General features: G+C 39.6%; 1 protein-coding gene, 1 non-coding gene and 1 pseudogene across 2 annotated transcripts; all 3 read right to left on the bottom strand.

Moving 5' to 3' along the window:
* Positions 1–2,627: 2,627 nt before the first annotated feature.
* Positions 2,628–3,905, bottom strand: LOC134808579 (coxsackievirus and adenovirus receptor-like; annotated as a pseudogene).
* Positions 3,906–35,461: 31,556 nt separating this feature from the next.
* Positions 35,462–71,613, bottom strand: POTEC (POTE ankyrin domain family member C). Its single transcript, XM_063795490.1, has 12 exons — positions 70,657–71,613; positions 66,165–66,279; positions 65,832–66,005; positions 62,921–63,027; positions 61,456–61,593; positions 58,877–58,947; positions 53,316–53,386; positions 51,863–51,907; positions 50,654–50,820; positions 42,062–42,185; positions 38,496–40,417; positions 35,462–36,869 (listed from the first exon to the last, which is right to left on the bottom strand). Exons 1-11 carry the CDS (start codon positions 71,175–71,177, stop codon positions 40,196–40,198), a joined length of 1,755 nt encoding a protein of 584 aa, XP_063651560.1. The 5' UTR covers positions 71,178–71,613; the 3' UTR covers positions 35,462–36,869; positions 38,496–40,195.
* Positions 60,067–60,173, bottom strand: LOC112206349 (U6 spliceosomal RNA). The gene has a single exon (XR_002940571.1). It is a non-coding gene; the product is annotated as a U6 spliceosomal RNA (small nuclear RNA).
* Positions 71,614–72,089: the final 476 nt, after the last annotated feature.

The raw sequence follows: 72,089 nt of genomic DNA, 5'->3' as shown, positions 1-72,089 counted from the left end.
CCCTCGCATCCTGGACTATGGCATCAGAGGACCCAGCCTCCCTGTGTCATGGACTATGGCACCAGAGGACCCAGCCCCTCGCATCCTGGACTATGGCACCAGAGGACCCAGCCCCTTGCGCCCTGGACTATGGCACCAGAGGACCCAGCCCCCTGGCGTCCTGGACTAAGGCACAGTAGGACCCCGCAGCATCGTGTACTCCTGCACAGGAGGACCCTCGCAGGGCTGTGCCCTGGACTGAGCTACTGAAGGAGCCTCACCCCTGCCTCACCCTGGACTAAGGCACTGGAGAACTCTTGCTCCGCAGAGCCGCGGACTCTTGCAGGAGAGAACCTCAGCCCAGCCGTGCCCTGGACTGTGGCACAGTAGGGCCCACACCGCGCCATGGACTCCTGTACTGGAGGAAGAGTAGTAATAAATGTCCAGGTTTACAAGTTGAAAAGTAGCAATCAATGTGTTATAATGGATGGATTTGATGTAAAATTACAAATGCTGAAAACATTATGTGTAATTGCCTAGCCAGATCAATTACACAAGACAGAGAAATAAAATAAATCCATATAGGGAAGGAAGAGGTAAGATTGTTTCTGTTTTCTGAAAATATAATCTTAAGATACAGAAAATCTTTTTTTATTATTAATGTTCTGTTTACTTATTTTTATAATATTTTATAAATAAACTTTATTCGTATAAAACAGGCCAAACATCTGACATTCAAAAATGGCTACTGTTATAAAATCAGAAACATAGTCAGAGTGTTGGGAATATTGAAATTTCTAAATCTTTATGAATAACACAATCACTTACGTTATATCCACAAAGAACAGAAAAGAGGCAAGCTTGAAAATATGAGGATAGAAAGATGTCACAGTGATGTGTTTTTAGAAACAGTACCTTCACCTCTAAGCAACTTTCAGGTAGGTGATAGCTAGCTCATAGGCACCAGAAATTCATAACGGAAATTAAATTACCCAAAAGGTACAGAAGAAAATGTTAACACAAGTATAAAAGTAATTTTATGTAAGATTAAAACCTATTTTAAAATGCTTCCAAATATGTAAAACTATAGACAAATCCATTACACATTCAGCTTAAGTTTACCATTAAAAAGTGCACACATGATACTCTAACTGTAAATACATGCCACCGTTTATAATGTAGCATTTACCACCACAGCACCCAAAGATATTAACAGAAACCAACTCCCTACTAAAATCTAGGGAAAGGTTTTACAGCTAGTGAAATAATTTATTGCAGACCGTATTTATTATAAAGAAACTGTTGTCTCATTCTACTGTATCTACACTCCCTCACAATCTTAAGGGAAATACAATAAATCCACTTTCTTCTCCTAAAATGATATTTAGCACATTTGGCAAGGAGTAGTCCCTTTACTCCTCCTTCTTATCTTTTTTTCTTTTTCTTTCTTTTTTTTTTTTTTTTGAGAATAAACCACTTTCACAAAACTAAGACTCAAACTTTTTCAAAGCTCAGCTTGATTTGCTGGAACTACACAGAGACATGCTTGATCACACAACAGCAACTGTACATCCTCCCACGTCTGGAATACAGAATTTATGGAGGACACTTACTTGCTTAAAATATATTTGATTATTCTGCATTTATGATAAAAATATCATCCAGGGATCATATTCAAGAGGGTAAATTTAGGATTACATGTTTCTAGAACATATAATACGTAATGCCATGCCAAACCAACAACAAACAACATAAAGCACTGAAACCGAAGAGCCACTTAAAATTTAGAATTAGGAAATTTCAATCTATAATTGTCAAACAATAAATGAGTTATAATATTTTTCTAATAAGAAAAATATCACCTAAAGTGGAAAGCCAGTATTTAGTCCGGAACTATGAGATACTACATTCTTGGTCTGGCTGGCCACCATTTTAAAGACCACCACAGATCTCAAAGCATGAGACCACTCACCAACAAAATCTATCCCTGCTATTGCACCTAGTGTCATCTCAATATGTGGCTGACAGCAAATGTTCTAACTTAATCTGATAGATGCTCCTTTAGCATATAAAAGAGCTTGCTAAGTCCCTATTACCTGTAGCAGTCTATCAACTAAATATTTAAGAAATCATTTCATAGACAAGGTTTATGAATGACTTAGAAGTAAAATTAGTAATTTCTAAACCACTGTAGTGTTTTCTATGTTTTTAGAGATATTCCTAACACAGAGTTTTCCAAGGAGCTGTGAAAACAAGTACAAACACACATGTGTAATTTTGTCATGGATGTTTCTGTACTAATTTGGGGGAGACTGGTGGGCCATAAATAAATGAGATACACATCCTAAAAATAATGGTAAAAATTATCAAGTACCACTTTCAGATGGTTACTCAAGTATCAACTTGGTATTCAAGTAAGTTCACCAATGTCTTCACTTATGATTTCATATTCAAAGTGCTACATCTTACTTAGGTACTGATAAATTTAGAAACCTTTATAATCAACCTCTTAAAGAAAATCCAGCTTTTTCAGATGGTAAACTTGTCTTTACTAACTTTAATGCCTGTAACTATTTCGATATAACCAAAGAAAAATTTTAAAAAATATATTCCTTACAGCTCCTGATTAACTTATTTTTGGATACATTTTGAGGCTAGTAACAAAATTTAGACCAGAATAGGTTTTCATATATCAAAAAAGGAAAGGAACACGGAGAGCACAGATGAGACGTATGGAGGCTCTATACTATAGACCCATCCTTGCTCTGTGCGGGAATCATCACAAGAATCGCGCCCATTCGACTTAGATTAGGGGCAGCTACCTTAGCAGGTGGGAGAGTCGGACTCTGAGGAGTGCGTTCAAAGTCTTCACTCGGTACTTGTTTATACTGAGTCTTGGAATATCCCTCCATGTTGGAAGGAGACATGGATCCCAGGGATGAATGATTACTGCCTATGCAGCTTCTGGCAGCGGACGTACGGCTCTTTGGAGGCGGCACATCTTCCCTGATATCGTGATGAACTTACTTTTCGTATTTTTCTTCTCTGCGCTTTTTACGACAGCAAAAGATGATAAGACCAATGAGCACTAGAGCAAGCAAAGCTCCTATAATGGCTCCTGCAATTAGTCCAGCTTTATTTGAAGGAGGGACAACGTTTACACGCAACAGGCACTGATCAGAGCCCACTCTGTTTCTGATGTACAGCTGTATGTCCCAGAGTACTCAGAAGAAGCATTTTTTTTACAGATATAACAGATGAAGTCATTTCTGCTAACCATGAAGTGGGCATTTTCTGTGAGTCAGACAATTTTTGCCACTCATACTGTAATGGAAGTGAACCTTCTTTTGGTTCACATTTTAGTTTAAAGTCACTTCCAATTTCTTCTGATCCATCAACATAACATCTTGTACCTGAAGGCTTAACAAGAACTACCAGCTGAATCTTCTTATTTGCAATACCAGGAGCTTTTTTCACTTTGCACTGATCTGTGCCAATATCTGACAGCTGTAAATTCGTTACATTTATTGATGCATCACCAGATTTGAGATCATTACTCTTAAAATGTACTCGGCCTTTCAGTTCTGGATAGTAATCATCATAAATTTTGTTTCCAGAATATAAAATCATCACTTGATCCACCTTCTGATTATCAGCTGGTGATATCAGCCACTCGATGTCCAGTGGTCCCTGGTCTTCAGGACTAAGCGTAAATTTCCATGGCAGATAGGTAGTTTCCCCTTTGGCTTTTTCGATCATCTGCTCAGGAGTAGTGATACTCAAACTTCTGGTGAAATCCGCGACTCCGCACAGGAGCACGAAGCGCAGCAGGAGCGCCATGGTGGCTGCAGTGCCGTGGGCGGCGGCTGAGGTAGGCGGCTCTCACTCCAGGTCCTAGGCTCCCCGTGCCTCGCGCGCTCAAGATAGAGAAAATCTTAAAGACTCCACCAAAATAAATGGTTAAAGCTGATAAAGAAATTCAGTAAAGTTAATAGTTACAAAATCAACATACAGCTAGCATTATTGTTTCTATACACTAATGACAAACTATTACCTGAAAAATAAAAGTAATAAGGCAATTCAATTTATAATAGAATCAAAACATATAAAAATATATAAAAGACTTAGGAGTAAATTTAATCAAGAATGTGAAAGATTTGCACACTGAAAACTATAGCACATTGATGAAAAAAATTAAAATGGCATAAATAAATGGAGAAACATCCTTTATTGATGGATTCAAAAATTAGTATTGTAAAAGTGTCAATGCTACCCAAAGCAATCTACAGATTAAATGCAACCACTATCAAATTCCCCGAAATAGAAAAATTACTGCTAAAATTTGTATGGAACCACAAAAGACCCCGACTAACCAAAGCAATCTTGAACAAAAAGAACAAAGCTGGAGGTATCAGACTACCCAATTCCAAACTATATTACAAAGCCATAGTAATTAAAACAACATAGCAGTGGCATAAAAACAGACAGGTAGAACAGTGCAAAGGGATATAGAACCCGTAAATAAATCCGTGTGTCTGTGGTCAATTGATTTTTTGATAAAATGACTAAAAATACACAATGAAGAAAGAAAATTATTTTCAATAAATGGTGTAGAAAAAACTGAATATCCACATACAGAAGAATAAAATTTGACTTTCCTTTTGCTCTTTATACAAGTATCAAATCAAAATTAAAGACTTAAATGTAAAACTACTACAAGGAAATAAAGAAGAAGACTGTATGACATTGGCCTGAGGTATGATTTTCTGTAGATTATTCCAAAAGCACAGGCAACAAAAGCAAAAACACACGAATGAGATTGCATAAAACTAAAAAGCTTTTCCACAGGAAAAGAAGCGATAATAGAATGAAGAGAACCCACAAATGGGATAACATTTTTAAACCATACATCAGATAAAGGGCTCATATAATAATATATAAGTAACTCAACCTACTCAAAAATAAGAATAAAACTATGCTTATTAAAAAAAATAAGCAAAAAACCAGAATAGACATTTCCTAAGGCATACAAAAGGCCAACAGGTACATGAAAAAATCAAAAACATTTCTAATTATCAGAGAAATGCAAATCAAAGCCACAATGAGATATCACCCCACACATTTTACTAGGGCTATTATAAAAAAAGATGGAAGATAAGTGTTGATGAGGATGTGGAGAAAAAGAAACCCTGTGCACTGTTGGTAAGAATGGAAATTAGTACAGCCATCTTGGAAAACAGTATGAAGTTTCCTCAAGAAATTATAAGTATATTTACCCTATGATCCATCAATCCCACTTCTGGATATATGTCCAAAGGAATTTCAATCAGTATGTCAAAAAGAGACATCTGCAATTTGATGTTCGTTGCAGCATTATTCATAATACCCATGAATTAGAAACAACCTAAGTGCTTATCAACTGAAGAATGGATAAAAATATGTGGAAAAATTGGAACCCTTCTACACCACTGGTGAGACTTTAAAATGTAAAACAGTCTGGCAGTTCTTCAAATGGTTAAACATAGAGTTATCACGTGACCCAGCAATTCCACTTCTGTGTGTTTACCAAAAAGAAAATAAAACAAATGCTACATAAACAGTAGTACACAAATGTTTATAGCAACACAAAGTAGAAAACAACAGAAATGTTCATCAGCTGAGGAGTGGATAAATAAAATGTGGTGTGTCCATAAAACAGAATCTTATTTAGCAAGAAAAGGTAAAAAACTGTTAATGCATGCTCCAAAACGGATGAACATTAAAAATACGTTAAGTGAAAGATGTGAGTAAAAAGTGACTATGTGTTATTATGATTCCATTTATGTGAAATGTCCAGAATAGGCAAATTCATAGTCAGAAAGTAGACGAGTGGTTGCCTAGACTAGGAGGGGTTTTAAAAAGGCTGGAGAAAATGGGGAAAGATTGCTAATGGGTGCAAGTCTCTTTTAAGGAAAATTAAAATGTTCTAAAATTATATTATGATGATTATTTGTCCATCCAGTTAATATACTAAAAGAATTTGAAGTTTGTACTTTAAATGAGTGAATTACACAATGTATAAATTATATCTCAATAAAGCTGTGGAAAGTTAAAAGTATATGTAGGATGCATACAAAAATACTGCTTATCTTTATAAATGAATGAAATTCTGTCATTTGCAAAAACATGGATGGATTTAGAGGACATTATGCTAAGTAAAATAAGCCAGACACAGAAAGACAAATATCTCTTAATATCACTTATATGTGAAATCCAAAACTGTGCACTCATAGAAGTTAAGAGTAGAATGGTGGTTTATCAGAGGCTGAGCAGGGTGGGGGGCAGGGGTGGAAAAAGGGGAAATATTCAATGGGATAATGCTTCAGTTAGGAGAAAGACATTCTGGTGATATGGTGCACAGCAAAGTGACTGCAGTTACTTATAATGTAGTGCATATCTTAAAAGTGCTAAAATAGTACATTTTAAATGTTTCACCATAATGCAATAAATATCTGAGGTGAAGGATATGTTATTTAGCCTAATTAGTCCATTTCACAATATCTACATGTATCGTATCACATTGTACCCTATATATATTTATTTATCAATAAAATCAACATTTTAAAAAGTGAGGAACACAGATGTGCTAGATCTTCATCTAAAGACATTTCTGAGAAAAATGTATCTGTTTTCTTTCAAAAGAAATTTACACTTAATAGATATTATGGTAACTAAAGTAAGGCAGATAATTTTGGCCATCAGCTTATATTATGGGATAATCTCTTTTTGCTGACCTTGTAAAAGCTGTGGCATATTAACAAGTAGGAACATTTTTTTATCACGATCAGGTAAAGGTTCTGCATGTTTCTATTTTGAATAATATTTTCCCCAGGAATCACAAAGTGTGAATGCCTTTTATTTCAGAGGTCTAGCCCTAAATGGTTTAGTCAATTACATCATGCATTCTGAAATAAGTACTGGTGCATTTGGGAAGGTACTATATACAATTGTGTTTTAAATTTAACTATCATATAAGTCTACTTTTCTAGTTAAGAGTCTATATTTTATAGAGGCTCTCCATATATATAAGAGATTTTCTGGTAGTATATCCATTAGATTTCAAAGATAAGTAAAGGAACAATTTTGCTTTTATTTATTATTATTATTATTATTTTTTAAGGCTAGTCAAGTGAAGCAGTGGGAGTGGAGAAGGAACTGCTTTAATTTTTATATGTTGGTGTTACAGGCTATATGTGACAGGCTATATATTTTTCTGCTGAATTTTAGAAACAAAATTAAATATTTATTTCGTATTTCATTAGATTTAGGGATGATTACATTGAGGGGTTGGGACTAGACTGAAGGCACCACATCATCAATCACTTGGAAACAATATTTTGCCTATGTGTTATGTTATATTGACAAAAACTTTTATTGTTGCAGGCAATATAGCTCCCTATTGAAATATGTGAAAAATGTAGAGAAAAAAAGACAATATTTGTTATCAAGGGATATTTAGACCTGAGATGCATGATGCTAATATTCAAAACATACACTTTTTAAAAATTAGATTTAAAATGTAAATTGAAGCAGGACATTTAGAAAAAGACATAATATCTACTATAAAAGTCCTCGGTTAGAAAAGTTAAAATGCTAAATGAAAAAATAATGCTTCTTGGGTGGCTTAAAATCAAATATGAGACAAAAGATTACTCAGAAATTTTTCTAAGATTAAAAACATGTGTACAGTTTCTTTGATATAAAATGAAATAAATGTCTGGATATAACTTTAACAGAATAGAATAGGGAGACAAGGGCAAAGAGCAGGTGTATGAAGAATAAAGTGAACATATTATTGTAATAATGAGAGGGACAGAGTTGAATGATTGCTCTTGGAGACAAGGGATTTTGATGTCTAAGTTAATGACAAATCTTTTGTTTGCAAGTTAAAAAATGTAACTTAAACCTGGTGAAGGAATAAAGGGTGGTTGGGGGGATGATTCTTTGTACACTAAACTTATTTTAATGACTAATGAATTAATCATAAGTTCAAATGATTTTATGGAGGCCCTTTCTTTATTCGATATTTCTGGACTCCTTTTTTCTTTGTATGTGCTCCATTTTTACCTACTTCAACAATTTTTACCCTCAAAGTTTAGGAAACACTGTAACCAAATGTTCCAACATGATGTAATCCCTGAAAGCATTTGCAGCTGGGGGAGTAGGGTAAAAGGGGTTTCTCTTTCAACAAATGCATGTTAATCTCAGTGAAAACTCAGAAGTTTAAACATGGTCCCCCTTGGGTCATGTGGCTACCCCAGGACCAATCATTGCACCAGACATAGGAGATAATCTCAAAAGCCAGGTTGGAGTCAAGGTTCTTCAGTGGAATTTCCACTTTAGAAATCAGTTTTGTCAGGCTTTGTGTTTGCATATTACAGACATGATAGCCATATAGCTATCTATTCCACTTCCGGTAGAGATGAAAAACTAAGAGCATATGCCCATTCAAAGGATTTTACATGAATCTTCATAGCAGCTATACTTGCAACAGCCAAAACCTGAAAACAGTCCAAATATCCATGGACAGGTGAATTTGTGACTTATAAACTTACTATGGTATCTGTATATAATGAAATAATACTCCCTAGTAAGAACAGAACAATTGATAGATGTAGCAACATGAATAAATCTCAAAAATAGTGATGCTGAGTGATCAGAAAGTATACATACCCTATGATTTTATGTATTTGGAAATAAAAACTCATGGATAGTGACTGGAAGTGGATCAGTGGTTGCCTGTGGATGGAATGGGGATAGGCAGGAAAAAGTGAGTAGAAAAAGCACAAGGAAACTTTGGTGGTAAAGGTAATGGATATGTTTGCTATTTTAATATGTTGTTGGTTTTGTAGAGCTACAAATGCCAAGAATTATCAAAATGTACAATTGAAGTATGTGCAGTTTATTGCATGTAAATAAACCTTTTAAAAATTAACCGATACAAATTGACTTACATGACCAGAAAGGTCTTGAAAAACTCTCCTGTTTTCTCCCCTATTTTTATTCTTGCATGCCCTTATAGCCTGTGTTAACACATTTCTCATCTTACCATTCTTTAGTGTCTACATTTCTCCAGGTCAATATAACTACCACCATAATTTCTTGGTTTCTCTTTAGTTCATTAGTAATTATGAGTAATGTATTGAAATGTTAAAGATATGTTCATGCATTCAGAATCCTCTGCTTTCTGATCCACAATAATTACACAGTATAGTGCTTTTTTTCTTTTTTGAGACAGAGTCACACTTGGTTACCCAGGCTGGAGTGCAATGGTGCATTCTGGGTTCACTGCAACCTCCACCTCACGGGTTCAAGTGATTTTCCTGCCTCAGCCTCCTGAGTAGCTGGGATTACAGGCATCTGCCATCATCCCCGGCTAATTTTTGTATTTTTATTGGAGACAGGGTTTCACCATATTGGCCAGGCTGGTCTTGAACCTCTGACCTCAGGTGACCTGCCTGTCTTGGCCTCCCAAAGTGCTGGGATTATAGGCATGAGCCACCACACCCGGCCAGAATATTGCTACTTTTGCAAATAGCTACAATTGACCCTGATCTGGACTTTGAGTTGATCACAGCTTTGTAAAAGAGGATAGCATTGTAAAACTACAAAATTAGCCTAATAATAAATAACATAGAATGCTTTCAGTATAAGAAATAATACTATCCTAAGCAAAAATAAATAAATAAATAAAAGTGGAGGAATTATATTATCTGACTTCATATTATACTACAGAATTATAGTAACCAAAAGAGTAGGGTACTGGCATAAAAAGAGACCCATAGATCAATGGAACACAATAGAGAACCCAGTAACAAATCTACATACCTACAGTGAACTCATTTTTGACAAAGGTGCCAAGAACATACACTGGTGGGAAATGGTGTTGAAAAAACTGGATATCCATATGCAGAAGAATGAAAACAGACTAGTATCTATCACCGAATACAAAAGTAAAATCAAAGTTGATTAAAGATGTAAAGCTAAGACCTCAAACTATAAAACTAGTACAAAAAAACTTTGGGGCAAATCTCCAGGACATTGGTCTGGGCAAAAATATCTTGAGCAATACCCGACAAGCACAGGCAACCAAAGCAAAAATGGACAAATGGATCACATTAAGTTAAAACGCTTCTGCACAGAAAATGATACAATCAATAAAGTTAAGAGACAATCCACAGAATGGGAGAAAATATTTGCAAACTACTCATCCAACAAAGGATTAATAATCAGAATATATAAAAAGCTCAAACAACTCTTTAAGAAACAATCTAATAACCTGGTTAAAAAAAGGGGGCAAAAGATTTGAATAGATATTTCTCAAAAGAAGACCTACAAATGGCAAACAGGTATAAGAAAAGGTGCTCAATATCACCAATCATCAGAGAAATGCAAATCAAAACTACAATGAGATATCATCTCACCACAGTTTATATGACTTATATGCAAAAGACAGGCAGTAACAAATGCTAGCAGGGATGCAGAGAAAAGGGAACACTTGTACACTGCTCCTGGGAATGTAAATTAATAAAACCACCAAGGTGAACAGTTTGGATGTTTCTCAATAAACTAAAAGTTGAGCTACCATATGATCTAGCAATCCTACTGCTGGGTCTATACCAAAAATAAAGGAAATCAGTATGTCAAATACATATCTGCACTCCCATATTTGTTGCAGCACTGTTTACAAAACTAAGATTTGGAAGAAACCTTAGTGTCCATCAACAGATGAATGGATAAAGAAAATGTGGTACATATACACAATGGAGGACTATTCAGCTGTAACAAAGAACAAGATCCAGTCGTTGTCAGTAACACTGATGGAACATTATGGATCATTATATTAAGTGAAATAAGCCAGGCGCAGAAAGACAAATGCTACATGTTCTTACTTATTTGTGGAATCTAAAATCAAAACAAACTCATGGACATAGAGAGTATAAGGATGGTTATCAGAGGCTGGGAAAGGTAGTGGGGGGGGGAGGTTTGTGGGAAGGTGGGGATGGTTAATGGGTATAAAAATAGAGAGTTAATAAGACCTACTATTTTATAGCACAATAGGGTGACTATATCCAATAATAATTTAATTGTACATTTTGAAATAACTAAGACTGTAATTGAATTTTTTATAACTTGAAGGATAAATGCTTGAGGGGAGGGATACCCCATTCCCCTAGATGTTCTTATTTCACATTGCATGCCTGTATCAAAACATCTCAGGGATCCCACAGATACATACACATACTATGTACCCACAACATTTTTAAACAATCTAATACAATTTTTTAAATAGCACTTATTTTTTGTTACCTTCAACTATTGTAAAATATATTCTATTATTTATGTTTAGACTTGTTTGAAAACAAATTTTAAAAACACTATTTAAGACCAGATAAATGGATTAGGAGTAACTTGCATAAAAATGACAGAAATTGCTGCTACTTCTTCTAATTATTGAGATGGTATTTCTATATTTGTGAAATTATCTGTGATAGAAAATTGAATTGTTTCTAACATTATTATTTTTCATAATTCAACATGTTATATTGCTACTTCTTTAAAAGTAGCCTTTAAAATATTACCAATCTATTTTAAAGTCTACTTGCCAAAACATTAAACTATTCTTTAAAAGTAATTTATTTAATTACCTAACATCCTCAAGCAATGTCCTAATTTTCTCAAGCAATTATCTGATTTTCTCAAGCAATTGATATTAGCAAGTTGTGCTAGCTAACTGCTGAGAATCATTGTCTACATATGAGACAAATCATCTGTCAATCCCTTAAAGAAGACTTTATGAGCCATAGAGATTGTAGTCCAATCTGTATCACTGACTTTAAACATTGGATAATTGACACTCCGTGTTGTCTGTAAGCCTATTTCACAGCAGCTGAGTGATGTTAATAGGTACTTCTTGGAGTGCCATTTTCCTTATAACCCTTAGATTAATTCAGATTGACTGAGTTCTGTGTCAGTGGAAATTGCCAGAATTATATCATTGTGCTTTGCATCTAGTTTCACTTTTCCAAAAGCCTATACAGATTTCAGATGTTTAGAAAATAGCTCTTGTTTTCCTTCTGGGTAATCTTTTTCATGTCACCACTCTTGTCAGCATCTGCATTGGGCAAATTTCCTAGGACCTCCCTTCTGCGTCTTTTAAAAAATGAAAACAAAATCAATGTAGCGCAGCAAGCCAGGGAGTCTGCTTTGATTGACTTATGGCCATAGTCACCCAGCAGTTCCTTCAGATGTGGCTTCCCAGGTCAGCCACTGAGCCCACCGCTGTCCTCCTGCCTGCAGAAGTGGCTCTGTGAGCCATTTAAGAAGAAAATGGGGGACTTTGGGCTTCAGCCCGAGGAGAACAGGGTGGAGATGGAGGAGCCCCTGGGCGTCCACAGGTTAACTGAAAACATGAGAAAACACAAGCACAGGACCAAGTCTGTCACTAACCTGTAAAGAACTCTCACCAAGCCGACTGGGCACTTTGTCTGAGCGCCTGCCTTTGCCACCACTGTGTGCGGGAATGCCTGGGGCACGACTGGGCCATCCCAGTGTTCTTATGTCTATACATTCCGAGGTTACCCTTCAGCAAAACGCCAGAGGCTGGCAGACACAGCGGAGCATCCTGCAGTAGGGATCCGAAGCCGTGGAATCTCCAAAGGACCACTTGACCGCGTCCCAGAATCTCCAGCTCAGGCCGGACATTGCCCAGAAAGCCCACATCATCTTTGGCAAGACCTCCCGGATTGTGGTTTTGATTTGCATTACTCTGATGGCCAGTGATGATGAACATTTTTTCATGTGTCTGTTGGCTGCACAAATGTCTTCTTCTGAGAAGTGTCTGTTCATATCCTTCCCCCACTTTTTGATGGGATTGTTTGATTTTTTCTTGTATATTTGTTTAAGTTCTTTGTAGATTCTGGATATTAGCCCTTTGTCAGATGGGTAGATTGCAAAATTTTTCTCCCATTCTGTAAGTTGCCTGTTCACTCTGATGGTAGTTTCTTTTGCTGTGCAGAAGCTCTTTAGTTTAATTAGATCCCATTTGTCAATTTTGGCTTTTGTTGCCATTGCTTTTGGTGTTTTAGACATGAAGTCCTTGCCCATGCCTATGTCCTGAATGGTATTGCCTAGGTTTTCTTCTAGGGTTTTTATGGTTTTAGGTCTAACATTTAAGTCTTTAATCCATCTTGAAAAGTTAATAATAATAAAGATAATAATATGGAAGAAATTAAAAAAAAACCTCCCGGAGACCAGGAACTTGGTTGGGGCGCGCGGCCTGAGATCACCCCAAGCTCTGGGTGCCTTCCTATCCTTCTGCTTCTTCCTTGGCCGCTTTAGGGGGCGCGCCTCGCCGTGGGTCTCCCTGCGGGTGGTGCAGTGGTGCTCCTGGATGTCACCTCCAGGCGCTTTTGAGACTGCGGCAGGCACCGGGCGGCAGGCACCGGGCACCAGGCACCTGCGGATTGGCCTCCCCAGACCGGGCTCAGGGACCTCCAGCGCTCCGCGGTGCGGGCTGCAGGCGACCTCAAAGTGGAGCTGCTGCCAGCGCCACAGGCCCCAGGGGAGGCCCAGGATGCTGCTTCCCCGCCCCAAGAAGGGCAGTTTGGAGGAAAGTCTATGGCCTGATGGAAGGCGGCGCCCATCGGGGGCGGGGCTGAGAACTAGGCTGGCGCCGCTGCCTGGTAAGCGGGGACCAAGAGGCCCACGGCCTCCATCAGGAACCAGGTGCTTCTCCAAATCCCGGATTTCCAGGAGGAACAACGGCGTCAAGCTGGCTGACACCAGGAACACCCAGAAGTCCCCGCTCCTGTCTGTCCTTCCACACTCAGGAGCGGGGATGGCCACAGGGACACCATCTGCCCACAAACCGCTGGCGTTTGCTGCCATGGTGCGCGGAGATGCGGTCCCCTAGGAGGCCACTTTCGGCCAGGACGCCGGGATCGTATCAGCGGCAGCATCCCGCGCTGACACTCAGTATTGACTTTCCCCGGACATTGCTAGATTTTTTCCTTTTTAAAACAATTTTGCAGTGGGAGAACAAAAAAGGGCATCCTCAGAGCGTTTACAAAATTCTCCTGGACCTGTGGTTCTGTGGTGTTCACCTCTGCGTTTTACGGACCACTAATTGGCCAGAGCTCCTAAGGCCTATAAGGGCCCCACCCAGCGCTTTAGACACCCCTGAGGGACATTCGCGGCTCAGGAGGATAAAGGTCCTCAGGGGCCTGCCGCGAGGAGGACATGCAGCCCCTCGGCCACCACAACTTCCTCCATTCCAGCCTGGAAAGAGAGACCTTGACCTCCACCTTACAGGCCTTCATGACCTTGGGACCCACTCTAGAGGCCACGCGCATTTCCACTGCCAAAGCAATGACACAGGAGATGGAAAGAAATTCTTGGCCAGGCGCGGTGGCTCACGCCTGTAGTCCCAGCACTTTGGGAGGCCAAGGCGGGCAGATCACGAGGTCAGGAGATCGAGACCATCCTGGCTAGCAAGGTGAAACCCCGTCTGTATTAAAAACACCCAAAAGGTGGCCGGGCTTGGTGGCAGGCTCCTGTAGTCCCAGCTACTCGGGAGGCTGAGGCGGGAGAGTGGCGTGAACCCGGGAGGCGGAGCTTACAGTGAGCCGAGATTGCACCACTGCAGTCCAGCCTGGGGGACAGAGCGAGACTACGCCTCAGGAAAAAAAAAATTATTTTGCCTTCACTATATGCCTAAGTAATTTCTCTATTAGAGCCCAGAGTCGTGGGGCCCACACTGCCAACTGACACATGAAAGTGTGGCAACGATGTGGTGGTGTCTCTGTGTGGCAGCATGGTGGTGTGTCTGTGTGGTGGTGTGTCCGCATTTCTGTGTGGTGGTGTGTCCGTGTGGCAGAGTGTCTGTGTGGTGCTATGTCCATGTGGTGGTGTGTTCATGTATCTGCATGGTGATGTCTCCGTGTGACAGTGTGTTTGTGTATCCGTGTGACAGTGTCTGTGTGTCCTTGTTTCCACATGGCAGTGTCTGTGTGGTGGTGTCTGACAGTGTGGAGGTGTGTCCATGTGACAGTGTGGCGGTGTGTCTGTGTGTGGCAGTGTCCATGTGGCAGTGTGTTTTTGTGTTCGTGTGAGTGTGATGGTGTGTCCATGTGACAGTGTAGTGATGTCTCTTGTGTGTATGTCCCTGTGATAGTGTGGTGGTGTGTCCATGTGATGTCTCCGTGTGTCTGTGTGTCCCTGTGATAGTGTGGTGGTGTGTCCGTGTGGTGATTTCTCCGTATGTCTGTGTGTCCGTCCATGTGAATGTGCCAGTGTGTCCGTGTGACCGTGTGACGGTGTGTCCGTGTGGTAATGTCTCCGTGTGTCTGTACATGTGACAGTGTGGTGGTGTGTCCGTGTAACAATGTGGCGGTGTTCCCTTCCCGGCTTGCGGAGCTGGCGTCTTTCCCTCTCAGCCCAGGACGCCCCAGGAGACCCCCAGCTTGGAGGGCAGGAGGTGGCTTCTGTGGAGGGAGGCGCAGGGAGCCCCAACAGCCGAGTTTTGGGGTCCCCTGCATTGGATGGGAGTGAGGAGAAAGGCGCCGGGGCAGCCAGGACAAGCCTGGGCCTGCCCTAAGGAGGTGACCCACTCCGGGCCTGCATTTTGGGGCGAGCACTCCAGCTCGGTCATCTTGTCCTAAGTCCTTTGTGTGCCATGGAGATTGCTGAGTTTTGAAGAAGGGAAGATCATCTTTGTCGCGGAAAGCCTGATGTGTTTCTCTATTGCTGTCACTTTTCAGCCTCATGGCTGGCGAAACATCAAACATTGGGCACCTTCTGCCAAGAAAACTCCCGGAAGAAAATGTGGGGACTGGCAGTATCCAACCAGAGGAGTCACACACATATTTCTGTTTGGTTGGAGATCGGCCGTTTTTCCCTGTGGGTGGGGGAAGCGCAGCAGCTCTGCAGCGGGAAGGAAGGGGGGTTCTGTGTGGCCAGGAAGGTCCTGGCCCGGGGCGGAGGGGCCAGAGGTGATGTGTGGCGAAAGGCTGTGCAGGGCAGCGGGCCGTGTGCATCGCCCCTACTGCCGGGCGCCCAGGAGGAGGACAGGTCCCGGCCTGGCAGGAGCAGAGGCGACGGGGCTGGAGTCCCCGCACCAGGCTTGAGGGCCGGCAGAGCCGCAGGCTGTGGCGGAGGGGGACTCCCGGGCACCTGGTGGGTGTCCCCATGACCAGGATGCACACCGGGCTCCGGAGGCCAGGCGGACCAAGCTAGGGGTGCCAGGGGAGGCTCGAGGTTCCCGCGGTGGGAGGTGGGTCCCTGGACCCTGGTCTCCTGCTGCTGTCCCGCACATGGGCCGCCTTCGCTCAGGGGCGCCCCACCAGGGTCGCCTATCTGGGACCTCAGCGCAGCTCCTAGCGGGCGGGAGGCTGAGGCAGAGGCCTCGGGGCCCAGCTGGGTCTGCAGTTTCCACCACTCGTGATGCAGGGCGAGCTCAAGCTGTGCCACCCAGGCAGGAAACCCTCCGACCTTGCCAGCTTTGGCGCCAGCCTTGGTGACTCTCTCCAGCTCAGCTTCAACACCTTTCAACAGTTCTGTGTTCTCTATTATCACAAGAATTCTTTCTGTATTTCCTATGCTTTATCAAATAGGAATTTAAATATGCATATGGAGTGATTATCACAGTTGAAACATTAAACAATATACAATTTCATGTGTCTTTTTTTGTTTAATGTATAATTTTCTAAGAAGTAAAATTATGACTCTACTGCAAATATAAGATAAACACATATCAACAATGTTTTTCAACTCAATAAGCGATGAGGGTTCCAGTAACAGGTTCAAATCATTGCAAGGAACATTAAAGGAGCTTTACAGCCAATGTTAATGTCAGATCGCTGGGTACTTACAGTACTGGTTAGTATCCAACATAGCCAGAAGCTGTCATCTTTGTGAGTTCTCTCTTCCATGGCACAGAAATGATGTGTTTTTCTACTGTACAAAATATTTATCTTTTCTACTACTTCTGCACAGAAAAATATTGCTAGTCAGAAAAGACCAGAATTGCACTGAAAGAAAATCTCAGTAATATCTCTCACCTGTATTCTTACTTTTTCTTCCTTTATGAAATATCTTTCAACTGCATTTTCTATCTGAAGGTTTATAGAGAGAGAGATGAAAATGAATAAAAGCATAGTAAGTGAATATTTTGATAACATTTTGCAGCTTTATTCATGTCTAACGAACATAAAACACACTTCCAATATTTAAAGTGTAAATGAGATGAATGTGATATGTACATGTGCCCATTAATCACCATGAAGGGGACAATGAGCATATCCAATACTCTCAAAGCTTCCCAGTTCTCTTTTGTAATGCACACTCATACCTCTCAGGTGTGAAGTATTGAGCTTCACACACACACACACACACACAAATATACACTGGGATATCTAATTGTTTCAGAAGCATTTGTTGAAAATGTTATGTCCATGAATGGTCTAAGAACTTTATCAAAAATTAGCTGATAGCTGATATACATGTGTATATCTATATTTGTACTACATTGTCTTAAGTATTACTGTAATGTTATAAGTCTTGAATCCAGGTGCTGTTGATTCTCCAGCAGCACCTGGTTTCAAAGTAACTGTTTCCTTTCAAAGTAATTTGCCATTATAGGTCCTCTACCCATCGATGTACATTTCAGAATTTTAGTTTCTCAATTTCTAAAATAAGAAATCCGGCTGTGATTTGATTGGAATTGTTATAGATCAATGTGGGAAGAGTAGACATCTTAACAATATTGAGATTTATGACTCATAAATTCCATTTATTTAGGTCTCATTTATTTTAGCAATATTTTGTAGTTTTGTAGTTTTCAAATGTTTCTCTTTTTTGCTGGTTTATCTCTAAGTACTACATATTTTGATATTTACAATAATATCAAAATTATGGTAATATTAATGCAAATGTTGTTTTATTTTTTCCTCTATTAATTGTCAGGTAGTTTTAAATCATAATTTAATTGTATGATAAAACTGAATTTTGCGAGAAATGTATACATATTGTATATATACTTTTTTTCAGTTTGGCAGATTGACTGCATTATCATATCATAATTTAAAATTGCACTAATTACCACTCAGCCTCCTCTCAAGGACAACATATCAAAATATATAGCATGTTTCAGTTTACTTAGCATCATGAAACTCTCATATTGCACTTACTTTTGGAAACCTGGAATAATAAAATAATGTAAATGTCAGTTCACAGGCGACATATGAGTACATGCGACAATTTTCTAAATATCGACCTATCGCTCTTTAATTCTATGTTAATATTGTCAATTTTTCCTCCTCTTGCAACTCTCTTATGCAGCTTATTGACTTCTGGTTCAATTCCTTCCCTGTTTTTCCCCCAATCTACTTTCTAATATTTTACTGATGTTGTGCTCCTTTTTATTTGGACACTTTTAAAAAGCTGTGTAATTTCTCCTTTGTATTAAAATGCAAATCCATATCCAAAATAAAAGAGCGGAGGGACCAAACAGATGTTTGTGCAGCATGTCCATTAGCAATATTATTCACAATAATCAAAGGGAGGGAGCAGCCCATGTGAATATTGATGGATGAGTGGTTAAACAAAATGTGGTATATACGGCAACATAATAATATTCAGCCTTAAAATAAATTCTCACACATGCTGCGAAATAGATGAAACTTGAAGACATGCTAAGTGAAATAAGCCAGTCAGAAAAATTCAAACATTCTATCATGCCACTTCTATGAGTTACTAAGTGAAATTTGTAGAGACAGAAAGTAGAATGGTGATTGCTAGGGGGAAGGAGAGGGAGAGGAATGGGAAGTTGGTGTTCAATGAGTAAAGCATTTTAGTTGGAGAAGAAGACAAGTTTTGGAGGTCTATGGTGGTGACTGTTGCACAATAGTGCAAATATACTTAATGCCACAAAACTGTGCACTTAAAGTGATTAAAAAGGTAAATTTTATGTTGTGTATATCTTTCCAGAATTATAAACCTGCCATCACAGTATAGAAATAGAATATATTATATAGCGTTAGGTGATGATATTTTACACATTTGCACATAATTAGAATTTCAAAGCCTTAATTTCAGATACGGTAGTCTAAGACATAACAATATTGATGTAAGAAAGCCGTAAGAAATGTTTATTTTCAATCAGATTTACTAAAAAAATTTATTGAACTCGTCAATTTTCTTTGCCAATATTATTGTATTCTTATTTCTAGTAATAGAGGTGTGAGAAAGCATCAAGGAAACTAAAATTGCATTCTCATACTGACTGCATACAATACTTCTGAAAACAGCAGAAGTTATGTATATCCCCCATAAGTAAAACATGAGTAACACAACAGAACAAAAATTAATAGGAGACAATTCAAATAATGGTGACCTGTTATTCTTATCTAGTTAAGTACTATTCTTTTCTAACAGGAATTTGCTATTTCAAATATATTATCTGAGATGTCTATATTTATATTTTGAGATGCCATACAAACTTGAGTCAATGACATAGAATTTTACAAATCAAGAAGCTTATTCTGGGGTCATTTCTTTTGACATTTTCTCTAAACTACTAAAGAGGCATTAATGATCCATAAATTATATTATCTACATTTACAGCATTTAAAATGTGTTCAGCATGAAATATTAGTTACAGGGTAAGTGAAATAAATTAAACATGGAATAAAGATTTATCCTTAAATATAAATTACAAGAAGACTTGGTATTAGTTTTTCACAAGTGAAGCATTCTTATAAAATGTCATAACCTTTTTGGGGAAACTCTGGGAAAAATGGAGAAACTCTGAAGGGTTTTAAGTATCTTTCCTGAAGCTACAGACTCCATAACCTCTCTTTACAGGGAGCTCCTGCAGCTCCAACAGAAATGAGTGGCTGAGATTCCTGGTTGCAGAGCAGAGCTTCTCATCCAAACCCTTTCCCTTTTTAGTGTCTGTGTATCAGTATAAAAGTTCTATAAACTGTAGTTACTTATTTTAATCCCAAAGCACAGTAACAATATATTTCATCCAAGGGTTGGCAGTTTCTGTGAGTGTTTTGTCTAATTCTCCAAAACTCTATCTACAGGATTCCAAACAGCCTAAAAAGTAAAATATTTTAAAAAGGGGAAAGGGAGAAAGGGAAAGAAAATAAAATTAATAGCCCATTCTGTCACTGTTATTAAACACCAGAATACCTTTCTGTTAATCTAATTAAAATTAGTGACATCATTTAACATTTATGTCTTCAACAAAAGTTTGGAATCCTGAAAAAGACATTTAATTTCCTAATAAATATATTTGAATTGAATTGAAATCCTTACATATTACTTTAAATAAAGAACACAAGATGATTTATGATGTAGAAAATTCTATCCCTCATTGTCCAAAATCTAATAGTTAAATTGAACTTGTTAAATAATATTTTTGGCCAGGCATGTGGCTTACACCTGGAATCCCAATACTTTGGGAGGCAAAGGCAGGTGGATTGCTTGAGCTGAGTAGTTGCAGACCAGGCTCAGCAACATGGTGAAACCCAATCTATACAAAAAAAAAAAAAAAAAAATTTTAGCCAGGCGTAGTGGCTTGCCTGCCTGTAGTCCCAGCTACTCAGGAGGATGAGGTGGGAGGATCACCGGAGCCTGGGGAAGCTGGGGCTGCAGTGAGCCATGATTGTGCCACTGCACTCCAGCTTGGGCAACAGACTGAGACCCTGTCTCAAAGAAAGACAGAAAGAAAGACAAGAAAGACAAGAAAGAAAAGAAAGAAAAGAAAGAAAGAAAAGAAAGAAAGAAAGAAAGAAAGAAAGATAAAGAGAGAAAGGAAGGAAGGAAAATTAATAGTTTTGGTGGCAATAATCTTTATGGAATTTTGCTTTAATGAAATAAATCTAAGTAGTGACATGATCTGCTTAAGTGTATTGACCCTAGCAATCAGAGGCCTCCGTATCCCCACAATGACTTAACAGTTACATTTGACAAGCCTTGATTCTCCTATCCTACGCACAGCATAGTCAGAATTTCAGAATTCCAACTTTCCCCATGCTATTTGGGCACGTTGCTTAACATCTCTAAGACTCGATATTTATACTCTTAAGATACTACTAATAATAGTACCTAGTTTTTATGATATAATGTGCATCAAAAGCATTATACTTTCAGGCAGATGGCAATTTCTCAATAAATATTTGCTAATGTTTTAGTACAAACAGGAAAATTGGATTATGATATTTATGACACTGTTGATTCTCCTTCTAGAAACATTTGTTTCTAAAACTTGTTTTCAAATTAGAGCACTATTTTGTATTCAGATTGAAAATACTATATGTTCAGATTTTTAAAAAAACAGTATTGCATGAATGTTTTAATTAAAATATTCCTAAATGAGCTTGAGCAAGGAGGACGGGGAGATAAGTAAAATAAGGCTTTGTGGCATAGGAGACATTTGGTGGAAATCTTTCAGCTCAACTAAGATTTGAAAAAAAAAAGAGAATTTTTATAAAAAATGTAAAGGCAGGATTTACACTGATGAGCTTGTGGAGAAAATACAGAGTCTAACATAATTCAAAAGAGACTAATCAGTCAAAGTGGTTTTGAAGGAATATCTTGAAGAGAGAGAACATAAAATGAAGATCAGGTATGTAGTTAGTTTACTAATCTATCCATGAGATAAAAAGCATTGGGTTTTATTTGTCAAAATGGGACAATAGTTCTAAGAACCATTCTTTGCTCAGCCTAAAGAGGTTTTTACATTTTGAACCAGCGACATATTGTGCTAAGTAGGGTAATATCCAAATTTGTGTCTATATTAATAATTTTGTTCTCAATTAAAAACACTTTATTCACACAACTGATGATTATCTGCATTTGATTTAGTGCTGAACTGTCAAAGGGGGACTAACAAAAACAAAATATTAGAGTTGCAAGCAGTGTAAGTGGAAAATAATGATCATATTGAACTCATCATTACTGAAATAAGAAAACAAAGCAAAAAATAAATAAGAAAAAAATTGACTACGTGAACATTTGCTTCTCTCCTAAGAATCAAAACCCTTAATTTGCTGTGGCAAAAAAGCATCTGGGTCCATGAACCCATGCAAAAGTCTACTGTTTCTGGGAGATAAGAAGAAGCAAAACACATCAGCTTTCAGAGAAGGTTAAGAAACCTCTCATACCCTACCCTACCCCACCTGACACCAGGCAAAGGATCACTGCATCTGGGAGAGGGATGCAAGAAAAATACTCCTCCATCAGGAGAGGAACAAGGATTGTTTTGGAGCCCAGGATTTTGCACTAATGCAGAGTCGTGCTACTGTGGTAAAGGTTTGGAAAGTCTCCATCCAGTGACCACAGACAAAGGTACATTGTTCCTATGGAAGGAGAAATAAAAGAGTTTATCCTTATTGTGGGGTTGAAAACTTGCAATGATATAAATCAGAGGTTTTCTACTACTGAGGTGGGAGGAGGGTAAGGTATTATTTCTTCTGCAAAAAACAACATAGGTAAGTGACAGTTTGACTCCCACTAGAAAAAGAGTCAAGAAGTGCTAAAAATACCCCTTCTCTGAGTGTCCAATGATGAAACTGGCTCAAAAATAACATGAACCATCCCTCTGTCCCCAACCTGAATTTTTTGCCTAGTCACACACACACACACAAAATGATGTTCTACAGTTAGAGAGGAACAAGAAAGTGGAGAGAGACCCTCTCTATAACATAGGTTGTAAGGACTACCGAAAGCTAACTGTGGAACAGGATCATTGGCATACGCTCTCCAGAGTCTAAGGCCCCACACAAGGCACATCATATAGCAGTCTACTGCTGGAGAAATCTGAGTTACATTGTTCACTGAATATTTCAGACACCGCAACAAAAAGCAACCTTTGTTCCTGCCCACACTAATAGCATGACACAAACAAAAATGAAACAGAAATATAAAACAATCTCGACATAAATAATTATCTCATGATCTACTGTTTTTCTACATCAGATGATTTGCATTTTTTAGAAATTGGGAGACACATAAAAGCAAGTTAGAAATTTGAGTTATGAGTTATAATATTTTCAAAGGATAAAAACTCAACAGAATCAAATTCAGAGATAATTCAGATGTTGGAACTAAATGCAAGTAATTTAAAATAATAATGATCAAAATGTTAAAGGATCTAGTTAAAAAAAGACAACATGTATGGAAAAATAAGAAATTTCAGCAAAGATGGGAACAGTAAAAGGCAAAATCTAGAAATAAGTGAAAGCATGAGAACAGAGATGAAGTATTACATCAGCAAGCTGATTAGCAGACTGGTCATCAGAGTTAAAGAAAGAAGCAGTAAATTTTATACTAGGTCAATACAAATCATTTGAATGGTAGCACAAAGGGAGGAAAGAGAAAAACCAAATAAACCAATGAACCAAGCAAATAAAATACTCCAGTGAATCAAAGAATTTTTTGGTAATATGAAATTAACTAAAATACAATTAATTGGAATTACAGAAGGAGAGTAAAAACAGAATGTGAGAGAAGAAAAATTTGAAAAAGATGACTGAGGCGACCAAATAACCTCAAAATATACAAGAAAGATTAATACAAAATTTAAAGAACGCTAGAATAATCACACTAGTGAAACTGCTGAAAACCAACGATTAGCATAAATCTTGAATTCAGTCACAGAAAAAATAAGAACACTGTGTAGAGAGATAAACAGAAACAAACATTGTAATGAACTGCTTGTCAGTAACTCTACAAGTCAGAAACCAACGATACAAAATTCTTAAATAACTGAAGAAAAGTCAACCCCCAATCTTATATCCATTAACTGTAATACAGCAAAAATAACAATTAAATGACATTTGCAGATTAACACTGAAAGAGTCCCTTGCTAACAGGTATGCACTAAAATAAATGTCAAAATCATTTCTTGAGGCAAAAGGAATATGGAAGCAGGTGAAAGTTGAAACTACACAAAGAAATAAATAGTGCCAGAGAAGATATAAAGATATATAACCCAATTATTTTACATTGCTCTAAAGATAATTGATTGTCTAATTTTTTTAAAAAAGAGTAACTTTATATTATGGAATTCATAATATTTGAGACTATAATGCATGACATAAATAGTATAAAGGAGAGAGGAAACAGAAATACACATTTTAAGGTGTTTATACCATAGTTGGTATAGTACAAATTATAGGTTACTGTAATAAGCTAGAATAGGTATTGAAATCTCTAGAGAAACCATGAACATTTTTAAAAAATGGTATGTGCATTAATGTTTTCATGGAACTTCCAGCTTTTATTTATTTGTTTGTATTCATTTAATTTTATTTATTTTTTTTTGAGATGGAGTCTTGCCCTGTTGCCCAGGCTGCAGTGCAATGGTGTGATCTCAGCTCACTGCAACCACCTCCGCCTCCCAGGTTCCAATGATTCTCCTGCCTCAGCCTCCCAAGTAGCTGGGATTACAGGTGCCCACCACCATGTCCAGCTAATTTTTGTATTTTTAGTAGAGACGGCGTTTCACCATGTTGGCCAGGCTTGTCTCAAACTCCTGGCCTCATGATCGGCCCACCTCAGCTTCCCAAAGTGCTGGGATTACAGACTTGAGACACCGTGCCAGGCCCCAGCTTTTAGTTTTTAAGGTAGTTGTTGTGTTATTACATGTGAAGTAAGGTTATTCTTAAATATCCATGTTTTGAGAATTAATAATGACAAATTAATTTATCTCAATCTAAATGACATTTTAATATTAAATATTTAAATATTTTTATTATTTTTCCTTTTTAACAGAAGTCATTCTAACTGGTGTGAGATGGTATTTCACTGATGTTTTGTTTTGCATTTCTCTGATGATTAGTGATGGTATGCATGTGTTAATATGTTTGTTGGCCACATATGTGTTCTTCTGAAAACTGTCTGTTCACGTTCTTTGCCCATTTTTTAATGGGGTTATTTATTTTTTGCTCGTTGATTTGCCTAAGTCTCTTATGGCTTCTGGATAATAGGCCTTTGCTGTATGCATAGTGTGTGAATATTTTCTTCCATTCGGTAGGCTGTCTGTTCAATCCCTTGAGAGTTTCTCATGCTGTGCAGAAGAAGCTCTTTAGTTTAATTAAATCATACTTGTCAATTTTCATTTTTCTGGCAATTGCTTTTGAGGACTTACCCATAAATTCATAGCCAAGTGCAATGTCCAGATGAATATTTCCTAGGTTTTCTTCCAGGATTTTTATAGGCAGAGGATGTAATCTCATGTCAATGGGTCTTAATAATCAAATGACTCCACACTGAGAATCATTACTGTGAAAAATCGATTTTGTTATAATGATAGAAATTTAAACATATAAAAGTAAAAACAGATGCCACCTCTTTGCTAGAACTCTACAAGGCAAATTACTATAAGAGAGGCATTGCAGTGAAATAAATGAAAGCACATTATAAATAAACTTACCTGATTTTACAAACCAACCTGTAAAGGGATTTGTACTAATTTTTCCATTGCCTGCATTGCCCTTTCTTCTAGATCCAATTTATATTTTTGTACTTCACCAATGTGTCTTCACCAATGTGTACTTTCCATACGTTTTTTAAGATTTAATATTTCTTCCAACATCTTTTTAGCCTCCTCAAGATTTTTACATTCCTGTTGTATTTTTTCATACATAATAACTCCTGTTGAATACCTTGATTGTTTTGAGTCAAACAGACATATTTTGAAGATACAGCTTCCAGCTCTGCTGTAAGATCATCAAACTACATTAACAAAATAATATAACTTGAAAATGAAGTAGGCTGAGAATAATCTCATACAAAACCAGTAACAAATTTTGAAATACATTTACTTGCAATAAAATGTTATCTATAATGTAGATTCTTTAAATGTTAACCCTTAAATTACTCAGAAATTCAAGAACAAAGTAAAAGCCACCGTAAGTCACATATATTCTTTACTATCATCTTTGCCACAGAACTTTTGCACTTGATCTTTCTTTTACTTTTCTGATAATTTGTGTTTTTTCCTCCTTAAATGGCTCTACATTAACTCTTATTAGAAAGTTTCAAACCCCTTTCTCTCATCATCATGCCCCAAAATTTGTCAAAAAAAGTTTCAGAGATATAATATTGAGTTATTTAGGCCAAAGTCAATAAATGGCTCTTAGAATAAGACTTTGAAAATAATGTAATACTCTATGCTAGGCATGGTGGTTCATGCCTGTAATCCCAGCACTACAGGAGGCTGTGGCAGAAAGATTACTTGAGGCCAGGAATTTGAAACCAGCCAGAGCAACATAGTGATAACATAATCTCGACAAAAAAATTTATTTAAAATTAACCAAGCATGGTGACTTATGCTTGTAGATCCAACTAGTTGGGAGACTAAGGCACAAGGATGGCTTGGACTCAGAGTTTGTGGCTGCAGTGAATTATGACCAAGCCACTCCACTTCTGCCTGGATGACAGACAGAGACCATATCTCAAAAAAACACAAAATAATTCTATAAATAAGGATTCTAATGCCATAAGCCTTTCCCTAGGCTGTAAATGTTTTATGCTAATTTGAATTGCATTTTTAAAAGTAATGACTCTTGGGGTAGAGGCCATAGAATACAGCACCCAGACATAAATCCACATATTTGCCTTACAAGAAATAAATCCACATTCTTGCCTTACAAGAGCTCCTGAAGGAAGCACTAAACATGGAAAGGGACAAACAGTATGAGCCACTGGGAAAACATACCAAATTGTAACGACCATCGACACTATAAAGAAACTGCATTAACTAATGGTAAAAATAAACAGCTAACAACATCATGACAGGATAAATTTCACATGTAACAATATTAACCTTAAATGTAACTGGGCTAAATACCCCAGTAAAAAGACACAGACTGGTAAGTTGGAAAAAGACTCAAGACCCATTGGTGTGCTGTATTCAGGAGACCCATCTCACATGCAAAGACACACACAGGCTCAAAATAAAGGGACGGAGGAATATTTACCAAGCAAATGAAAAGCAAAAAAAAAAAAAAAAAAAAAAGCAGGGGTTGCAATCCTAGTCTCTGATAAAACAGACTTTAAATGGAAAAGATCAAAAGAGACAAAGAAGGGCATTACAAAGCAGTGCCATCTGCTTTTCCTCAGGACTCTGCTCCATCAGCCATCAGGTGGCAGCCATTCAGGCTGTTGGAACCTGGCCATCCATGCTTCTTTGAGTGGGTGAGATTAAAGGCTGGTCCAACTGCACCAGGAGCATGCTTGCAGAGGTGGCTGCTTGCTCTTTGAGCCAGCTTGGCCTTGCCTGGCATGCACAGGCCCCAGCTACTGACACGCTGCTCTGAGTGAGCTTGTCCTGCCTGGGGCCAAATTCTAAGTCTGGCCAGGGCCACAGAAGGGCGAGTCCCCTGGGTGGTAATCCTGACTTTTTTCTGCACTTGAACATAAAGTCCTCCTCAAGACGGCCTGTGGTCTGCCTCTTGGCAACCAAGAAGCCTGCAGTGCCATATAAGCTCGGAGGCATGGACTAGAGCCCCAAAGGCAGTGAACACCCTGCTCCTGAGCCTGCTGCTCATTTCCTCTGTGTGGCTCCATTTGTAGCACAGTTGTTGTACTGAGGCTTGTGCATGCTGGGCAAGGACAAGCTGGCTCAAAGAGGAACCAGCCACTTCTGCAAGGGTGTGCCAGGAGCAGGTAGACCAGCCACCAACCTCACTCGCTGCCTGCCAGACATGGCACATCAGTTCTTCTACCCTAGAGGTAGGACCCCAGTGCCATCTGCTTTTCCTGAGGCCTCTGCTCCATCAGCCATCAGGTGGCAGCCACACAGGCTGTGGGAACCTGCCTATCCTTGCTTCCTTGAGTAGCAGAGGTTGGTGGCTGCTCCACCTGCTCCCGGTGCACCCCTGCAAAGGTGGCTGGTTGCTCTTTGAGCCAGCTTGGCCTTGCCTGGCATGCAGAGGCCCCAGCTACTGACACGCTCCTCTGAGTGAGCTTGTCCTGCCTTGGCCCAAATTCTAAGTCTGGTCAGGTCCACAGAAGGCAGAGTTCCCTGGGTGGTAATGCTGGCTGCTTTCTGCATTTGAACACAAAGCCCTCCTCAAGACGACCTGTGGTCTGCCTCTTGGCAATGAAGAAGGCCGCAGTGCCATATGAGCCCTGAGGCATGGACTGGAGCCCCAAAGGCAGTGCACACCGTGCCCCTGATCCTGCTGCTCATTTCCTCTCTGTGGCTCCATCTGTAGCACAGTTGTTGCACTGAGGCTTGTGCATGCCAAGCGAAGCCAAGCTGGCTCAAAGAGGAACCAGCCACCTCTGCAAGGGTGTGCCAGGAGCCGGTGGAGCAGACACTAAACTCACTCGCTGCCGGTTGAGGCACATCAGTTCTTCTCCCATAGAGGTCGGGCCCCAGTGCCATCTGCTTTTCCTCAGGCCTCTGCTCCATCAGTCTCCAGGTGGCAGCCACTCAGACTGTTGGAACCTGGCCATCCGTGCTTCCTTGTGTGGGTCAGTTTGATGGCTGCTACATCTGCTCCAGGCACACCCTTGCAGAGGTGGCTGGTTGCTCTTTGAGACAGCTTGGCCTTGCCTGGCATGCACAGGCTCCAGCTACCGATACGCTGCTCTGAGTGAGCTTGTCCTGCATTAGGCAAAATTCTAAGTCCGCTCAGGGCCACAGAAGGCAGAGTCCCCTGGGTGGTAATCCTGGCTGCTTTCTGCACTTGAACATAAAGTCCTCCTCAAGATGGCCTGTGGTCTGCCTCTTTGCAACCAAGAAGCCCACAGAGCCATACTAGCCCTGAGGCATTGACTGGAGCCCCAAACGCAGCACATACCCTGCTCCTGAGCCTGCTGCTCTGTTTTCTCTGTGTGGCTCCATTTGTAGCACAGTTGTTGTACTGAGGCTTGTGCATGCTGGGCAAGGCCAAACTGGCTCAAAGAGCAACCAGCCACCTCTGCAAGGGTGTGCCAGGAGCAGGTGGACCAGCCACCAACCTCACTCACAGCCGGTCGGTGTACATCACTTCTTCTACCCAAGAGGTAGAGCCCCAGTGCCATCTGCTTTTCCTCAGGCCTCTGCTCCATCAGCCATCAGGAGGCAGCCACTCAGGCTGTGGGAACATGGCCATCCCTACTTCCTTGAGTGGGTGAGGTTGGTGGCTGCTCCACCTGCTCCAGGTGCACCCTTGCAGAGGTGGCTGGTTGCTCTTTGAGCCAGCTTGACCTTGCCTGGCATGCACAGGCCCCAGCTACTGACACACTGCTCCAAGTGAGCTTGTCCTGCCTGGGGCCAAATTCTAAGTCTGGCCAGGGCCACAGAAGGCAGAGCCCCTGGGTGGTAATACTGGCTGCTTTCTGCATTTGAACATAAAGTCCCCCTCAAGATGGCCTGTGGTCTGCATCTTGGCAACGAAGAAGCCCACAGTGCCACACGAGCCCTGAGGCATGGGCTGGAGCCCCAAAGGCAGCACACACCCTGCTCCTGAGTCTGCTGCTCGTTTCCTCTATGTGGCTCCATATGTAGCACAGTTGTCGCACTGAGGCTTGTGCATGCCAGGCAAGGCCAAGCTGGCTCAAAGAGTAACCAGCCACCTCTGCAAGGGTGTGCCAGGAGCAGATGGACCAGCCACCAACCTCACTCGCTGCCGGTCAGAGTACATCACTTCTTCTACCCTAGATGTAGGGTCCCAGTGCCATCTGCTTTTCCTCAGGCCTCTGCTCCATCAGCCATCAGGAGGCAGCCACTCAGGTTGTTGGAATCTGGCCATCCCTGCTTCCTTGAGTGGGTGATGTTGGTGGCTGCTCCACCTGCTACAGGCACACCCTTGCAGAGGTGGCTGGTTGCTCTTTGAGCCAGCTTGGCCTTGTCTTTCATGCACAAGCTCCAGCTACTGACATGCTGCTCTGAGTGAGCTTGTCCTGCGTTAGGCCAAATTCTAAATCTGGTCAGGGCCACAGAAGGCAGAGTCCCCTGGGTGATAATCCTGGCTGCTTTCTGCACTTGAACATAAAATCCTCCTCAAGATGTCCTGTGGTTTGCCTCTTTGCAACCAAGAAGCCCACAGTGCCAAATGAGCCCTGAGGCATGGACTGGAGCCCCAAAGGCAGTGCACACCCTGCTCCTGAGCCTGTTGCTCATTTCCTCTATATGGCTCCATTTGTGGGACCATTGTTGTACTGAGGCTTGTGCATGCTGGGCAAGGCCAAGCTGGCTGAAAGAGCAACCAGCCACCTCTGCAAGGGTGTGCCAGGAGCAGGTGGACCAGCCACCAACCTCACTCGCAGCCAGTCGGGGTACATCAGTTCTTCTACCCTAGAGGTAGAGCCCCAGTGCCATCTGCTTTTCCTCAGGCCTCTGCTCCATCAGCCATCAGGAGGCAGCCACTTAGGCTGTGGGAATCTGGCCATCCCTGCTTCCCTCAAGTAGCTGAGGTTGCTGGCTGCTCCACCTGCTCCTGGAGCACCCTTGCAGAGGTGGCTGGTTGCTCTTTGAGACAGCTTGGCCATGCCTTTCATGCACAGGCTCCAGCTACTGACACGCTGCTCTGAGTGTACTTGTCCTGAGTTAGGCCAAATTCTAAGTCTGGTCAGGGCCACAGAAGGCAGAGTCCCCTGGGTGGTAATCCTGGCTGCTTTCTGCACTTGAACATAAAGTCCTCCTCAAGATGGCCTGTGGTCTGCCTCTTTGCAACCAAGAAGCCCACAGAGCCATACTAGCCCTGAGGCATTGACTGGAGCCCCAAACGCAGCACACACCCTGCTCCTGAGCCTGCTGCTCTGTTTTCTCTGTGTGGTTCCATTTGTAGCACAGCTGTTGCACTGAGGCTTGTGCATGCTGAGCAAGGCCAAGCTGGCTCAAAGAGAAACCAGCCACCTCTGCAAGGGTGTGCCAGGAGCAGGTGGACCAGCCACCAACCTCACTCACAGCCGGTCGGTGTACATCACTTCTTCTACCCAAGAGGTAGAGCCTCAATGCCATCTGCTTTTCCTCAGGCCTCTGCTCCATCAGCCATCAGGATGCAGCCATGCAGGCTGTGGGAACCTGTCCATCCCTACTTCCTTGAGTGGGTGAGGTTGGTGGCTGCTCCACCTGCTCCAGGTGCACCCTTGCAGAGGTGGCTGGTTGCTCTTTGAGCCAGCTTGACCTTGCCTGGCATACACAGGCCCCAGCTACCGACATGCTGCTCTGAGTGAGCTTGTTCTGCTTTGGCCCAAATTTTATTTCTGTCCAGGGCAGAGTCCCCTGGGTGGTAATCCTGCCTGCTTTCTGCACTTGAATATCAAGTCCTCCTCAGGATGGCCTGTGGTCTGCCTCTTTGCAACGAAGAAGCCCGCAGTGCCACACGAGCCCTGAGGCATGGACTGGAGCCCCAAAGGCAGTGCACACCCTGCTCCTGAGCCTGCTGCTCATTTCCTCTCTGTGACTCCATACCTAGCACAGATGTTGCACTGAGGCTTGTGTATGCCAGGCAAGGCCAAGCTGGCTCAAAGAGCAACCAGCCTCCTCTGCAAGCGTGTGCCAGGAGCCGGTGGAGCAGCCACCAAACTCACTTGTTGCAGGTCAGGGCACATCAGTTCTTCTACCCTAGAAGTAGGGCCCCAGTGCCATCCGCTTTTCCTCAGGCCTTTGCTCTATCAGCCATCAGGAGGCAGCCACTCAGGCTGTGGGAACTTGGCCATCCCTACTTCCTTGAGTAGCTGAGGTTGGTGGCTGCTCCACATGTCCCAGGTGCACCCTTGCAGAGGTGACTGGTTCCTATTTGAGTCAGCTTGGCCTTGCCTGGCATGCATAGTCTCCAGCTACTGACATGCTGCTGTGAGTGAGCTTGTCCTGCCTTGGCCCAAATTCTAAGTCTGGTCAGGGCCACAGAACGCCCAAGTCCCCTGGGTGGTAATCCTGCTGCTTTCTGTACTCGAACATAAAGTCCTCCTCAAGACAGCCTGTGGTCTGCCTCTTGGCAACCAAGAAGCCTGCAGTGACATATGAGCCCTGAGCCATGGACTGGAGCACCAAAGGCAGTGTACACCCTGCTCCTGAGCCTGCCTCTAATGTCCTCTGTGTGGTTCCATTTGTAGAACAGTTGTTGCACTGAGACTTGTGCATGCTGGGCAAGGCCAAGCTGGCTCAAAGAGCAACCAGCCACTTCTGCAAGGGTGTGCCAGGAGCAGGTGGACCAGCCACCAACATCACTTGCTGCCGGACATGGTACCTCAGTTCTTCTACCCTAAAGGTAGGGCCCCAGTGCCATCTGCTTTTCCTCAGGACTCTGCTCCATCAGCCATCAGGTGGCAGCCACTCAGGCTGTGGGAACCTGGCCATCCCGGCTTCGTTGAGGGGGTGACATTGATGGCTGGTCCAACTGCTCTAGGCACACCCTTGCAGAGGTGGCTGGTTGCTCTTTGAGCCAGCTTGGCTTTGCCTGGCATGCACAGGCCCCAGGTACTGACACGCTACTCTGAGTGAGCATGTCATGCCGGGGGCCAAATTCTAAGTCTGGCCAGGGTCACAAAAGGCTGAGTCCCCTAGGTTGTAATCCTGGCTGCTTTCTGCACTTGAACATAAAGTCCTCCACAAGATGGTCTGTGATCTGCCTCTTGGCAACCAAGAAGCCCACAGTGCCATATGAGCCCTGAGGCATGGACTGGAGCCCCAAAGGCAGTGTACACCCTGCTCCTGAGCCTGCTGGTCATTTTCTGTGTGGCCCCATTTGTAGCACAGTTGTTGCACTGAGGCTTGTGAATGCCAGGCAAGGCCAAGCTGGCTCAAAGAGCAACCAGCCACCTCTGCAAGGATCCACCTGGAGCAGGTGGACCAGCCACCAACCTCACCCACTTAAGGAAGCAGGGAATGTGTGTTTGTACCATGCATTTCACTACAAGTACATTTCTCCTGAGTTTGGTGGCCTAGGTTTTCTTCTAGGTTTTTTATGGTTTTAGGTCTTAAGTTTAACTCTTCAATCCAACTCAAGTTAATTTTTGTATAAAGTGTAAGGAAGTGGCCCAGTTTCAGTTTTCTGCATATGGCTAGCCAGTTTTCCTAACACCATTTATTGAATAAGGAATCCTTTCCCCATTGCTTGTTTTTGTCAGGTTTGTAAAAGATCAGATGGTTTTAGATGTGTGGTGTCATTTCTGAGGCCTCTGTTCTGTTCCATTTGTCTATATATCTGGTTTGGTACCAGTACCATGCTGTTTTGGTTACTGTAGCCTTGTAGAATAGTTTGAAGTCAGGTACTGTGATGCCTGCAGCTTTGTTGTTTTTGCTTAGATTGTCTTGGCTACGCAAGCTCTTTTTTGGCTCCATATGAAATTTAAAGTAGTGTTTCTATTGTGGGAAGAAAGTCAATGGTAGCTTGATGGAGATAGCACTGATTCTATAAATTACTTTGGGAGATATGGCATTCAGGCACAGAAATGTCCTTGTGTTAGGCAATACCATTCAGGACATAGGCATAGGTGAAGACTTCATCACGAGAACACCAAAAGCGATGGCAACAAAAGCCAAAATTGACAAATGGGATCTAATTAAACTAAAGAGTGTCTGCACAGCAAAAGAAACTATCATCAGAGTGAACAGGCAACCCTCAGAATGGGAGAAAATTGTTGCAATCTATCCATCTGACAAAGGGCTAATATGCAGAATCTACAGAAACTTAAACAAATTTACAAGAAGAAAACAAACAACCCCATCAAAAAGTGGGCAAAGGATATGAACAGACACTTCCCAAAGGAGATATTTATGCAGCCAATGAACATGTGAAGCAAAGCACTAGTCATTAGAGAAATGGAATTCAAAACCATAATGAGATACAATCTTACGCCACTTGGAATGGCCATCATTAAAAATTCAGGAAACAACAGAAGCTGGAGAGGATGTGGAGAAATAGGAATGCTTTTACACTGTTGGTGGGAGTATAAATCAGTTCAACCATGGTGGAAGACAGTGTGATGATTCCTCAAGGATCTACAACTAGAAATACCATTTGACCCAGCAATCCCATTACAGTGTATATACTCAAAAAATATAAATCATTCCAATATAAAGACACATGCACACGTATGCTTATTGCGGCAGTGTTTACAACAGGAAAGACTTGGAACCAACCCAAATGCCCACCAATGATAGACTGGATAAAGAAAATGTGGCATATATACACCATGGAATAATATGCAGTCATAAAAAAGGATGAGTTCATATCCTTTGCAGGGACATGGATGAAGCTGGAAACTGTCATTCTCAGCAAACTAACACAAGAACAGAAAACCAAACACCACATGATCTCACTCATAAGTAGGACCTGAACAATGAGAACACATGGACACAGGAAGGGAAACATCACACACAAGGGCCTGTCAGGGTGAGGGGCTAGAAAAGGGATGGCATTAGATCATGGGTTGGTGCATGCAGCAAGCCACCATAGCATGTGTATACGTATGTAACAAACCTGCATGTTCTGCACATGTACCCCAGAACTTAAATTATAATTTAAAAAAAAGAAATTTGCTTTTAATTAAGCTTTTCAACATAGAACTTGTAAAGAAAATACTTCTGAATCTTTTACTACCACATCATAGCTGGGACAAACTGCTGATATTTTAAAAGTAACACAAATAACAAACAGAAAGAACTAGACTTAGGAACCAAACTCAGGTTTCTGTAGTGAACAGGGCAGAATCTTAACTTTGGGTCGCCACCACTACTCCCTCAGTTTGGCCTTGGCTAGCAAAAGATGCAACCACTTATGTAAAAAATAAAAATAAAAAAGTTAAAAAAAATCATTTCTGCTAACTGGAATTTTTTTTTTTTTTTTTTTTGCAGCCACATGAGTTTTAGCCAATTCAGAAGCCTTGTTCCCCACAATTTGGAGCATTCTTTGGATTTGACCAAGTCAGGAAGAGATGGGAGAAAAGTGAAACAACAACAAAACCCCAAACATAAACAAACAAAAAGAGTTAAGCAAAACAAACAAATGCACAATTCATATGATTACTGAGTGTTCTAATGGCAACGAGAAATTAAAAGCAGCTGGTGAGTAATCTTAAATTTTAGTCATTAAGGAAAAATTTTAAGACAAAACTCTAATTCAGCTACTTACCTGGAAATAAGTCTCAGGCTGGTGATTGTTCTCTGCCATCTTAGAAGCTGGAAAAAACTTACACTCACCTTCCCTGTCAGAAGCAAGCTGAAACTCAAGAAAGGAGGTGCCTGCTCTCCATCATCATGGAAGCAGGAAAACTTGCCTTGTTGGAAATAAGTAAAACTTCAGAAAAGGAGTTGTATAGCAAAATCAACCTTAGATCTCAACCAAATTTTGGGAGATCAGGGATTCTCTGCAGGGGAGAAGCTCCCTAACCTCAGCACATTATCCTATTGGTTTGGGCAATAGAGATAGCCCAGGTTGGTATCAAGCAATAATGAGATTTATCAAAGGTCAGGACCACCTTTGTAATCTCCTTCTTTTTTTTTTTTTTTTTTTTTTTTTTTTGAGACGGAGTCTCACTGTCTCGCCTGGGCTGCAGTGCAGTGGCACGATCTTGGCTCACTGCAAGCTCCACTTCCCAGGTTCACACCATTCTCCTGCCTCAGCCTCCCAAGTAGCTGGGACTACAGGCACCCGCCACCATGCCCAGCTAATTTTTTGTATTTTTCGTAGAGACGGGGTTTCACCGTGTTAGCCAGGATGGTCTCGATCTCCTGACCTTGTGATCCATCCGTCTCAGCCTCCGAAAGTGCTGGGATTACAGGCGTGAACCACCGTGCCCAGCTCTTTTTTTTTTAATCTTTATTGGTATAGTCTGTTTTGTCAGAAACTAGGAGTGCAACACCTGCTTTTTTCTATTTTCCATTTCCTTGAAATATTTTTCTCCATTCCTTTATTTTGAGCCTATGTAGGGCACTGCATGTGAGATGGGTTTCTTGAAGACGGCATACTCCAATGGGTCTTGGTTCTTTATCCAGCTTGCACCCTGTGTCTTTCAATTGGAGCATTTAGCCCATTTCCATTTAAGGTTAGTAATGGTATGTGTGGATTTGATCCTGTCGTCATGCTGTCAGCTGGCTTTTTTGCAGACTTATGTATGTGGTTGATTTTTAGCATCACTTGTCTGTGTACTTCAGTGTGTTTTTGTAGTGGCTGGTGGTGGTCTTTTCTTTCCATATTTAGTGCTTCCTTCAGGAGCTCTTTTAAGGTAGGTCTGGTGATAATGAATTCCCTCAGCATTTGCTTGTCTGAAAAGGATCTTGTTTCTCCTTCACTTATGATGCTTAATTTTGCTGGACATGAAATTCTGGGTTGAAATTTCTTTTCTTTAAGATGTTGAATATCTTTTCTGGCTTGTACAGTTTCCGTTGAGAGGTCTGCTAAGTCTGATGGAATTCCCTTTGCAGGTGATGTTGCCTTTCGCCCTAGCTGCCTTTAACACTTTTTCTTTTATTTTGACCTCAGAGAATCTGATGATTATGTGTCTTGGGGATGATCTTCTCATGGCATATCTTACTGAGGTTCTCTGGATTTCCTGAAGTTGAATGTTGGCCTGTCTGGCTAGGTTGGGGACATTCTCATGAATGATATTCTGAAATGTGTTTTCCAAGTTGGTTCCATTCTCCTCATCTCTTTCAGGTACATTAATCAGTCATAGATTTGGTCGTTTATATAATCCCATATTTCTCGGATGTTTTGTTCATTCCCTTTCATTCTTTTTTCCCCCATTCTTGTTTGCCTGTTTTATTTCAGAAAGCCAGTTTTCAAGCTCTGGGATTCTTTCCTCTTCTTGGTCTATTCTGTTGGATGGTCTTGCACATCAGATGGAGCTGGTCTGATCTCAGCCCTCCCTAGTCTGCTTGCCTCTCCCAGGACCCCAGCCTGGCCACACCTGCTTACAGAGCACTCTCAGGTGCCCACACATACTACAATAATTTTCATAATGCAATCACACACAATCACCATGTGACTGCATTATGAAAATTCTTCTAGTGTGATTTACAGCTCTGTCAGGTCAGTTATTTTCTTCTTTATACTCGCTATTTTCTGTTAGTTCCTGCAATGTTTTACAATGATTTTTAGCTTCCTTGTATTGGATTACAACATACTTCTTTCACTCAGGGAACTTTGTTCCTACACATATCCTGAACTCTGCTTGTATCATTTCAGACATCTCAGCCTCAGCCCAGTTCTGAACACTTGCTGGAGAGTTGATGCAGTCATTTGGAGAAAAGAAAGCATGCTGAATTTTTGAGTTTTCAGTGTTCTTGCACAGAGTCTTTTTCTCATCTTTATGGGCTTATCCACCTTCAATCTTTGAGGTTGCTGACCTTTGGACAGGGTATTTTTCCTTTATTATATCTGATGACCTTGAGGATTTGATTGTGGTGTAAGGTGGATTCAGCCAACAGGTTTTGTTTTTGGAGGATTTTAAGGGGCCAAGATGCAGCTCCCAATTCTTGGACTGTGTGCTTTAACTCTGGGGAACTTGTACTGGGCCACAACTTTGTTCTCTGGCTCCTCGAGGTTTGGAGTCCACTGCACTGAGGGGACCAAAGTGTGGCAGCTGTGGCAGAATGCTAGCAGATGCAAAAGTCCCTGCCTCCCTGTGGGCATTCACCTAGTGGTGGAGGCAAAACAGCTGGGGTGTGGGCCAGGGGGCCCCTGCTGACTGTGTGTGCTGTTGCACTGGAGGTAGTGCTGGCTTGGGGTGGGTGGCTGGCCAGTGAAGGTGCCTTCTCTGATCCCCCCCAAGCAACAGTGGTCACTCAGGGTATAAGAAGGTCCCTTTTCCTCTGCACAGCATTACCTCAAGGGTGAGATGCTAGCAGGGGTGGGGTTTTTGGTTCTGTGCCCACCATGGCTTCATCTTCAGCGGCAGTTGGTGTGGGTTGGGGTGTGTGCTGCATTCCCATATGCTGTTAGGGCAAGTACAACAAAACCCACCTGTGTAAACACACACAGCAAAGTGATGTAGGAAGTTTCCATATAAAGGCCTGCAGTATGGAGAGGTAATGTGCAGGCTGGTACGTGGCTGTAGAGGTCATCTTGCTGCAGCTCTCCACTGATCAGCCACGGTCCGCTTGTACAGAAGCTATGGTGTGGGCACCCGAAAGTGCCCTCTAAGCAGGTGTGGCCTGGCTGGGGTCCTGGGAGAGGCAAGCAGACTAAGGGGTGCTGAGGTCAGACCAGCCCCATCTCATGTGCAAGACTGCCCAGCAGAGATCAGGTCTCAGAGGAGAACTCTCTCAAAAGTGAATCCTCAGCACAGCACAACTGCTCTACACAAACGTGGCCAGACTTCTTTTTTAAGCAAGTCCCCCTTTTTAGGAAGAGAACTCTTAGACCTGATCTGTGCTGAGCAATCTTGCACGTGACATGGGGCTGGTCTGACCTCAGCACTCCTTAAGTGCTGGGATAAAGTGTCTCATAAGAGCAAGTGGAGCCTAGAGACATAGATGTCCCTGCCCTCCGGGCTCCACATCAGCTGACTTGCTGCTCCACCACTTTCCTTGTCTCCTGGGGGCTCCACCCCAGAGAGGTGTAAGTTAGCAGTTACTTAATGTAATCACCCCAGGATGGAGGGTCTGTGCTGTGGGCCCAAGCCCGGGTTCCTTGTCTGGTGATGAGCAGTAACGGGTGTGTTGTACCCGTGGAAGATGGACTGACTTGTTCCTTGTGTCAACTGCAGCTTGTTGGAGGTGTCAATATGGCACTTAGGGTCTTTGCTCCCTTGATATTCTGAGGGTAGCAAGGGCAGTTCCACTGCAGAGGCAGTGGCAGAGAGGATTTCTGTTGCTCCTGGAAGCTCTGTCCAGGGAGTTGCTGAGTTGCTACTGGCTTGAAAGCTCAAGTGGGGGGCTGGCTGGAGACCCAGGCCAGGAAGACCTGCCCATCGAGGAGATATGGAAATAGGCACCCACATAACAGTCTGGCCACTTTTCTGTGGGGCTGCCGTGGTATGCTGGGGGTCCACTCCAGTCGCCAATTGCCTCGTATTTTCCAGTGGCTGAAGGTATCAGCAGTGAAGCCTGCGAAAAAGCAAAGACGATAGCCTGCCCTTCCCTCTGGGAGCTCTGTACCTCTGAGGTATGAACCTGTTGCCAATCTGAACACACCTGTAGGATGTGACTGGAAGCAAGTTGAGAAGTCTTGCCTAGTCAGGAGGAACACGAATAGAGACTTGTTTAAAAAACAAGTCTGGCCACATTTTTGTTGGGTGGCTATGCTGTGCTGGGGGTTCACTTCAGCCCCTGGTCTCCTCAGACACTCTGAAACTCTAAGACTGAACTGGCTGAGTCATCCAAACAGCAAAGATGACAGTCTGGTCCTCCCCCTGGGAGCTCTGACTCAGGGAGGCCTGAAACCTCTGTCAGCCAGAGAACAGCAGTGAAGGTGGCTGGAGACCCTGGTCGAAAGGCTCCACCCAGTGATTAGAAATGTGGTTGGGGACTGGCTTAAACAAGAGTCTGGCCACGTTTTCGCAGGGTGGCTGTTCTGTGCTGAGGTACCACTTCCACCCCTGGTCAGCTTGGGCTCTCCAAAGCCCACAGGCCAGAAGGGTTAGTTGCCCAAACAACAAAGGTCATGGCCCACCCCTCTCTCTGGGAACTCTGTCCCAGGAAGGTTTCAAATCTCCATTGGCCAGGGAACACTGGTGGGTGTAGCTGGAGGCCTCAGGTGGGAGATCCTGTCCAGTGACGAGGAACAGGATCAGGGGCCTGCTTACAGCAGCATTCTGGCCATGATTTGGTAAAGCAGCTGTGCTATGCCACAGGATCTCTTCTGCCCCTGGTGAGTTTGTACTCTCCAAAGCCCGCAAGCTGGAATGACTAAGTTGCCCAAACAGGAAAGATGGTGGCCTGCCTCATCTTTTCTCTCAGAATTTATCCTGTGTGATGGAGCTTAATTTTTAGGTTGTTAATTTTACTGTCAGCGTTAGAGTTGTTCAGAAAGAATCTCACTGTTACCTTTTAGGTGAGATATATGAGAATTCATTTTCTCCTGTAAATAAACCTGTTGATGTTTGTTCTCTGGAAAGAAGTCCCTTTCAGCTATCTGACTTTGATCACAATCATGTAGAGCAGTAGTCAGTCTACAATGACATGATTGAATTTCCATTTCCAGTGTTTCCTAGCTGTGTCTTACATTCTCCAGTTCAGAACTGAGCATTCTCAGTTGTCAAAATCCTAAGCTGTCCACTGTACTTAAATACTGGTTTTCGTTAATACTTCTTCATTCAGTTGTATAGCCTTTAGAAGTTTATCACTCTTTTCTTTTACACTTTCAATTTCCTCCAAAATTGTATTTTCCCTTAGCTGGTTCTGATGTTTTATTTCATCTGGTTCCAGTCTTAGCATGGCAATTTCTTCCCGCAACATGCTGTTTTCACGCAAGAGATCTTCTTCTTTCTTATGACTAAGAGAAAGCTAAGTAAACAAAGGGAACTTTTAGTTAGCACTCAATAGAATGACATATCATGATTTCTTCTAAAATTAAAGAATGACATTTATATTTGTATAATGAAATAATTCCCATAGTGGATATTTAACTGGAAAAACGTGGGACAAAACTTCAAATCTAGAAGAGTGTAAATTCCAAAAAGTTGAAATATTTATCTAAAGACCATGAAAAATAAATCACTAGAGGATTTTTAAGAATTTCAGAATTGGAAAAGCCTTTCTCTGAATTACAAAAAACCCAGAGGCATAAAATAGAAGATTAATACATTTGGCTACATTTTTAAAATTGGGTTTACACTCTGATTTCTAACCTACAAACCACACCATCATAAGAGCCTTAGCTATGCATATATTAGGACAGAAGCAATTCCTCAAAGTTCTTTAAGTTCCTTTTTCTGAGGAATGTTTTATCAACATACTGCTTTTCTAATATTTTTACAGTCAGTTATAAGAATTACATTTATTCATAACTGTTAAATCTAAGCATTGTACCCTTCTACAATGTACACACCGGCATCTAAGCATTGCACTTCTACATACAACACTTAACTCATTTAAGATCACAATTCTTAAAAGGAGAGGTCAAAAAATATATGCAGCCAGGACCAGTGGCTCACACCTGTAATCCCAGCACTTCAGGAGGCTGAGGCAGGAGAATCGTGTGAACCTGGGAGGCAGAGGTTGCAGTGAACTGAGTTTGTGCCATTGCACTCCAGCGTGGGTGACAGTGCAAGACTCCATCTAGAACACACACACACACACACACACACACACACACACACGTATATATGCAACGTGCAAGATTTTTGCCAGGTCTTCTGATGCTACTGCTAGTGATCCTCCACAAAATCAGTTGCTTCTGTGGTGTAAATATATAAATACAAAAGAAGCCTTTTATTTCAAAATACAAATGGTAAATAAGATATAACTTACAAGGCTTTTCTTAGAAATCATGAGATTATTTGCCATTGCAATAACTTTTCTTTCCTCTTCATAATGTTTGAAACATTATAGTAGTAAGTGTGAAATACGGGAAACATACTGAACTATTCATCTGGGAACAAAATACTTATCAATAAATTATTACTAAATGTGTATCATGGCATGTCATTGTTTTCAAAGCTCTTTGCATTGAAATGAGAAACTACTCGGAGCAAACTGTTCCTCTCCTCAAAATCAAGGATAATGACATCCACAATGTGGCCTCTGACCCAGCTGTACATTTCCTACTTTCCTATTAGTGAAAATAACAAACTGACTTCTCTATTAATATTTTAAAAAGAACTAATGTCCCAAAACTACCAAATCTGTTGTTAGTAGCAAAACTTATTTTTGATATTGGAAAGATAATCAATTCTTATGAAAAATATCAAATGCTTTTCCTTTGGATTGAGGCCATTGTGAAGGTCACTACTCGACTGTTGCAGGCAAATGCAGTTGAATTAAGAACATGGCTTTATCCTATGTGTACATATATAGATATATGACCAAGGATATACAGGGTGTGTGTGTGTATATATATGATTTTAAAATCCTTTATACCTTCCAAAATAAAGCTTTTTAAAAATATACACACATATGAAAACATTTGATAATGACTAAAGAAAATACCTCAGAATTCATTTTCTTTTCAGCCACTTCAATCTGCTTTTGTTTATTAGTCAGAATCTCATCTTGTGATATTCCAGTGTTCTGTTCTTCAGAAAGTTGTTTCTGGGTATCATTTTGTTCATCACTAGAAGAAATTTTAATTTTCATGAAATACTGGAGGTGTCCCTAAAATGATCTACAGGGCAAGATGGCACCATCAGATGTCATTCACACAATGTGTATCTGCACATTAATCCAAGACAAGGCAAAGGGGTCTCACATCTGTTAACCCTGCTCTCCCAGTCATGTTGGCACCAGGGACTAGTTTTGTGGAAGATAATTTTTCCATGGACCTGAGGTGGGGGATGGTTCCAGGATGATTCAAGCACATTACATACATTGTGCACTTCATTTCTATTATTACTAATATATAATGAAATAATTATATAACTCACCATCATGTAGAATCAGTGGGAGCCCTCAGCTTGTTTTCCTGCAACTAGATGGTCTCATCTAGGGGTGACAGGAGATGGTGACAGATCATAAAGCATTAGATTCTCATAAGGAGTGAACAACCTAGATCCCATGCATGAGCAGCTTGCAATAGCGTTCAAGTCACACTCCTATGACAATCTAATGTCACCGCTGATCTGACAGGAGGAGGAGCTCAGGTGGTAATGTGACAGAGAGTGTCTGTAAACAGATGAAGCTTCACTTGCTCACCTACCACTAACCTCTTGCTGTGTGGCCCAGGTCCTAACAGGCCAGGGACGGGTACTGGTCTGTGGCCTGGGGATTGGAAACCCCTGTGTTAACCCAAACTTTTTATGTTTATTTTTTGGAAACAGTTTCCACTTATATTCTTGATTCCTCTGTAATTTATAGACAACTTAGAAATTCCCTTTGGAACAAGACAGGTTCTAATATTGTGTTTTTAACATAGAACTTTGAATTAATTTTATCTGTGTATGAGAGAGAGATGTGAAATAAACTGATCATTAATCGCTTTCAATTTTACTTTTATTTCATGCATATTAAGAAGAAAACTGGGAAGCCCTAGGCAGAGCAATTGGGCAAGAGAAATAAAGGGCATCCAAATTGGAAAAGAGAAAGTCAAACTCTCTCTTCACCAATGATATGATCTTATGCCTAGAAAACCCTACAGACTCCTACAAAACACTCCTAGATTTGATAAATGAATTTAGTAAAGTCTCAGAGGTTACAAAATATACAAATACCAATGAATAGTACCACTATACACCAACTACAACCAAGCTGAGAGTCATATCAAGAATCCAATCCTTTTTACAATGGCTGCAAAATAGTAAAATACCTAGGAATATACTTAATGAAGGAGGTGAGTGATCTATCAAAGGATAACTGGAAAACGCCACTGAAGAAAATCACAGACGATACAAATAAATGAACATACATTCTATGTTCCTGGACTGAAAGCATTGATATTGTGAAAATGCCATAGTGCCCAAAGTAGTCTACAGAGTCAATACAGTTTCTACCAAAGTACCAATGTCATTCTTCACAGAGTTATTTTAAAAAGCTGCCATTCATGTAGAACCACAAAAGAGCCTGAATAGCAACAGACATACCAAGCAAAAGGAACAAACATGTTGGCATCACACTACCTGACTTCAAATGATACTCTAAGGCCACAGTAACAAACATCATGGTACTGGTATAAAAGTAGATACACAGATCAATGGAACAGAATAGACAACTCAGAAAAAAGGCCACTTACAACCAAATGATCTCTGAGAAAGGATACAAAAACATACACTGGAGAAAGTACACGTTATTCAACAAATGGTGCTGGGAAAAAAAGATAGTCACATATAGAAGAATAAAATTGGATCTCTATCTCTCACCATGTAAAAAAAATTAATTCAAGATGGATTAATGGCCTAAACCTAAGACCTGAAGACATTAGCCTAGGCAAATAATTTATGATGAGGACCCTGAAAGCAAAAGCAACAAAAATAAAAATAAATAAATAAATAAATAAATAAATATCTAGTTAAACTAAAAAGCTTCAGCATAGCAAAAGAAATAATCATTAAAGTGAGCCAACAACCTATACAATGGGGAAAATATGGGCAAACTATGAATCTAACAAAGGATTAATGTCCATAACCTACCAGAAACTCAAACAAATCAGCAGGAAAAATACAAATAATTCCACTAAAAAGTGGGCACATGACATGAATAGACATTTCTCAAAAGAAGATGTACAAATGGTGAACAAGAATATAAAAACATGCTAAATATTACTAATCATCAGGGAAAGGCACAATAAAACAACAGTGAGATATCACCTCACTTCAGCCAGAATGGTCACTACTAAAATAAAAAAAACAGCAGATGTTGGTGTGGATGTGGAGAAAAAAGAAGAGTTATACAATGCTGGTGGGGATACAAATTAGTACAAATCTATGGAAAACATTATGGAGAGTTCTGTTAAAGTAGATCTTACCATTCTATCCAGCATTCTCATTTCTGGATACCTACCCAAAATAAAAGAAATCATACTCTCAAAAAGACACCTATATACGTATGTTTACTGCAGCACAATTCACATATGCAAAGATATGTTATCAGCCAGTGTCCATCAACTGATGAGTGGAATAAAGAAAATTTTATATATATATATATATATATATATATATATATATATATATATATATGTGTGTGTGTATACCTGAGACTGGGTAATTCATAAAGGAAACAGGCTTAATTGATTCAGTTACACATGGCTGGGAAGGCCTCAGGAAACTTACAATCATGGCAAAAGGTAAAGGGGAAGCAGGCAACTTCTTCAAAAGGTGGCAGGAGAGAGAGAAGTGAAAGGGAAAGAGCCCATTATAGAATTATCTGCTCTTGTGAGAACTCACTATCAAGAGAACAGCATGGAGGAAACCAACCCCATGATCCAATACCTCCCAGCTGGTCTTTCTCTCAACACCTGGGAATTACAATTTGACACGAGATTTGGGTGGAAACACAAAGCCAAGCTATTGGGGGGGGGGTGTATCCTTACTTTCAAAATATCAAAATGTCATTATTTATATTTCAAAAATAGCAATTTTTATTAGTAATGATTTTGTTTGAAAATAAAATGACCTCATAAATTTTCTTCAACTTTAGCCTAGTATTTAGTCAAAATATAAAAGGCTGAATTTGCCAGCAGAAAACTGTAATTACTTTTAAATGAGGTAAAGATGTATAAGAATATCACCGTTATTGTACTGAGAAGAAAGTGAACAAGAAAAGGAATTTAAAAAGAGAGTAGAGTATCACTACCATATACATACACGAACTGACAAAGAGACTAAAATCTCCTACTGGAGATTATGTTAGGGCTTGAGCAAAAGCTTCTAAAAATACCAAAAACAGAAAGAAAATAATTAATTTTAAGGAATAAATTATACAGAGAAATATGTATTTAAAAAAAAGAAAACAGATCTTCCTGAGAGCTATTATTAACCAATTCATCTTGACCAAAATTTTCAAATGAAGTCTACAATTCTGGAATATAAAATACTTTCATTTTGAACATAGTTAATTGAAGGCAACTTTTATACAGATAATTTTTGGTTAAAGTTGACTCTATCTTAGGAAAGAAATGACTTGTACCAATGGTAACAACAAGCCACCCAAAAGCCAGTTTGAAATGTAGTCAATCAATCAATGACCACTGCTCTTGCTCACCAACCAATATCAATGTGAGCAGCTTGCTTCTGAAATACAGCCACGCAGCAGCACCTGCTCCATCAGAATAGACAGTGCCTGACCAGTATTCCTCTTACTATAGGAAGCAAAAAATTCCAACTCTGTATCTTTATTTCAAATACCAAAGGTTCATAATCCCTTGAAAAGAATTTGTAAGTCCATTAAATGTGCCACCCTAATTTTTTTTTAAATAAAATACTAGTGGCCAGGCGCAGTGGCTCATGCCTGTAATCCCAGCACTTTGAAAGGCCGAAGTGGGTGGATCACCTGAGTTACAGAGTTTGAGACCAGCCTGACCAACAGGGTGAAACCCCATCTCTATTAAAAATACAAATATTAGCCAGGCGTGGTGGCATGCCCCCGTAATCCCAGCTCCTTGGGAGGCTGAGGGAGGAGAAATGCATGAACCAGAAAGCGAAGGTTGCAGTGAACTGAGATCATACCACTGAACTCCAGCCTGGGGGATACAGCGAGACTCCATCTCAAAATAAAATAAAATACCAGTAAAGTTTGCAATTCCTCTGACTCAGTTTACCATAATTACAATTATGATTACTAGTAAAAGAATAAATAGTGAATAACCACAATATTGGGCTTTTCTCTCTAAATAAAAAAAATATAAAGAATGTAGCTTATTATAAAGAGCCAAAACAATTTTTAAAATGCATGTAATTACCGGGCAAAACTGTTAGAATGAACCACGTCAAACATTTTTAAAGTGAGAATTAATCAAACAATATATCCAGGATAAACTCCATTCACTCATTTAATAAGTATTTATTAGGTAGCTTCATCCAATATGCTAGGCCTTTTTTTAGGCAGTGAGGATATGGTAGTGAGAAAATAAAAACCCTATTCATGAGAGTGAGAAAAACACACAATAACAACAGACAGATAAGGCAAAATATACAGTATGTTAGAGGAGAAAAACTAAAGCAGGAAAATGAAATGTTTATGTGTTTGATGGGGAGGGTGGTGGGAAAGTTGGGGTGGTCAGAAAAGTCCCTGCTGAGAAAGGGGATTATTTTTTCCAATACAAAAAACCTTTTATTTGTATATCAAAGACTTTAAGAAATGATGACATAAGGTTAACAGCGTTGATGTCAAGATACAAATGGGTTTGAAGTTAGAGATGTTAAATCACTTTGTTTCACTGAACCTTCCCTTCATTACGTTAGAGAGCATCCCTGGTAGGCACCCAATTGAACCTCAAGCATGATGCGTCTAGGTAGCACGCTGTTCTTCCTCAGAAAGTGGTTGTTCCTTAATGTCTTTCTTTTTACCCTTTTTCCTCTTCTTCTTATAAAGGGGGTTTTAAATAAAGAACTGAAGGAATGGAAAGAGAAAGCTAGGAGGATAACTGGGGAAAAAGCATTCCAGACACAGGGAACTGCGAATCACAGAGGTGTGCCTGGCGTCTTTAAGCACTAGGGGTAGATAAGGGACGGCAAGAATTCAGTTTGGCTGAAGCAGAGCAAGGGAGATAATGAGGAGGAACTTTGACACATACTCCGAGTGAAATGGGAGATAATCAGAAGGGCTGGGGCAGAGGAATGACACAATTTGACTTATGTTTTAAATACATCCACTGAGTTAAGAATTGATGAAAAGGGAAGTTTTTAAAAAACAGGACTATCAATTCCCAGTCTATGACACTCATCTAGACTGCAGATGAGGGTGGCTCAGATGTACAAGATATGACTGGCTTCTGGACATATTCTTCAGGCAGACCTGACAAGATTTACTGAGAGATTAGATGTGAGGTGTCAGAGAGAGAGAGAGATGAGTCAAGAATGACACTGAGATATTTGGCAGAGCAACTGGAAGAGTTGCCCTTAACCAAAAATAGGAAAGACTACATGAGGTGCAGATTTCAGGAAGGACATCAGTAGCCCAATTTTGGATCTGACAAGTATGTGATACCCAATAACTAACCAAATAGAGACGTCAAGTAGGCAGGCTGATATAGAAATCTGGAATTAAGGAGAGAGATCTGAGCTGGAGACATACATTCAGAAATCACTAGCATATACACAGTAGAAAAAGTCACGAGGGGCCGGGTGCAGTGGCTTACACCTGTAATCCCAACAGTTTGTGAGGCCAAGGCAGACAGATCCCCTGAGGTCAGGAGTTTGAGACCAGGGTGGCCAACATGGGGAAATGCTGTGTCTACTAAAAATACAAAAATCAGCTGGGCATGGTGGCATGCACCTGTAATGCCAGCTACTCAGGAGGCCGAAGCAGGAGAATCGCTTGAACCCAGGAGGCAGAGGTTGTAGTGAGCCGAGATCACACCACTGAACTCCAGCCTGGGAGACAGAGTGAAACTCGGTCTCCAAAAAAGAAAAGAAAAAGTCACGAGAAAGAAGACTGAGGAGTGAGCCCTGGGAAACAACAATGTCCAAAAGGAGAAAGATGAGGAGGAGCAAGCAAAACAGACCATGATGAATGGACTAGAAAGGCAGGAGGAAAAGCCTGAGGGAGTGAGGTCCTGAAAGCCAAGTGAAGATGCCATTAGGGAGAAGATGCCCTCCATTGGCTAAAATATTGCTGACAGATTAAATAAAATGAGGTGGAAGAAAAGTGCCTAGATTTATTACAGAAAAAAATTAGTGATAATCTTGAGGAAAAACAACGTTGGAGGACTGCTGAAATTGAAGACTTACTGGCATGACATCAAGAGTGAATGAAAAGAAAATTTGAGTTTGTGAGTGTAGACAGTTCTTTTAAGGACATCATACTTAGGAGTCACGGCTGAGAATGTTGTAATTTTCTTCCACAGCCATGGAAAAGTAATAGACAAATAGTTTCAAATTTTACATAACAGGTGTAGTTTTCAAATTTTATATAACAATTATATATTTTAAAGCTTATAAAAATTATACACATGTGGCATTAAAAATGCCAGACCAAGGTGTTAAATTCTTAAAACTATAGAACTAAAAGTTGCCTTGACCATTTCTAGATTACATAAGCTAATTATCATTTTGTTCATGCTTATACATAAAGACCAAGAAAAACTAAAAGCTTCAAGGAGAGTATTTCTTGCTTGATAAAAATCAGCCAATTCTAGGACAGTTGATACTCATCGAATATACAAAGTAATTGATCACCGTAAAATACTGAGTTCTATTAACAGGAATAAAGTGGCAGAAATGCAGAAAATAATCTTATTTTACAAACGAAATTTTTAAAATTATATGAAGTCACTGTGGAAAAATATGGTGAGGTGAATACTGAAATATATCCTTTTCTCAAAGGAAAGATAATGTCACACATGCAGGACACTTTTACAAACAAGTGTTACTGCATTAGCAGCACCTTCCTTTTAGCACAAGGGTCAGCAAATTAGCACCTGTGGGCCAAATCCAGCCCACTGCCTGTTTTTGTAAGTAAATAATCTTGGAACACAGCCATGCTTATTCACTTTACAGTCCATAGAGTCAATTAGCTGGGTGTGATGTTGCACACTTGTGGTCCCAGCTAATAGAGAAGCTGAGGTGGGAGGATCACTAGAGCCCAGAAAGTCAAGGCTGCAGTGAGCTGTGATCACAAAATTGCACTCCAGCCTGGGCAACAGAGACCCTGTCTCAAAAAATATATATATATATATAGTCCACAAAGCCTAAAATATTTACTAACTGGCTCTTTGCAGAAAAAGCTGGCCAGCTCCTGGTTTAGCAGATGAAAGATACTTTGATATATTTTAATAAAAGTTTTACCCAATATACTCAAATGTTTATATTAAATATAGATCCCCATGTACAATCCCTTGGCAATATTCAGATTGAAGGTCCAATATTTTGGCACTCAGGCACTGACAACAAAAATTTAATAACTAGCAATCTTGTTGCTAACAAGGTACAGTGTCAATGTAGCATGTAGCTTCCATTTGCAACACAGCAGATATTACAAGAATTCTAACAAAATTATCTTAAGATATGTTACCAAACTAAATGCTTTAAATATATTTTAATTGTGAAATAATCAGTATACTCTAGATCTAACCTCATTTGTAAAAATTGTTGGCATACTGTATTATTTTCTGGGTATGAAAATTGAGCTATTTCCTATTGGTAAGAATTTACTTTTGATAATGATAAATTCCTATTGATAAGGATCCATCTTTTTGATATAATAATGCTGTAAGAAATGTCCTTATACATAAGTATATATGTGACAAATCTATACAAATATCCTTAACATACCTATATATCCTATGTTATATATGTGTGTGTGCAAATATGCTACTAAATTAATGTTCAAAATATATTTACCAACAGTGTATGAAATGTCTTTTTCAATGAGACCATTTCCTTTGCAGCAACACACATGGAGCTGGAGGCCATTATCCTAAGCAAACTAATGCAGGAACAGAAAATCAAATGCCACATATTCTTACTCATTTGTGGGAACAAAACAATGAAAACTCATGGACACAAAGAGGAGAATAACAGACACCAGCGTCTACTTGAGGGTGGAGTGTGGCAGGAGGGAGACGACCAAAAAACTACCTCTCGAGTATTTTGCTTATTATGTGGCTGATGAAATAATCTGTAGTCCAAACGTCCATCACACAGTTTACCTATATAATAAACCTGCACATGAACTTCTGAAGCTAAAATAAAAGTTCATTAAAAAGAAAAGAAAATGCCTTTTCCCTCACATTTGCCAATACTGGTTATTTTTCAAATAAATTAATGACTGGAAAAAACGGTAACTCATTGTTTACTGATTTTCATTTTTCTGATTAACGGGCAGGGCTGAGTATTCTAGTAAAAGTATAAAATTTGTTCATCATGAAAGCCCAAATTAGGATTAGTTTGACAGCATATAGTTATCTCCTATTAAATGTTGCCATAGGCTTACCTGTGATACTCTTCATTCTCAGTGTCAGGAAATTGCTGATTTTCAGGTTTTCTGCTCTTCCTTTGTGGAATTAATCCATCATCACCATTGCCAGCACTGGCACCATTAGTCAGGTTTTCTGGTAACCCCACAGGATTACTTCCATGCTTCTTTATTTCTTCTTCAACCTTGAGTGGAAGTTTGATATTAAGGATGGTTATCCCTTTATTGAATAAAAATAACCTTTTTAATTGATTTTATCAATTGACTCAGTTTGCCATTATTTTAGTCATTAAAAATATTTCACACTTAAATTTGATCATATATACAGAACTATTAGTGTATAATTTTAAGATGTAATTATCATGTCATTAGTATATCATTGAAATTTTTGTAAAGTTTGCTTGATTGCTGTTTGACTGAATAAAACAGAATTTTCCAAAATTCAAAAAGGGCCCTCCTTCATTTTGTGCTTTTATTCCCAAAAACTCTTCAGAATCTTATATATGAATTTACCCCATTTGACTCGTGGTAACACAAAAATAAAACGACATAGACACAAAATGTGTCTTCTGTCTTTACCACCTAGATTTTACATTAAACACTCAGATGTAGAGGATGAGAAAGGGGGGGGCTTCAGGAATAGAAAGGAAGATGGCCCTTTTCTGCACTAAGATATTCTCCTCCCCCACTGCCTTTGATCGTTCTTTTTTCATTTGGTTCCTGGATATCAAAAACATGATGGTGCTCACTGAAACATGAAAACCAAAGTTTGCCACAACACAAGGAGCAGAGTGAAACTGCTGAGGTGCAAGCATGGAATTCCAGAAAATTAGATGCTCCCCAAATTTCACATTCAATAGCTATACAATTTTCCAGCTGGAAATTACAAAGAATAAGTAATTATCTTCTTTAGCCACATTATCTAGTGATAATCAGACTAAAACCAAGAAAGATAAAATGATTGGTCCAAATCTCCTGAAGTGGCATTACCTAGCATTTTATGGCACCATTCAGGATTGTTCCATAATAATGAAAGAATCTCTCTAGGGTTTGTATCTCTTGAAAACTCAATGTACAGAATTCTTTCTGAGTTAAATATTAAATTTTTCACTGGTGATTTATGCTACTTACATGATAGGATCATGTATGCCTACACTTACTACACTTTGTTAAACAGCATAACATAAAAATCTAATTCCACAGAAACATCTGAACATAAAGGTATACCTCTCTATCACAGTCCTTATTTATTTCTGGTTCTTGAGACATTTTCTGCAGATGCAAAAATAGAAGGTTAATTTGCTTGTTGTATTTCCGTGTATGTCTCCTCTTTTGGAATGCATGTTAAAATAATTTTATTCTTAAGTAATCAAGTATGGACATGAAAAATTAGAAAATAAAATAAAATTTAACTGTTAAAATAATTAAATAAATAAATAATTAAACTTAAGAATTAACTTTTTAATCTATGTTTAGCTACTGCCACATCATTGGCTTCTGACTAACATGTGAAAAATAATTCACCTTAGACAAAGGGAGAATAAAAACATGAACCAGCAAACTTAACTTTGTTACCATTTGTTTGGACTAAACTTAATTTGTTATGTGTTAAATCTACCAAAAATGAATTAGCCGATGATTTGTAGTGTTCCAAGGGCTTCCTCACTTGAAAAGAGTATATCTCATGAAACCCTAACTAGTGAGCCCCTATAGTGCACTGAAGTGCTTTTTAAAAAGATTCCTAATTGGATTGTAGGCATGCTTTAAATTATTAGGAGCTGAAATCAACACCAAACAGGAAGAAATGCAAATTCTTAAATTTTAATTGAAATTATATGCTGTAATATGATAGTGTTATGTATCTAGATGATCTGCTTAAGTCCAGTTCTAATATATTCTAAGGTGTACTAATTACAGTGGATAAAATTTTTTTAATAATCTGTACTGATTTTCTGCAACTAAAATAAGGTAGAAGGTTATTGTGTTTGTGCACTAACACCAAATGTCCCATTCTGCAAGATATGATTCTTGTAATAGGCAGTTGGGTTGCTTTTATGACCTGGTTCCCTCCCTGAACAGAAATGCTGAGGTCAGTGAGAGACCACAAGGCAGAATATGTCTTTAACCTTGGTATCAGTGACTGACAATATTAAACTGCAGATTTTCAATCACTGGCCGTGATTATTCTTTAACCATGAATCCAGCTCAGGGACCCTCAGTGTTACATTGTTCACAGTTCTATTGCTTAATAATATAATCCAATAATTGATGTTACTTTCTTTATCATGTTAGGGTGTTGTAAAAATAAAAGAACAAACAAAGGTCTGGAATATGTTTTTGCCTCTATTCCAAAAGGAAAGATTAGCTATAAGCTAATCAAAAAGGCAGATAAGAATATTTTAAATAAGAATACTGTAAAATAAGAGTATTTTAAATTTTATAGTGGTTATGTTTTTAAGCTAAATATCAAATGTTAAATTAGAATTTATTGATTCTTCTGTTAATGAGATTGCTGAATTTATTAAAATAAATTTTAAGAATCTATTAAAAAATTCTTAAAAAAAGAATCTATTGATTCTTAAAACCTAGTCTGAAAGGTAATTTCATTTGGACTATCTAATATTATTAAAGCAAAGAAAACAACATTAAATCAAAAATTTAAATTTAAAATTTTCCATGCCTCTGGCTGGCTATTTTCACTGACTTTAAGCCTTTGTGACTCTTCCTCTGATGTCAGCTTTAAGTCTTGTTCTGTTGAGAAATCCATATATTCGGTTAAAATGAACCACTTAGAACAGTTAAAAACTATTGCCTTTATAAAAATAGATTGAAGACAACATTTTATTTTATTTAATAAACTGAGTGTTTAGTCTTTCATGAAATAGTTACTTAGGAAATAATTCTCCAAAACTTCAACAAACCACTTGGGGAGACACCTGATGTGATTCACTCACAAATTCATCCATCCAACATAAATGAACAAAACCACCAGAAACACAACTTTAAAATACAGTAGAAACATATAAGGTAACTCAGTATGTTGTTCACTTCCTAATAGTGAAGCAGTAAATGTAAAGAAAAGGAAATTTAGTTTTAAAGAGAAACAAGTTTTCCTGCACTTAGCTAGTCTGACTCTAAGGATAGTAACAAGCAGGGCCCAGGAAAGGTCATTGTGACCCTGTCTGAGAAGCCAGAGCCCACAGGTATGGGCTCCAGACATCCCAGAGCAAGGTTAAGAAAACAAATTCCTTTACCATCTCCCCTCCCCTTCAGCATTTATTCATAGCTATTTTTACTAATGCATATATTTTGCAAATTCTTGTTTTTCTTCAATGCAGCTGCAAGGTCACAAGCTATGCAGTGGCTGGAAAACTGTCACTATACGATTAACTGCCTTTGTTCTGCTTCTGTAAGTTTGCCTATATAAGCCAAGCCCTGTCTTTGTTCAGGGCTCAGCTTTTTGATGCAAATCTGCTGAGCTGGTGTGCACCTAAACAAAATCCTCTTGTTTGACCCATTGGGTCTCTCCTGCCTCCTGTTTTCTGCAAAAATAGTACCTTACAAACGATTTCCAAAATTACTACTGACACCTTTATTAGTGTACAATGTCTTCTTAACATCTAAAATGTTTCCATCCACTATTATGACAAATTTATTTTCATTTTTCTTTTTTTTTGTTTTAGCTGGGGTCTTGCTCTGTAACCAGGCTGGAGTGCAGTGGCACAATCTCAGCTCACTGCAACCTCTGACTCCCTTTTTCAAATGATTCTCCTGTCTCAGTCTCCTGAGAAGCTGCGATTACAGGCACACACCATCATGCCCAGCTAATTTTTGTATTTTTAGTAGAGATGGGGTTTCACCATTGGCCAGGATGGTCCTGATCTTTTGACCTTGTGATCCACCTGCTCCAGCCTCCCAAAATGCTGCAATTACAGGTGTGAGCCACCACACCCAGCCTTGTTTTCATCTTTTAAAACAATGCTATGGGAAGTCTTCCTTGATTCTGCAGATCTTTCCCCAGATAAACAGGTAACTCCTTCCTTGAGGTTGCCTTAGGACCTCACTGATTTTTCTACTGCACCTTTACCACCTGAACTGTACACTATTCCTCCACATGTCTGTCCCCTCTGCTCCAAGACTGCAGAGGACAGTCTTGCACATCATATTTGTAAAAACAGTCTTTATTTTACTCAGAAATTTCTTATTGAGTCCTGCTACACACATGCTAGGTGTTAGGGTTTAAAAAGAATGAAAATAAAGCCTGTCAGGGATGGCTTTTCTAGAACACCTGCCCAAGCAGAGACTTAAATATTGAGGCTAGCTAGATTAAAAGTGGTAGAGGGCAAGAAAGGGTGACAGCATGCCACACAGCAGCAAGAGCAGGAGCGAGGCCTGAAAGAGTGAAAGTATTTGCCTGCAATAGAAGGAGGAGTGCATAGGGCATTAAGAGCCACTCAGTAATGCCAGAGAAAGGGCACACAGGGAAAAGGGCTAAAGATGTAGAGTAGGGCAGAAGTCAGATTATGAAAGCCTTATGTGTACCTTTAAGATGCTTAGACATTAACATTCAAGAGTGGTCCCTGGTCCTATCTGTATTTAGATGTAGATCATTTTAATGCCAAAACCAATATTCCTAGTGAGCCATTATTCATTAAGACAAGGTGACAGCTAGCTCATGTGGACACAGCTGAGATGATACTATGTAGCAAATTCTCAATAATTCTCATGAACACTTGGAAAGTCAATTCTATAATAAGTCATAGAAATTATAATAAATCACTTAATATTTGTTTGGGAAGGTGCTTTATAAAGTTATAGTGTATATGAATATAACTAATAGTTGTGAATTCAGAGCTGTGAAAATAAAGCAAAAAAATCACACTGTGTTTGAGTCAGCAATCTTTAGATTTCTATCTAGTCTTCCTACCCAGTCCATAAATTCTAAGTATAATCCTAGTACTCACTCTCAAGTTTAAGTTAAATGCTAGCCTATACAAAAAATACTCTTTCTCTTACTTCTTTTTTGTTATTTATATGTTGCTTTGTTTAAAGGAAGAACACAAAAATGCCCTGCTAAAGGGATTCTGTTTGGCTGCAGGCTGCAAGAGGGGAAAAACACAAAGCACATTTTGCAGAAAATGATTTTTTAGAAGTCAGAACTATGACATGAAGCCAAGCAGGGCACTCTAGGACTGACTTTGCTGTGCTTCCTTAATATGCTCCTTGCTCTCTTTCTTTTCTGGAAGCTGTGACTCACACAGGTCATGGAGAAAATTTCCTACTCCTTCCTCATGCCCAGCTTAAATACTAGTGTACAACGTGGAAACCTGTAAATTATCTGACATTTCTCTCTGTCCCCCAAACCTTTCTCATTCAATTATCACTAAATCATATTGACTATACCTCTCTTCTGCTTCTGCTTTATATTACCACTTCTACTGAGGACATAAACATTTACAAAATGGCTTTTATTACAAAAAACCCTTCCAACTATTAATGTTATTTCTTACATGAAAAAAATTAAGCAAAACAAATGAAAAAAGCATAACACCAAAAAAAGGCCAACACATTAAAATGAGTAATGAAGATTCCAAACTTTATTTCACCATGGGCAGGTGAAAACCTTAGAATACATTGATACTAGTCCAAGGATGTGTGACATGGAAACTATAGCTGACTACTGCAAAAGCTTCCTTTGTCTCCTGGTTTCTTTACATGGTTATCTTCCATAAATCCCAGCAAACTACAGGCCACAGGCCAAATCCAATCTGCCTTTTGGCTTTGTAAATAAAGTTTTATAGGAGCTCAGTCATGCCTGTTTGCTTACATATAATCATGGTGGCTTTCACACTACAACAACAGACAACAGCCTGGTTAAGTAGATATGACAGAGACCACATAGTCTAAAATATTTCCCACCTGGTCCTTTACAGAAAAAGCTTGCTAACCCATTTTACATCATAAGCAGAATATGCCTTAATATTCAAATTTAATCTTGTAACTCCCCTGCTCAAATTTCTCCAATGAGCCCCTGCAGCACACATTGTTGACTCCCTATCAGTAGCCATTCCTTATTCTTTCTTGCAGAAGAAACACAAGTTTATTGGGATATTTATTATCCCAATCCCCCTCCTCAGCCTCAGAAAGAGAAATGTTTATTCTAAGCTAATCATGTATTTGCCATCCCATTGCCTGGTTTGGGAATAAGCATGTGGTGTGACCCAGCCAATGAAATGTTACAGGAAGCCCCTTGCATGCTTCTAAGTTTTCTCCCTGTTTAAAAGACACATGTGAAGAAAAGCAGCCCTTGAAATGTTGTGTTGTGAGAACAAGATGTTTGGAGCTGCTGCGAATTAGCCAACCATGAAAGGAGACATGAAGAAAACACTGCCAACAGCACAGCTGAAAGAGGGACAAGTGGGATCCTAGGATATCACTGAACAACCAAAACAACTCTGGTTCCTACTGTTTTAGCCACTGCTCATCTAGTATTTACAGTCCAAAGCATTGTACCTGGTAAATTTCCCATGGCCCACAGGGTAAGACCTACTCATTTCTATAGTATTAAAAAAGTCTATCATAAACTTGCCTTAGCTAAGTATTCACCTCATTCCCAACCTCTGGTGTCTCACACTTTTGGTACTAGCAAAAGTGAACTGCTCAGAAACCCTGCAAAGTTCACTCGGCATCTTGTCTTTTGCACTTGTTGCTCTTCCTGCCAAACAGGCAATCTCATTAGTTGTTCTTCTGGCAAACACACAAACTTGTTGCATGTTCATTCTGCCAAAAATTATTCTTCTGCTTCTTTACCTAGAAAAATTCTTCTCACTCTGCATGCTTACTTTGAATCATACCTACTTTTTTTCAAAACTTTCATTCCTCATCACATATGTCTGGCACATAATTAATACATAATAAATCATAATTATAAGCTTCCAGTTGGCATCTAGCACACAGTAAGCACTGAATAAAGTAGTAAAATAATAAAAATGACAATGATAATAACAAGCTCCTGTCTGTATTTTTAATTGTGTGTGTTCTGTAGCATTAGAAAAATGATTAGTATCTAAAAGACATTTGATAGTTATTTGTTAAGTGGACAAGTGAAAACATAGAAATGTTTTCTTTGTAAATTCTGTTGAAAAAGCACAGAAATGAAATAGAGACAGCTCTACTATGAGCACCTTAAAGATCAAAACTACATCTATTCCATCTTTGTCTCCTGCAACTTATAAAACCTAACTTACAGAAGCTTTTTGATAAATAGATGGCTAAATTAAAGGTGTCCTAATACAGTTTGGATTATACAACGTATTAGGTGTCCACAACCAGGTGGCATACTAGTATTTTTGTTAATGTGAAACATTTTTCTACTTTTATTATAATCTGCTGAGCCTAGAATTGGGCAATTTGTATATTTATTATGACAATCTTTTGGTAAATGGTAGCAGAGCATCTTGTTCTAACAAAATTACTGTTATCAAGACAATTGACCAGCAGGTAGAAGAACACATCTTGTTCCAACAAAGTAAATGTATCTCTTTCCACCTTCAAATGAGGAGGAATGAAGTCAGTAAGAGTGAGACCTTGTTGGGACAAGGATATGCAACATGACTTGTGCTTTGGCGTTTTGTGATCAAAAATTCCTTACTTTTATTTTTTTATCTACGGTAGGACCACCCAGAGCAGGGGTCCACAACTCCCAGGTCACAGACTGGTACCACTCCATGGACTATTAAGAACCACACCACACAGGAGGAGGTGAGCAGCAGGCAAACCAGGGAAGCTTCACCTGTACTTACAGCCACACCCCATGGCTCATATTACCGCCTGAACTCTGCCTCCAGTCAGATCAGTGATAGCACTAGATACTCATTGGAGCATGAACCCTATTGTGAACTGCTCATCTGAGGGATCTAGGTTGTGTGCTTTATATGAGAATCTAATGCCTGATGATATGTCACTGTCTCAATTTGCCCCCAGATGAGACCATCTAGTTGCAGAAAAATAAGCTCAGAGTTTCCACGGATTCTACATTATGGTAAGTTGTATAATTATTTCATTATATATTACAATGTAATAATAATATAAAGTAGCACAATAAATGACACATGGCTGAATCCTGAAACCATCCTCACCTTCCCCCACCCCATGGAAAGACTGTCTTCCACAAAACCGGTCCCTGCTGCCAAAAACATTGTGGACAACTGACCTAAAGTAATTCATTATCACAAGTCTTACCTGGATTGCTGTTTTCAGAAGAGATTTTTAGCATCTGTTTTTCTTTATAGTCAGAAAGTAATTCACAAATTCTATGTATAAAAATGTAATAAACCAAATTACTATTTTAATACTGATATAAAAAATACTTACCAAATGTAAAATTCTTAGAGTATTTCAAACAATATCATAATATCAGAATTTAACAGTATTATCCCATACACTTATGAGTACATTCTACAAACTTTTCTTTAAGCTTCTAATTAAAGAAGAAAAAAAATTAGGTGAAATGCTCATAAATCAAGGGCACTGTGATCCAGTAAATCAGCATGCATTAGCATGACATAATAGAAAGTGTCCCAACTCTGCACAAGTTCTAGCTCCATAATGAACAGCTATTTGTTTTGGACAACTTTCTTCTCTTAGGCTCAATGTCTTCTACAAAGTGAGGACTTTGCTGCCTTATTTCACTAGGTTGTTATAAAGATTTAACAAGGTAACATTTTTTAAATGCTCAGAGAAATAGTAAAGCAATGGAATAATCTGTTCCTAAACTTTATGACTAAAATTATCTTGGAATCCCAAATAAAACCCCATGTGTATTTTGTTTATAGGTTCTAATATGCAAATGCTGTAGTTTTCAGAAAATGTTATTAAGTCCTAATTTTGCTTCTTAGTTGTCCTACTCCTTATGGCTTATAATTCAGGGCATCTCAACTGTGTCATAGTTTGTAACTAAATTTTTTCATAAATCTCTCATTAAAGTAGATAATGTGATTGTCCACTATTACGGAGTTGACCAATTTGTTGTGCTAAGGGCAGAAAAACCAATGGATGTTAAGACCTGGCTTGGAGCAATGATCCTTCTCTACAGACTCAAACTCTGAGCCAGCAGATGTTTGTTAGGATAATGCTTTATATTGATGTTCAATTCCAGCTGACATGGGAGACCAAAACTCTACTTTTAGTTTTTTTCAGTTTTCATGAAGAAGCTGCAAATTGACATTCTCTAATTTTTGACGTACATACTTATAATATATTTTGCACTGAACACATTATTCAGCTCTAAATCATCTCACAGACCATCTTCCATGACTATTTTTGCAGCACAAATCACATTTCGATATTTTGGTGGCACCCATTTTGCTTTGATTCACACTGTTTCCTTAGAGCTAGTCAGCAAATAGTGAAACGATCTTCCAGTGACTGCACAAAATATGGAATGCTTCAAAGAGTTGTGCTGCCTCCTTATGCAGAAGCCATGCTAACTTTCTCTGTATTGTTCCAATTTTAGGATATGTGCCGCCAAAGCAGGCACAAAGCCCTACTTTTACAGATGATTTGTGATGAGTCATGGACAAGGCTTGGCTCTTGTCCATGACTCATCACTACTTACTTAACCTACTTGAGATTCTGAGAATTCTCTTCAATGGCTTCCTGTGAGGTACAATTTGAAAATATTTTAAAATCTTGAGCTAGAGATGGAAGTAGCTTGGACGATTTTCATTATCATGTAAATCAGATCACTCAAGGGGCCAACCACAGCTGGGAGCCACTGCTTGGGGAAGGCTCATATGGGACTTTCTACTGCCTAAGGTTCTACACAGGATATAAAGGTGCCTCACAGTATAGATCTGGTAGCAAAGAAGAAGAAACAAACACTGATCTCTTTCTGCCACATTATTTGAACCCCTCTGACCCTTTATAACAAGCCCACCTAATATCTGCTAGAGAAAAGACCAACAACGGCCTGAAAGGATCTCTTTCAGACCATGAAGGTCTCAGCTAATTCTTGGCTAAGATGTGGGTTCCACATTAGGTTCTGAATACAGGAGGAAGGGTCAGTTTGCTCATTTTGTGTGCGGATAAAGTCAGGATGCCCAGCGGCCAGAGCAGGGTGCTGGTGCTTTGGGAACAATGGCTGAGCATATAAGCATAGGTAAGGGAACTAAAAAATGTTGTAACTTCAAAGTCACTGTATGAATCCCCATGAAGACTTGAGGGATCTGAATCAGTAAGGGCATCTTGGTGTCAAAGGTCAACAATTACCAGGCAGCAGAACCAGTTTGAGTGGCAACAATGCAGCAACAGAAACAATGGAAACAACAGAATGATTGGAATGTCCTTTTTTTTCTCCTCCTTCTGACTTGATAAAAGGGACTGTCTTCCTTGGATTTAGTGAACCCCTTTGGTTCTTGAAAAATTCAAGGAGTATGTAGGAGATAGTCCCCAGAAGACAGTACAAGGCTTTCTGCTAAACTGAGCATTTCAAGACCCAAATAACTAATCAGAAAAATCAAAGATGTGATACTCTTTTTTATCCCATGCATAGGTGTTATACTTGGATGAAATGAACAATATTGGGATCTCTAAGGATAAAGGTCTTAAAAGTCCTGAGGTAAAGAATCCTGCATCCACTGGTACTTCTAACTTGTCTTGCTTTTTGTCTGATTTCTGGCTGATGCAGGGGACTAACTCACTGCCGCTCTAAAACTACCTGAACCAAACTACGACATCTCACCTGATATGTAAGATGCAATTGTTATAATTATTTTAAACCTCAATTTAGCATTAACTAGCCTTTTCATGTAAACACTTACACATGATGATGACTAGAAACAGCATACTCTCTGGCCGTCTGTCCAGATAGATCTTGAGACGATACATCAACATTTTGCTCAAGTAGAAGATTGACTATACTTGCTGATCCACCACATACAGCAAGTATGAGGGCAGTTCTAAAATTACAGAGATAATTTCTCCTTTAGGAACTGTAATAAAGTTATTTTAAAAGCTAATTTGATATACTTTACCAATTTAACATCTTGCCTGTCCATGCAGAATCAAACATTTACATGCGCTAAAAGACATAAGCATCTTGGGTGCTCAAGAGTTCATCTTTGTAAAATACCACCAAGGTTAAAAGGAAGGGACAAAAAGGAAACCTCTTATCTCAGTGGGGTATTGCATAGCAGAATCTTCTAATTTAAAGTCCTTTGATGGGCAAGAAACAATGCTAGGGCCACTTATCTGAAGTGGACAAAGATTCAAGTGAAGACTTTGTCACAGCTTCCCTAGACTGATATGCTGTAATAGAAAATTAGCTAGGGGCTAAGATAAATAAGAGCTCTCTGCATGCTGAAAGCAGTAGTATTAATAATAATGGTAAGAATAGTAGTCACAGGAGTTTCAGTTGATGCCAATAAGCATGTGCTATGCACTGAATTAAATGCCACATATATCTTTCTTGCTTATGCACAGCCAACTTTGAAGGATATATTCTCCTACTTTTCACATATGACAACATATTGGGTGGTAAATAACATTCCCAATGTCACACACGTAGCAAGTAAGAAAGTTAGGAATTAAACCCAGTCTTGTGTGAATCTAAAGCCTAGCTCTTTTCTCTTTATCACCCACCTACAGCTTGCCTTCATTAAAGGAAAAGTGTATCCACTTAAAACTATCTTCACTCCCTCTCTCCATACCAACTAAAAATAAAAACATCAAAATACACTGGAAATAAAAAAGGAAAAAAGCTGTTGAACCCACAGTATGTGGGAATAGCAATTAATTGTCATGTAGGGATAAGCTAACATTAATATTCTTCAAAGAAAGCAACTTAAAGCAGAGTCATTGAAAAGATAAAAGGATTTTCAACTCCTATTTATGTTTAATACAGCATATTTAGTGGAAAAGCATATAAGATATAGAGGTTAAAACCTACTAGAAAGGGTTAAGAAGTTCAATACTGAGTCATAAAGTAAACTGAAAGTTAAAGTTCAAACTTCATAAAATTAATATGAAATCCCTTTAGCTAACATAAGATCATGTAACCAAAAACATCATACAACAAATAACATCAGTCAATATAATGAGAAGATGAATCCTACTAAAACAGTTCTTTATGTTGCCCAGTCCAAATAATTGCTTTTCTACTTAACTGATTTGTGTTGATACTGATCACTATGTCCCAATAAGTATAATTTAATCTTATTATTATTTATGACTTGAGTGACTGCTATCAATCTAGAACAACACACAGATTAAAAGAAATAACCATACCTTCCATATCTATCAAGTGCATTTAAATTAGCTTTTTTCTTGATTAAAAATTTCACCACTTGCTGTTTTTGTTCATGTATGCCAAGCAAAAGTGGTGTGAGGCCACACTGTAAAACAATATAAAACAAAAACAATATTTAATTCAAAAAATTATGTATTTCTCAACTGAACTGGAAGCTTATGGACTTACACTCACAGAAAGTAAATAAAATTTGGTCGCTTCCTTCTCACTGTTCTGTACTTTCCCATATGCCACTCCTTCCCTTGGAAACATCCCTTCTCTGCCTCACCACATTAAATCTGATCATCTCAAAAACTCACTTTAAACATTTACTGTTTCCAAGACTCTTTGTTTCTAAATGAGCATTTGGCATGGCACTTTTGGATGATTTTTTTTTTTCATTTAAACAAAAAGCTTCTTGAGGGCAGGGGCTGTATCTTTTATCTCTATATTATCCAACCCTAAGACAAAATTGTTGTGTATAAAGCAAGAATTTGAATGTAAAATATTTCTTTAGTTTCACGTTTTACCAAAGTTCAAGCTCCAACATGCAATAAATATCGCTATTAATACTCACACTGCCCATTTCAATAATTTTTCCAACATTTATTCATTTAAAATCTATTTGTATTTAATTTTTCCAGATTGTTAACTAGATAGATAATCAGTTCATAGGATTACTGAAACTAAGAGATTTCCTATCTGTATTCTTAATAACTCCATGGTTTTTAGTGTTTAAACCTGCCATCCTGAATAAGCCAAAGCTCTACAAACTTAAGAGACATACTGGATAGCCCATAATACAGCTTCAATTGACAAAAAAGTTTAGAATTTGCTACAGTTCTGAGAAAACTCTGCTCTTAAAAATGACTTACTGACCTAAGCACTTGAATGATTGAACAAAGGGACACAAAGTCCTGAGAGAGCCATCCTCTACTTATTGGAAGACTACTCACTGCAAATTTCTAAAGACCTTCTGAATGGCAGTGAATAACTGATGGTAGAAAGGAAAAGGTATTATTCTGTAAGCTGATAGATAGTGCCAATAATATTCATTTTAATGTCCCAACGACACAGATAAGTCAGACTAGGCCAGGAATGGTGGCTCACACCTGTAATCTTAGCATTTTGGGAGCCTGAGGTGGGTGATTCACTTGAGCCCAGGAGTTCAAGATCAGCCTGAGAAACATGGCAAAAACCTCATCTCTACTAAAAAAAAAAATACAAAAACAGATTGGAGGACCACCAGAGCTTAGGGACGTCAAGGCTGTGGTGATCTGTGACCGCACAACTGCACTCCAGCCTGGGGAACAGAGTGAGACCCCATCTCAAAAACAAACAAACAAAAATTTAGATTAATGTTATTGGAAAGGAAAGATTTAAAGGAATTAGCACATTTCCAACTCCAACTCTTCTAGAAATATCTGAAGTTTCTGAGATATAAGAATTTACATATTACACTTATGTATTCAGTGGTTAAGCAGGAGTGTATCCGGATTTTGACAAATTTGTTGTTGTTGTTGTTGTTGTTAGAGACAGGGTCTCATTATGTTGACCAGGCTAGACTAGAACTCCTAAGCTCAGGCAATCCTCCCACCTCAGCCTCCCTAGCAGCTGGGACTACAGCCATGCACCACCATGCCTGGCTTCAAGGAAACCTTTTTAAACATACATATCCAGGCTTTATTAGACTTACTCTATCAAAATCTTCAGGGGAAAACCTAGACTTGAAGATTATTTAAAAATTTTCCTGAGGTAACTGGAATGCACAACTCTAGCTGGAAGCTAGTGCAATAGACAATTATTTCAGTCTCATCTCTCATCCACATAAACAATTCCCTTTATCATTTGAGGATTTGGCCAAAAAGAGGAAAGAGTAGGAGAGAGACTCATTTGCTGAAAACACCACAAAATTTTCCCCGGTAAGAGTAGAACAAGGTCTAGTAAACTCAAAATCCAACCTGATCTTTTTACTTATAAGCCCCTTATCTCCCACCTTCCCATCAAGACATTCTAGAATTGAAAGCAGAGTTGAGACTCTAATTGGCCATTTCTACCAGAATAGGATACTAAGTTGGTTAATTACTTGTTATTCCTTCTACTCAAGGGTTTCCCACTACATTACCACATATTCACTGCCAATCTGGTTCCTCAGAGGCCTCCTAAAATTGATCTCTAGGCAGTTTACAACCCACTAACTCCCTCTCCCAAACTGAAAACTGTCATTCTCTAAAATGGAAAAGAACCCTGTCTCACCATATAAAGGAAACAAATGAATGAACAACAATAACAACACACACACACACACACACACACACACACACACACACACACACACACAACCTCTTCATGGTCTTTTCCCCCATTACCTAATTTCCAAGTTGGCCTTGATATTTCTGATTGCTGCATTTTTCCCTTTCCACTTCTGCCTCATGAGCAATCAGAAATATCTTAAGCCTTGCCACTGAGAGATATATCACCTCATATCTATTAGTGTTTTTTTAGGAATTTGCCAAAGTAGCAGGATTACTATTCACTGAAACATGTTTAAGTTTTCTTGGAGTTTTAATGTAAAACCTATTTCCAGGGCAAATTTTGTCATTTTACATTTGTTAGGGAAAAAAAACTTGGCAGGGAAAAATTGAAAAAAAAAAAGTATTACCTTTTACAAATTCAGTGTTTTTTTAAAAAAAAAGCATTAACCACAAGTGCACTGAAAAAACTGTACCCTCTAATGCTTCTTTAAAAGTAACAATATTTAAAATAAAGTCTTAGATAATTAAGTCATTTCAAAATATTTTCATTCAGGTTATGCTTGAGCTTCCAAATACGGAAAACTGGCCCTTACACAGGTCAATGTTAACACGAATGCATTTCAGTATTTTGAAGATAAAATTGGTAGATCTATACCTTGTTTTTTGATTCAATATCAGCACCATATAAGAGCAGTGCTTTGGCCATTAATTTGTCTTCATTGTAGATAGCATAGTGTAGAGCGGTATTTCCATACTCATCTTGAATATTTCGATCAGCGCCATGTTCCAGCAACATTAACACACATTCATCTTCCTGGCATTGTACGGCCTGTCAGTATTAGACCAAAAACAAATTATAAGTCCTAGGAATTCAAAATAACATTCCACAGCTTTCACCAACTAGTTATATTTAAATGAGAAAACTCATTTTTATGCTATCTATTGAAATCAAACCCATCTCACGCTGATATAGTTGACTACTGCATACCTTTATCAGAGCTGTCCTTTTTTTGTTGTCAAGGACATTAAGTTGACATCGTCTGTCCAGCAGGAGTTGTACTACTTCTGAATTTCCATTGGCAGAGGCCAAATGTAGAGCAGTCCTATGAGAGTGAGAAGACTTCAGGAAATTGTAGTGCACTAGCTAATGCCACATTAATGATTCATGTAGTTGCAAACAATGAATAGCCTATTACTCTGCCTTCAAAACAAACTCAATTTTCCTTTGAAGAAAGCACACTACTTATTACCTCTCATTAGTCACTGTATTAATGAAAGAGCAGCCTATTTGAATAGAAAGAGCATAGCTCTTGGATGACATTCAACTTGGGCTGGAATCCTACTTGAAGCTCTGTCGCTTCCTAGCTGTTGCTTAGCCTTTTTGTGTCTCAATTTCCTCATCAATAAAATGGGAATGAAAATAGTCAGTTTCTCAGAGGAAACCACTGTAATGCTTAAATAAGACTCTACACAAAATATAGAATAGTTCCTAACACAAATAACAGCTCAAAAATTGTAAGATATTATAATTTTTACTAATACCACTAAAGACAACATTTGAATTAAGCGAAACGATACAATTATACCTACACTTTCAGGTACATTTTAAAGATTACAGGTAGCATTGTACTGTATTTTATTGAGTCTAAGATGATCATTGTCTCCATGTTTTAACATTTCTTACACTGAAATACCACTTATAATTCATGATTTACTATAATTATAATTGGCAGCATTTAAATAATTTTCTTAGTGAGACATAAAATAATGGGGCATCATACAATCCCTGGTGCCTTACATTAAGTAGAATATGTTATAATATAACAGGTCTGGGGCAGTTCCAGTCAGATGACTAGCATTTAGATAAATTTTAGTTCTTAAAAGAATTATGGAATAAGAGGGCTGAGGTGAAAACAAAAACAATTTTCTAAAATAATCTATTTCTTACTTTGGTTTTCAAAAACTTTAAGCCAAAGAAAACTTGAAATTCAAATGAATAGCATGGGCTCATTTTTTTCAATACTTAGATTTATACAATGTATGTACATCAGATATTTCCAATCATTCATATTAGGATTTAAGACTGTTATAAATTTTCTCTTTTTAAAATGGATTTATGAAACTATTTGTGGAGCTTTTTTCAACTTTTACATTCGGGGATACAGGTGCAGGATGTGCAGGTTGGTTAACATAGGTAAACGTGTTCCAAGGGGGTTGGTTGTACAGATTATTTCATAACCCAGGTGTTAAGCCTAGTACCCGTTAGTTCTATTTCCTGCTTCTTTCCTTCCTCCCACCCTCCACCCTCTGATAGGCCCCAGTGTGTGTTGCTTCCCTCTAGGTGTCTGTGTGTTCTCCTCATTTAGCTCCCACCTATAAGTGAGACCATGCATTATTTGGTTTTCTCTTCCTATGTTAGTTTGCTAAGGATAATGGCCTTGAACACCATCCATGTCCCTGCAAAGGACAGGCTCTTGTTCTTTCTTTTATGGCTACATAGTATTCCATGCTGTTTATGTACCACATTTAAGTTCTTAAAACAGCTAAAACAGTCTTTACCCAAGTCTTATAAATTTTCAAAAGGGCAGTTAAGGGTTATCTTTTACTATTTTCCACCTTCAGAAGTGCTTTTGTTTGAAAGGAGGGAGGAAAAGCTTCAATTGAGATTAAGTCCTAATGCCCCAATTTTGATTCTCTCAGCTTGCTCAGGCGCAGCAGGTAAACATGAAGTTTTCAAAGGTGGAAGGATCCTGAGAGATAGCAGAATATGCCTGCCATATAATAGGTGTCTGGCTTATGTTTGATGACTAAACGGATTGAAAGAATGGATAAACATAGGTTGGAAGTTCAATATTTTTAAAAGAAAACTCCTGTTGAGTAGAGCAATACATTTGTGATAGTAACGATCATTTATATTTGCTATTTTAGTTTTCATAAATATATAACTAAACTAAAATAATTAATCCATACTATTTACACGTTAATCTATATATAATAAAATGTATATACAATAAAATCTACCAGAAGAGGTAAACAGAAGCCCTCTACTTCTGAAGAGGGTAAAAGTTCACAGAAGATAGCCATCCACAGGTATAAAAATAAATAATAGAATGTGAGAAATTATTTGTATCTATGCAAGTAGCATATTCCTTCTCTTCCCAAGGATTATTTCATTACTAATGAAACTTAACTAAAACTTTTCAGATGTTCATTGCAGAAATCACAGATAAGAGAAAGGGAAAAACTTCACTTACAAATCCCCAGAAATAAGTTTGATTATATTTTCCACATATTTCCAGCTAACACAAGAGCAGATTCTGTTTGTGTAAATGTATAACAAACTGATTTTTTCTCACTTGATATAGCAAAGTACATCTCTGCATGCCGACATATCTCTGTACCTACTGACACCCTCAATGGTTACATATTATTCCATCCTATGGATGCACTGAAATTTGTTCATAAAATCTTTATATGAGTTCTTCTCAATACATGGCTATTTTAAGCAATACTAAGAAAAACAGCTGTGTCTGTTTCATATAGATATTTCAGTATAATGGAATAGATGGGTAAAAGGCATACACATTTTAAAAATGTGGTTCTTACCATCAAAGTGTCTACTTGAAAAGTCGCAGCAACTTAAACTTTCAGCAAGTATATAAGTACCACTGTTCTTCACCCTCGCAAACTTTGTGGACAGAAAACAGTATTTCATTCCTTTATATTTATTTATTTATTTTTATTTATTTATTTTTTTGAGATGGAGTCTCACTCCTTCACCCAGGCTGGAGTGTAGTGGTGCAATCTCAGCTCACTGCAACCTCCATCTCCCTGGTTCAAGCAATTCTCCTGCCTCAGCCTCCTGAGTAGCTAGGATTACAGGTGCATGCCACCATGCCCAGCTAATTCTTTGTATTTTTAGTAGAAACGGGTTTCACCATGCTGGCCAGGCTAGTATCAAACTCCTGACCTCGTGATCCACCTGCCTTGGCCTCCCAAAGTGCTGGGATTACAGGCATGAGCCACCATGGCTGGCCTTTCATTCCTCTTCTAACTTAAACAGAAAATAGTCTTTCATTCCTCTTCTAACTTAAATTCCTTCTCTTAGCAGGAATGCTATGTTTTCCTATGTGCACAGGTCACTGGTAGACATGCAAAAAAGTACCTTGCCCAATTTTAAATTGAGCTTATTTTATTATATCTGCATATATATGCCGGTTTCAGTGGCTCATGACTGTAATCTCAGCACTTTGGGAGGCTGAGGTGGATGGATCACAAGGACAGGAGTTCAAGACCAGCCTGGCAAAGATGGTGAAATCCCGTCTTGATTAAGAACACAAAAAATTAGCCAGGCATGGTGGTGGGTGCCTGTAATCCAAGCTACTTGGTAGGCTGAGGCAGAGAATTACTTGAACCAGGAACCAGAGGTTGTAGTGAGCTGATATTGCACCACTGCACTCCAGCCTGGGCTATGGAGTGAGAGTCTGTCTCAGAAAAATAAATATTTGCACATATAAATAGGCATTTGTGTTTTCTTCTGGTACTTTTCTCCTTTTGTATCTTTAAAATTTTTAATCTATACTCCAGGAACTTATTTTTGTGACATAAAAATCTAGGTAGTTTTCTCCAAACAGCATGCATTTAATTTATGAATAATTCACTTTGTTTTACCAATATGAAACATCACCATTATCAAGTGCTAAATTCTTACATATATTTGGGTATTTCTGGATTTCCTATTCTGTTCTGTTCATTTATGTCTTTTCAGCTGTTAGTAAACAATTTGTGGAAATAACACACACACATTTTGATATCTGGAAAAGCAAGTCTTTTTCCATTCTGTTACAAAAAATCAATTTATCACAATGATAAAATACATCATGTGCAATTTAAAGACACTAAGACTTTGCTATTTTTATTTGGCTTATGTAAAAGTGATAAACACAGAAAAAGCTCACATCTTAAGAAAAACGAACCTTCCTATTCAAAGATATGAACCATACTTCCCATTTCAGTTTCCTTTTAAGGTTACTCAGTAAAGAACGTATTTACATAGGGTACACATAGATATAAAATCCATATTGGATTTTATTTGAAAAATATTTAGCCCAGAAGTTGATATATTATGGGACTTAGTTCTCAATATACACCTTTCTATAGTGTATAGAACATTGTTTTAAAATGTGTACATTAAAAATAATCTGCTGCATCGACTTAATTTTGCGAGTTAAATCACTTTAAAACCGTCTATTAGTGTTCTATAAGGGAAATTATAATTGGATTGGAAATCAGCTAAAGTTTTGTTTTTGTGTTGCTGTTTATAAAGGGACCTGGGCCCTGACCTCTCTGAGGTTTCCACACCCAGGGTGGTGTGGGGCCTGCGGAGGAAGAGAAAGCCTGGCTCCTCCCTCCCTGCGCCAGGAGGGTATGTCCCCATCATCCCCCCATGTCCCGCCTCCTCCCATCCCAGGCCCGGTTACCTGTTTTGCTTGTCCCTCTTGTTCATGTCAGTGTCCCTGAGCATGAGGATGAGATCCTTTCTGGGGACTTTACCCCACCAGGCAGCTCTGTGGAGCTTGTCCAGATCTTCTCGACGGACGTGGTACCTCGGCTCCATGAAGGCGCTGTCGTCGTAGTCTCCCCAAGTGCCCACGTTGCTCTTGCCGCTCCCCCTGCAGCAGGGGAAGCAGTGACAGCACCACTTGCCCACCTTGCTCCTGAGTGTCTTCATAAAGGAGTTGTCATGGTCTCCAGAAGTGCCCACATTGCTCGTGCCGCTCCCCCTGCAGCAGGGGAAGCAGTGGTGGCAACACTTGCCCATCTTGCTCCTGAGCGTCTTCATAAAGGAGTCGTCGTGGTCTCCAGAAGTGCCCATGTTGCTCTTGCCGCTCCCCCTGCAGCAGGGGAAGCGGTGGTGGCACCACTTGCCCATCTTGCTCCTGAGATCAAATGGCTTCTTCACAGCAGAGGCAGCGGGCATTGAACAAACCTCAGCCACCATCTGCTTTTAACAGCCAGGGGAGGCCGGTAGTAGCGAACAGATCGCGTCTACCAACCAGTTTCACCAACTAGCAGGAAACCCTGGGTTTCCAATCTGTTTGAAGAGAAAGGTCAATCCCAGCCAAAACTTGCCAACCCCAGCAAGGGAGCCCAGCCCACCCCACCCAGGGAAAACCCACACCCACCCGGGGAAAGCCCACGCCCACCAGGGGGACCCCACGCCCACCCCAGGAAAGGCCAAGCCCCCCCTCCCAAGGAAACACCCAGCCCAGTCAAGGGAATGCCAAACCCAACAGAGAAAAGGTCAAGCCCAGCAAAGGAATTCGAGGGAGGAAACGCCAATCCAAGCAAGAAACACCAGGCAAAGCGACTAACAGCCAAGCCAAGCTAGGAACGCAAGGCCAAGCGAGGAACGCGAAGCGAAGCGTACCCGTTACAGGTAAGCCAAGCCGTTATGCGCGTGCGGGGCGCGCGTGCGGGGGGCGCGCGCCTCAGACGTTATGCGGCGTGCGCGTGAGGCGTGCGCGTGTCATTGCACGTGGTGCAGGAAGTGGCCGATGTGTGCAATCCGCGTGCGCAAGTCTTGGCGCCACAAATGTCAGTGACAGCCTTGCGTTACTGGCAAAGTTCATGGGAGTTGGCCCAGCTTTCTGGCCACTGAGGAGAAGCCTGTGGTGGGAAAAAGCCTCTTGAAGCAGGACTGGGGCTAGAGCGCCTGGAACTCGAGGATGCTGACAGCCTCCTCTGAAGAAAGCCCCCAAGACACTAGTGGTGGCGCTGTTGCGGGTGGCCGCCGCTGCAGCTTAGAGCTCTGGTTGGCGGAGCTGGATGCAAATGGCCTCAAAATCTCCGAGCACAAGACGCCCACGGAGCCCAGGGCCTGCCTGAGGCGCCTTCCACACCTGCTCCTCCT

This window comes from Pan troglodytes, chromosome 17 (assembly GCF_028858775.2).
Source record: "Pan troglodytes isolate AG18354 chromosome 17, NHGRI_mPanTro3-v2.0_pri, whole genome shotgun sequence".
In the NCBI taxonomy this organism is placed as follows: domain Eukaryota; kingdom Metazoa; phylum Chordata; class Mammalia; order Primates; family Hominidae; genus Pan; species Pan troglodytes.
The sequence above is the reverse complement of the archived record's forward strand: the minus strand, read 5'-3'. Positions and strand labels throughout refer to the sequence as shown.

What these genes read in the sequence shown, in the direction of transcription:
- POTEC (XM_063795490.1), bottom strand. Translation starts at nt 71,177, where the DNA reads ATGGTGGCTGAGGTTTGTTCAATGCCCGCTGCCTCTGCTGTGAAGAAG. An exon ending in ATAAGGACTGTGATAGAGAG is followed by an intron (nt 50,821 to 51,862) that starts GTATACCTTTAT and finishes CTTCCACTCAAG; the next exon opens with GTTGAAGAAGAAATAAAGAA. An exon ending in AAAAGAAAATGAATTCTGAG is followed by an intron (nt 40,418 to 42,061) that starts GTATTTTCTTTA and finishes TTGTTTACTTAG; the next exon opens with CTTTCTCTTAGTCATAAGAA.